Source organism: Pongo abelii, chromosome Y, assembly GCF_028885655.2.
Source record: "Pongo abelii isolate AG06213 chromosome Y, NHGRI_mPonAbe1-v2.0_pri, whole genome shotgun sequence".
Taxonomy (NCBI): domain Eukaryota; kingdom Metazoa; phylum Chordata; class Mammalia; order Primates; family Hominidae; genus Pongo; species Pongo abelii.
Window position 1 is genome coordinate 53,738,814 of NC_072009.2, and position 72,089 is coordinate 53,810,902.

At 36.6% G+C, this 72,089-nt stretch overlaps 1 non-coding gene and 2 pseudogenes across 1 annotated transcript; all 3 read right to left on the reverse strand.

The window, feature by feature from the left end:
* Positions 1–5,239: 5,239 nt before the first annotated feature.
* Positions 5,240–6,418, reverse strand: LOC129053134 (actin, cytoplasmic 2-like; annotated as a pseudogene).
* Positions 6,419–20,733: 14,315 nt separating this feature from the next.
* LOC129053165 (testis-specific XK-related protein, Y-linked-like) lies at positions 20,734–21,210 on the reverse strand (annotated as a pseudogene).
* Positions 21,211–38,389: 17,179 nt separating this feature from the next.
* Positions 38,390–38,549, reverse strand: LOC129053563 (U1 spliceosomal RNA). Its single transcript, XR_008518351.1, has one exon. It is a non-coding gene; the product is annotated as a U1 spliceosomal RNA (small nuclear RNA).
* Between the last annotated feature and the right edge of the window lie 33,540 nt (positions 38,550–72,089).

The following is a 72,089-nucleotide window of genomic DNA, read 5'->3' on the forward strand; positions in this document are numbered from 1 at the left end:
GTGAGAATGGAATAATGAGATCAGCTGGACACAGGGCAAGGAAAATCACACACCAGGGCCTGTCAGGAAATGGGGGGGGGGAGTAGCGATTTGGGGGAGGGATAGCATTAGGAGAAATACCTAATGTAAATGATGTGTTGATGGTTGCAGCAAACCAACATGGCACACGAATACCTATGTATCAAACCTTCACACTGTAGACATGTACCCTAGAAATTAAAGTATAATAAAAATTTAAAAATAAATAAATAAATAAAAATGCATCCTATTATGTTCATTTCATGTGTACAACATATACTATGGGATACCTATTGCTATTTCAAAGGCTACCATACTAGAGCAAATTAACATATTTCTAATCTCACATAGTTACTCCTATAGTTTGGATATTTGCTTTTACAAACTTTATGCTGAAATTTGATCCCCAGTGTTGGAGGAAAGGTTGAGTGGGAGATGCTCAGGTCTTGGGGGTGGATACTTTTTGAAGAGTTTAGTGTCATTCTTGTGATAAGGAGGGAGATCTTTTTTTATTAGCCTTTGAGAACTCATTAAGAAAAAAAAGCCTGGCACCGCCCTCCCTTCTGTTGCATATATGTGACTATAAATATTTCTCTTTCTGTGTCTGGTTTATTTCACTTAGCATAGTTACCCCCAAGTTCCTCCATGGTGGGGCAAATGGCAAGATCTCATACTTGCTTAGGGCTAAATAATATTTCTTTGTACTGGACAATAAGGTTGTTTCCATATTTAGCTATTGTTAATAATGCTGCAATGAACATGAGAGTGCAAATATCTCTATGAGGTAGGGATTTCCTTTGGTTATATGTCTAAAGGAAGAGTTGTTGAGGCATAAGTGGCTTTATTTTTAATTTTCTGGAAACCTCCATACCGATTTTTATAATTGCTACACATTACCAACAACACTGTACATGAGTTTCATTTTCAATACATCCTAGCCAATCTTTGTGATCTTTTGAGTTTTTAATAATAGCTATCCTGATGTGAGTTATGTAACGTCTCAAAGTATCTTTGATTTAATTTTTTTCTGATGATTAATGATGTTGAAAAGTTTTTAAATACCTGTTGCCCATTTTTACATGTTCCTTGGAGAAATGTCAATTCTGAGCTTTTGCTCAGCTTTTAATATGTTTATTTGTTTTGCTACTGTTGAGTTGTACAATGTCGGGGAAAACAGTCTCACAACACCCCGTAGGTACCTTGAGTCTGGGGGAGACAAAGGAGATAGAAAGAGAGAGAATAAGCATTTAAAATGCTGGTCCAGGGGGCCTGAGCATCGGAGGCTTGTTCACGGCCCAAAGTTGTCAGGCTCCACCTAATTTAGTGGTTTACAAGTTCTTTGTTCTTAGGGTAGATGGGAGGGGGAGGAAGGAATGAGGAAAATGATTAATCAGTGAAGGAGAACTCCTCAGTCATTGAGTAAGATGTATAGCACTGGCGATTTCTGTGAATTCCCTTGAGCAAAGGCGGGTGGCTAAACTACTTAAGATCTTTAACTTATCAGAACTGAAATGGGTGGGAACAGGTTTCAGGAAGAGCCAAGACGTTTGATTATACTCCACTGCTTCAAGGGAGTGTTATCTCCCTGAGCAACCAGTGGAATGTGCTGTGCGGTTGTGCTCTCAGGGAAAAAGACATGAAGGCAGTAAGGAGATTTTTCTCCTCAGAAGCCACCCATGGCTCCCCATGGGTGTCTCACACAGGGGAGATCAAATCAACTGGCACCCCAGAAACTTTCTTTCCCACATACAATTTTTTCATAAACTTTAGATCTTAACCCATCATCAGATATATAGCTTGAAAATATTTTCCCCAATATTTAGGCTATTGTATTTGGTCGATTGATTCCTTTTTCATTTGATGTAGTCTTGCTTATTTGTTTTTGTTTATGTGGACTGAGTTTTTAATATGGTATTCAAAATAATTATTATCAAGGCCATCGTTCATGAGCTTTTTTCTGTGTTCTCTTCTAGGTGTTTTAGAGGTTGCAGTCTTACATTTAGGATTTTTCAACTCATCTTCATTTGATTTTTGTGTATGATGTAAAATGTGGATCCAATTTTTTTCTTTTGCATGTGGAAATCTAGTTTTCCCAGCACTACTCATAGAAAACATGATCCCTCTTCTCATTTTATGATTTTGCTGTAGATTTCAAAAACTAATTGACTACATATGCTTGGATGTTCTGTTCTGTTCCTTTGGTCATGATTCTGTGTTCGTGCCAATTTCAAATAAGGTCATGTGATTCTTCCTACTTCTTTTTTGTTTCTCAAGAATTGTTTTCACAATTTATGGCTCTCTATATAGCTATACAAGTTTTATATTTTGTTTTCTATTTCTGTGAAGAATGCCATTGAAATTTTGTTGGATCGCATTGAATCTGTGTATTGATTTTGATGCTATAAATATTTTAACAATATTAACTCTCCCAATCCATAAGCATAGACAATCTTTCCATTTATTTTTGTCTTCTTAAATTGCTTTTAACAATGTCTCATAGTTTTCAATGGAGAGATCTTTTACTTTCTGGTTACCTTTTTTTAAGTATTTAATTTCTTTGATATGCTTATAAGTCAGATGAGTGTCTTGAATTCTTTTTCAGTTAGGTAATTATTTGTACAATGATGTTACCAAATTCGTTCATTGGTTCTAACAGTTTCTTAAATAGAATATTTGAACTGTCTTTACATATAGGAGCTTGTCATCTGCAAAGAGAGACAACTTTACTTATTTCTTTATAATTTGGCTGCCTTTATTTTTTTCTCATCAGATGTTTATGTTCCCTATTTGATTTGTTTCTGTTTTAATTATTATTTTATTAATTGTGCTAATTTTGAATTTAGATGTTTTTCCTTCTAGTTTCTTAGATACAATGAGATGTTGTTTATTTGGTATGTTTTTTTTTTTAATGTATGCATTTATTGTTGTAATTTTCCATCATAATTCTGCTTCACTGCACACCATAGGTATAGGTATGTTGAGTTTCCTCTATTATTTGCCTCAAGATATTTATGAATTTTTCTTTTCATTTTTCATTTCATCAATTCATTATTCAGGACAATGTTTTAAAAATGCCATGTAGGCTGGGGGGTGGTGGGTCATGCCTGTAATCTCAGCACTTTGGGAGGCCGAGTTGGGCAGATCATGAGGTCAGGAGATCGTGACCACCTTGACTAACATGGTGAAATTCAATCTCTACTAAAAATATGAAAAATTAGCTGGGCGTGGTGGCAAGTGCCTTTTGTGCTAGCTACTTGGGAGACTGGAGAAGGACTATGGCGTGAACCTGGGAGGCAGAGCTTGCAATGAGCCTAGATTGTGCCACTGCACTGCATCCTGGGCAACAAAGCGAGACTCTGTCTCAAAAAAAAAAAAAATGTTCATTATTTGCGATTTTTTTTTTTTAAGATTTCTCTTCTTACTGATTTTTGGTTTGCTACCATGACGGTCTGAAAAAATACTCACTATATTTTTAGCCATTTTAATTTGTTAAGACTTGTTTTATGGCCTTGCATATGGTCTATCTTACAGAATCCTCTAGGCGTGTTACAGCAAAATATATATTCGGCTTCTACATGATGAAAAGTTCTGTATATGTCTGTGGGTTCATTTAGCTAAAACTACAATTCAAGTCTGGCATTTTCTTATTAATTTTCTGCCGAGTTTGTCTTTTCCTTGTTTTAATTGAGGTACTGAAATTTCCTACAACTATTTTATTGCCATTTTTCTCTTCATTTCTATTTATATTTGCTTTAAATATTTAGGTGCTCCAATGTTGAGTGCAGATTTATATATATAACTGTTATAACCTTTTGATGAATTGGTTGCTTTATTATTAAATGATGACCTTCTTGGTCTTATGACAGGTTTTGAATTGAAATCTCTTTTATAGATAGGAGTATAGCCACTCCAAATTTTTTATTACCATTTGCATAGCAGTATCTTCTTCAATTCCTTCACTTTCAGCCCATGTTTGTCCTTAAAGATTAAGTGGGTCTCATAGGTAACATGTTGTTGAATTCCATTTTTAAAATCCATTTGGTCACTCCACAACTTTTAATTGCATAATTTAATTCATTTGCATTCAAGATAATTATTGATAAGTTCTTACTACTGTTATCTTGTTAGTTGTTTCTGATTGAGTCATACATCATTTTTTCCTTTCTTCCTCCCATGTCTGCTTTTAAATGTTTAGCATTTAAATAATTTCAGTCGTGATAAGCTTTGATTGCTTTGTTTTTATCATTAGTGTTGCTGCTGTAGTTTTTGATGGTCTTCAAAGGCTCAGAGAAAACATCTTATACTTAATTATCAACTAGCTTAAGCTGACAACTTTTGTCATATAAAAACTATAGACATTTACCCTCTGTTCCAATTATGTTTTTGATGTCACAATTTATGTCTTTTAATACAGTGTCTTCCTTAAAATCCTATTGGTGACAAGTCTTTTGCTGAATGATTTCAAGCTCCTCCTTTTTTTGTTTATTTTCCCTTAGTGCTTTTAGAATTTTCTTTATTTCTCAACCTTTGAGAGTTTGATTCTTTTTTTGGCAGCACTTTTATTTTTTCTTACACAGTGATGTGTTGCTGAGTCCTAACGTTCTCATATAACAGTAGAAACAAAAATTTGTTATCATGTCTTTAAAGAATCTAGAATATCATACAAAAAAACTTACATAAATTAAAAGGATGAATACATTTACAGGTGTAAATGCAAACTGCTTTCAACTCAAGGCAAGTGACAGCCCACGGTGTTCTGGCAAAAAACATCAGCTAAGAAAGGAAACTGGGTCCTATGGCTTGGGCTTTTCAACCGTGACAGAGAGGCAGGACAGAAGCAACTAAGTCAGGAGTCCTTGCTAGCTGCTAGAGAAATCCCAGAACACTCAGCCCTGATACATTAATACCCTGCACAGATCAGAGACTGCTGACCATGCAGACTCACCAAGCCACAGGCTTGTCTTCCACAAGCACGTTCTTACCTCAGTCATGAAGTGACCAAGCCACGTGCACTAAAGTTTGAGCTCAAAGATATGTACACAGTATTAAACAAATACCAAGGGGAACAACTAACTTGAATACAAGGTCAAAATCAGCAACAAGTTCTATGATCCAGTGCTGATGATATCAGATACAAGCTTCAAAGACAATTTCTTCTCAAAGGCTTATTCCAGTTTCATGAGGCTAGCATGAGGTGTATGCATTTGCTAAGGGCAAATTTATACTTCTTCTGTATTAACCTATGCAGCAAATGCTACACATCTGCTCAGTCCATTTAGAAGCATTTGTGGTGGACGATGGAGGGTCCCAACTCATCATACTCCTGCTTGCTAATCCACATCTGCTGGAAGGTGGACAGTGAGGCCACGATGGAGCCACCAATCCAAACTGAGTACTTGTGCTCTGGTGGTGCAATGATCTTAATCCTCATATTGCTGGGCACCAGGGCAGTGATCTCCTTCTGCATTCTGTCAGCAATGCCTGGGTACACGGTGGTGCTGCCAGATAGTACCATGTTGGCATACAGGTCTTTGCAGAGGTCCACGTCACACTTCATGATGGAGTTGAAGGTGGTCTCGCAGATGTTGCAAGATTCCATGCCCAGAAAGGAAGGCTGGAACAGCACCTCTGGACACTGGAACCACTCATTGTCAATGGTGATGACCTGACCATTGAGCAGTTCATAGCTTTTCTCCAGAGAAGAGGAGAATGTGGCAGTGGCCATCTCCTGCTTGAAGTTCAGGGAGATCTAGCATAGCTTCTCCTTGATGTCGTGCATGATTTCCCACTTGGGTGTGGTGGTGAAGCTGTAGCCTAGCTTGTTGAGGATCTTCATGAAGTTCTCAGTCAAGTCCCAGCCAACCAGATCCAGATGCAGGATGGCATGAGGAAGGGATTAGATCTCCCAGAAGGGCACCGTGTTGGTGACCCTGTGTCCAGAGTCCATGAAAATGCCAGTGATACACCCAAAGTCATAGAGGGACAGCTCATCTCGGATGGCCGCATACATGGCTGGGGTGTTGAAGGTCTGAAACATAATCTGAGTCATCTTCTCTCTGTTCGCCTTGGGATTCAGGGGTTCCTTGGTTAGCAGCACTGGCTGCTCCTCTGGGGCCCCATGCAGCTCATTGTAGAAGTGGTGCCAGATCTTCTCCATGTTGTCCCAGTTGGTGGCGATGTCATGCTTGATGGAGTACTTCAGGGTCAGGATGCTGCGTTTCCTCTGGGCTTCCTTGCCCACTTAGGAGTCCTTCTGGCCCATGTCCACCATCACGCTCTGGTGTCAGGGGCAACCCACAATGGAGGGAAACATGGCTCGGGGAATGCTGTCCCTAGCAAAGCCAGTTTTGCACATGCCAGAGCCATTGTCAATGACCAGCATGGCGATCACTTCTTCTATTGCAATGGGTGGAGGAGTGGGATAGTGGAGCCACAGAAGAACAAGGTGAGGGAGCTGGCAGTGGTGACTGGGAGCGAGAGTTTGATTCTTGTTTGTTGTGGGATAGTTTTATGCAGTGTTAATCTTTTTTGTAGTTTCCGATCTTTCTGAACCTATATATTTATATTTCTCTCAAATTTTTGAAAGTTGTTATTATTCATTTGAATATGCTGTATATAACTTCCTTTTGCTGAACTCTTTCATGAATATTGCTAAATCTTAGATTTTCTTATTTAAGGTAATTCTGTATATCTGGTAAATGTTCTTCATTCTTTTTGATTGTTTTTCTGTTTTGTTCTCTGTGAATTTCTTAATAACCTCTGTTAATTTACTTTTCTTTTCTTTTTTCTTTTTCTTTTTTTTTCTTTTTTTTTTTTTTTTAGACAAAGCCTCTCTGTGTTGCCCAGGCTGGAGTTCAATGACACCACATTGACTCCCTGAAAAATCAAGGTTTCACCATGATATCCAGACTGGTCTTGAACTGCTAACCTCAAGTGATCAACCCATTTCAGCCTCCCAAAGTGCTGTGATTACAGGCCTGAGCCTGCACACCTGGCCCTAATAACTCATTTTACAGCTCACTGATTCTTTATTCTGTTTGATCTATTCTGCTGTTGAAAGCTTTCTGAATTTTAAACTTCAACCCGTATATTTCTCAGTTCTGGGACTTTTTTTATTTTTAAATAATTTCAGTCCATTTCTAAAAATTTCTTTCAGAAGTGTATCAGTTCCTTTTCTGTGTTGTTTTAGAGATCTGAGTTTCCTGAAAACTGATACCTTGAATTCTTGATCCAATAAACACTGATAGCCATCTCATTAATTGGCATTGGTCAACGGTTTATGTTTTGTCCATTTAGGGAGGTTATAATTTCCTGTTTGGTATTATTTCTTGTAGTTGTACATCTATATCTCTTTATTGAAGGAGTAGTTATTTACTTTATTGTTTTCTCTGTCTTATTTTGCATTTTGAGCTTTCTTTAAGACATAAGTATTGTGGGGTATTGTTTGCTTGATTTTGGCTAGGTCAGTGCCTCTGTTTTGGCAGTAGATGATGCCTTAAGCCCAGGTTTATCACGGCTCTAACAAACTTTGAAACACTGCCAGTCTCCTATCTGAGAGATTTTGAAAGGGATATCCTAAGAGTGTGGGAAGGCTCTCTATAGGTTTGTGATCAAGGAAATTATGCACTATACCTCCTACCTTATGGTAATGCTGTACAGGCACTCAGGGTTGACATCTCCTGTGACTGAGATATCCAGGCTGGAGATGGTAGTCCTGCCTTTCTACTTCATGCCTGGTTGTCCTCAGGTTTTTTTTTTTTTTTTTTTTCTCTTTTCAGCACTCACAGGGCTTCCTTGGGTGAAGACAAGAATAAGTCTCCTGCCAGGGAATCCACAGTAATGGGGAATCTGTCCATCCACTTCAACTTTATTTTGTTCTGTGTAGTAACTAAGAGTCGGAGGAGTTTTTTTTTTTCTTTTTTCTTTTTTTAATGTGAATACAGATGAGTATTTTATTTTATTTTATTTTATTTTTTTATTTTATTTTATTATACTTTAAGTTTTAGGGTACATGTGCACAACATGCAGGTTAGTTACGTATGTATACATGTGCCATGCTGGTGTGCTGCACACATTAACTCATCATTTAGCAATAGGTATATCTCCTAATGCTATCCCTCCCCACTCCCTCCACCCCACAACTGTCCCCAGAGTGTGATGTTCCCCTTCCTGTGTCCATGTGTTCTCATTGTTCAATTCCCACCTATGAGTGAGAACATGTGGTGTTTAGTTTTTTGTCCTTGCTATAGTTTGCTGAGAATAATGATTTCCAATTTCATCCATGTCCCTACAAAGGACATGAACTCATCATTTTTTATGGCTGCATAGTATTCCATGGTGTATATGTGCCACATTTTCTTAATCCAGTCTATCATTGTTGGACAATTGGGTTGGTTCCAATTATTTGCTATTGTGAAAAGTGCTGCAATAAACATTCATGTGTGCATGTGTCTTTATAGCTGACCACCAACAGTGTAAAAGTGTTCCTATTTCTCCACATCCTCTCCAGCACCTGTTGTTTCCTGATATTTTAATGATCACCATTCTAACTGGTGTGAGATGGTATCTCATTGTGGTTTTGATTTGCATTTCTTTGATGGCCAGTGGTGATGAGCATTTTTTCATGTGTTTTTTGGCTGCATAAATGTCTTCTTTTGAGAAGTGTCTGTTCATGTCCTTCACCCACTTTTTGATGGGGTTGTTTGTTTTTTTCTTGTAAATTTGTCTGAGTTCTTCGTAGATTCTGGATATTAGCCCTTTGTCAGATGAGTAGGTTGCAAAAACTTTCTCCCATTTTGTAGGTTGCCTGTTCACTCTGAGGGTAGTTTCTTTTGCTGTGCAGAAGCTCTTTAGTTTAATTAGATCCCATTTGTCAATTTTGGCTTTTGTTGCCATTGCTTTTGGTGTTTTAGATATGAAGTCCTTATCCATGCCTATGTCCTGAATGGTAATGCCTGGGTTTTTCTCTAGAGTTTTTATGATTTTAGGTCTAACGTTTAAGTCTTTAGTCCATCTTGAATTAATTTTTGTATAAGGTGTAAGGAACGGATCCAGTTTCAGCTTTCTACATATGGCTAGCCAGTTTTCCCAGCACCATTTATTAAATAGGGAATCCTTTCCCCATTGCTTGTTTTTCTCAGGTTTGTCAAAAATCAGATAGTTGTAGATATGTGGCATTATTTCTGAGGGCTCTGTTTTGTTCCATTGATGTATATCTCTGTTTTGGTACCAGTACCATGCTGTTTTGGTTACTGTAGCCTTGTAGTATAGTTTGAAGTCAGGTAGCATGATGCCTCCAGCTTTGTTCTTTTGGCTTAGGATTGACTTGGTGATTCGGGCTCTTTTTTGATTCCACATGAACCTTAAAGTAGATTTTTCCAATTCTGTGAAGAAAGTCATTGGTAGTTTGATGGAGATGGCATCAAATCAATAAATTATCTTGGGCAGTGTGGCCATTTTCATGATATTGACTCTTCCTACCCATGAGTATGGGATATTCTTCCATTTGTTTGTATCCTCTTTTATTTTATTGAGCAGTGGTTTGTAGTTCTCCTTGAAGAGGTCCTTCACGTCCCCTGTAAGTTGGATTCCTAGGTATTTTATTCTCTTTGAAGTAATTGTGAAAGGGAGTTCACTGATGATTTGGCTCTCTGTTTGTTATTGGTGTATGAGAATGCTTGTGATTTTTATACATTGATTTTGTATCCTGAGACTTTGCTGAAATTGCTTATCAGCTTGAGGAGATTTTGGGCTGAGACAATGGGGTTTTGTAGATATACAATCATGTCATCTGCAAAAAGGGACAATTTGACTTCCTTTTTTTCCTAATTGAATACTCTTTATTTCCTTCTCCTGCCTAATTGCCCTGACCAGAACTTCCAACACTGTGTTGAATAGGAGTGGTGAGATTGGGCTTCCCTGTCTTGTGCCAGTTTTCAAAAGGAATGCTTTCCATGTTTGCCCATTCAGTATGATATTGGCTGTGGGTTTGTCATAGATGGCTCTTATTATTTTCAGATACGTCCCATCAATACCTAATTTACTGAGAGTTTTCAGCATGAAGTGTTGTTGAATTTTGTCAAAGGCCTTTTCTGCATCTATTTAGATAATCATGTGGTTTTTGCCTTTTATTCTGTTTATATGCTTGATTACATTTATTGATTTGCATATACTGAACAAGCCTTGCATCCCGGAGATGAAGCCCACTTGATCATGGTGGATAAGCTTTTTGATGTGCTGCTGGATTTGGTTGGCCAGTATTTTATTGAGGATTTTTGTATCAATATTCATCAAGGTTATTGGTCTAAAATTCTCTTTTTTGGTTGTGTCTCTGCTCAGCTTTAGTATCAGGATGATAACAGCAGATATTGGTGAACTGCAAATGCTGCTGTCTGATTGTTCCTCTAGAAGTTTTGTCTCAGAGGAGTACTTGGCCATGTGAGGTGTCAGTCTGCCCCTACTGGGGGGTGCCTCCCTGTTAGACTGCTTGGGGTTAGAGGTCAGGGACTCACTTGAGGAGACAGTCTGCCCATTCTCAGATCTCCAGCTGCGTGCAGGGAGAACCACTGCTCTCTTCAAAGCTGTCAGACAGGGACATTTAAGTCTGCAGAGGTTACTGCTGTATTTTTGTTTGTCTGTGCCATGCCCCCAGAGGTGAAGCCTAGAGAGGCAGGCAGGTCTCCTTGAGCTGTGTTGAACTCCACCCTGTTCGAGCTTCCTGACTGCTTTCTTTACCTTAGCCAGCCTGGGCAATGGCGTGCGACCCTTCCCTAGCTTCGCTGCCACCTTGCAGTTTGATCTCAGACTGCTGTGCTAGCAATCAGGGAGACTCCATGGGCATAGGACCCTCTGAGCAAGGTGTGGGATATAATCTCCTGGTGCACTGTTTTTTAAGCCCATCAGAAAAGCGCAATATTAGGGTGGGAGTGAACCGATTTTCCAGGTGCCAGCTGTCACCCCTTTCTTTGACAAGGAAAGGGAACTCCCTGACCCCTTGCACTTCCTGAGTAAGGCAATGCCTTGCCTTGCCTTGGCTCGTGCACAATGGGCTGCACCCACTGCCTTGCACCCACTGTCTGGCACTCCCTAGTGAGATGAACCCGGTAACTCATATCGAAATGCAGAAATCACCCTTCTTCTGTGTCACTCATGCTGGGAGATGTAGAGCGGAATCTTTCCTTATTCGGCCATCTTGCCTACCAAACTTTTTTCTTTTTTTTCACACTTGGTTGTCAGCAGAATAGGGGACAAGTGTCATGAATATAAAAGGTCAAATTTTTTACACTTTGCCTGGTTTCTTCACTTCTCTGTCACCCTAGGAGCAGCCTCATTCTCAATTTTGATCTCTGCTTTATTGATGGTGATAATCTCAGCACTGTATACTCAGTTTTTCTGTGGGTGTTCTTTGGGGGTTAGGCTTGGAGGCAATTGATGGCAGCTTCCTTTACTATGCCATATTTTTTATAAAAGTACTCTACTCTAGTTTAAACTTTTTCTGCTTCTTTTTGTATACATTTATGTTATAAATTTTACATTTCTTCTTTTTTATCTATATGTTTACACATATATATTTCTCAAAATTGATTTAGTGCATTTCAAAAGCTTTAGTATGTTTTAATTTTCCTTTTATTTGTGAAAATTATTTAATTCCTTGCAGATTCTTCAGTTAACCATAGGTTGTTGAAGAGTGTGTTTATTAGTTTCCAAACAATATGTATTTTTTCAGTTTTTAGAAAATGAGACTCAGTCAGGTGTGGTGGTCATGCTTATAATCCCAGCACTTTGACAGGCTGAAGTGGGTTTATCACCTGAGGTCAGGAGTTTGAGACTAGCCTCCTCAATACAGTGAAACTCCCTCTCCACTAAAACTGCAAAAATTAGCCTAGCATGGTGGTGTGTGCCTGTAGTCCCAGCTACTTGGGAGTATGAGGCAGGAGAATTGCTTGAACATGAAAGGTTTTGGTGAGTCGAGATCACACCACTGAATTCCAGCCTGGGTGACAGAGTGAAACTCCAACTTATTTATTTATTTTGTAAAGAAAGAAAGAAAAAAAGAAATAAAGAAAAAAAAAGAAAATGGGTCTCTAGTTTTATTCCATTGTGGTTGGAGAAAGCATTATGTGTGATTTCAATAATATTAGATATAATTACACTTGCTTTGTGGACTACCATAAAGTCTATTCTGAAGATAGCTCAGAGAATAACACATAAGCAGTTTAGAAGAATGTGTAGTCAGCTTGTGGACTGTTTTGTATATGTCTGAGAGACTTATTTAGTTTATACTGCTTTTCAAGACCTTTTTTTTTCTTATTGAACTTGGATGTGGTCGCTTCACTCATTATTGAAAGTGGGCTGTTGAAATCTCCAACTATTATTATTATTGCAGAACTGTCTAGCTCCACAAATCTATTTGTTTTTGTTTCACATATTCTGAGGATCTGTTATTAGGTATATATGTAAGTGATATATCTTCTTGATTAGTTAAACAATTTTGATATTTATCTAGTAATTCCACCTCTATTTTGGTTACAGTTTGAGTTATTTTTTCCCTCACTTTTAAAACATTTAAAAAGTTATTCTGCCAGTCTTTGACATTTAACTGGAGTTTATTTGGACTGAAATTAATTGCTGACAAGAATTTAATTTCCTATTTTTGTCCTTTTTTTCTACAAGTTTTGTTGTTGTTATATTTCATTCCTCCAAAACTGCTCATATTTACATTTGTTTTTCTGGGGTACAATTCTGACTCCTTCATTTCTCTTCAGTATATTGAACAGTTATTTTCCTATTGGCCATTAATGGCACTATAATTAATATCTGAAATTTATAATAATACAGTGTGAATTACAATAACTGAGTATTGACATACACAAATCATTTTCCTATATTGCTCTCCCTACCTTTCTACTTTTTTTGTCAAAAATTTTTTGTCATACAATATGTAGTAACAACACAGATATGTAATTATTGTTTTATTCTTTGTCATTTCTTCATTTTATTATTGAATTTTATTTTACTTCATTGAGACAGGGTTTCAGTCACATAGGCTAAACATGGTTCACTACAGCCTTGAGCTCCTGGGCGTAAGGGATCCTTCCACCTCAGCCCCTCATGTACCTGTGACAGAAGTGTATGCCACCACAGCAGGCTAATATTGTTGATTTTCTGTAGAGACAGGGTCACGTTTTTTTGCCTTGACTGGTCTCAAACTCCTGGGCTCAAGGAAATCCTCATCTTTGGTTGGGATTACAGTTGTGAGATACTGTGCCTTTCCTCTTGTCATTTAAATCCAGTAGAAAAATACAGTTACAGAAACCCCATATACAATAATATTGGCTTTTCTATTTCCTGGTGTAATTACTTTATTGATATTCTTTATTTCATTTCTTGATTTGCACATGAGGTACGGGTTTACTTTCACTCCTTATATGTTTTTATCATGTTTGGTAAGGCTGATCTAGTAGTAATGTACTCTCTTTAATTCTGTTTGCTTGGCAATGCCTTACTTGCTCATAAATTTAAATTTTGGTTTGGACAGATATTGAGTTTATGATTGACTTAATTTTGTTTATTTCAGCACTTTGAAGATCTCATCACAGTGACATTTCCTTAAAGTTCTCTATTTATTTGTCTTCTGTCAATTTCAGTGCATGTGTTTCAGTGTGGATGTCCTTGAGTTTATTCTTCCTGGAGAATTTTTTTTTTTCTTTGGAGATACTTGGATGAGTAGATTTCCATCTATCAACACATTTGTGAAGTTTCAGCCACTGTTTATTCAAATATTCTTTTCCTTCACCTCATATTTCTCTTTTATCAGTGGAACTCCCATTATGAATATGTTGATATTCTTGATGGAATCCCATGGCAACCTTAGTTTTGTTCATTATTCTTGCTTCTCTTTTTGTTTCATACACTGAATAATATCAAACAATCTATCTTCAAGTTGCCTCATTATGCTTTTTGCATGCTCACACAAGCAATTCAATCTTTCTAGTTACAGATTATTGATTTCATTTTTTAAATAATGTATGTGTATTTATTGGTATTTTCAATTTTGAATCACTGTTCTACTGGGTTCCCTTAGGTCTTTGAGAACATTAAAATGAAGAGAATTGAAAGATTTCCCTAGTTAGTACCATGCCTGGGCTTTCTGAAATAGTTTCTTTTAATCATGTTTTCTTTGAATGTGCTTTTTTGCATTTATCTTTGAATGGCTTTTATTTTATTGTTGAACTTTGAACACTTTGGATATTATTCAGCATATTTAGATAAAAAATTCTTGACCTCCACAATTGCTTAGTTTGTGGGTTGTGTACTTGTTTAAAACTCTTTAAAGCTAGTTTTGTAGTCTGTGTTCTTTGTCATGTATGGCCACTTAACCTGTTTTCTCTCATATTTTTGTTCATATCTTTTCCTTGACACATTAAAAAAAAATCTAAGGAAGGAAAAGAAAAAGAGGAAAAGAAAGAGAAGAAAAACTGTCCAGAATTTGCATATGGACTCTTTCAGGAACTCTAGTGTTTAGTACAAAGTCAGGAAAAAGTTAAAAGTTTTGGGGTCTTCTCCATGCATGCATCCAAAAATGGGCATACTTCTATCCTTCTAAATATACCAGTAGGAGTCTGGGTGCGGTGGTTCATATCTGTAATCCCACCAATTTAGAAGGCTTAGGAGAACAAATCACTTGAGCCCAGAATTATGAGACCAGCCTTGACATCATGACAAGATCTCTTCTGTATAAAAGAATACAAAAATAAGCTAGTTTTGGAGGCCCATGCCTGTACTGTGAAATGCTGAGGGGGAAGGATTGGTGGAGTCCAGAGAGGTGAGATGCTCAGGAGGCTAAGTTGGCAAGATCATTTGAACCCAAGGAGGTTGCCGCTGCAGAAGGCCATGATCATGCCACAGGATTCCAATGTGGGCCACAGGGCAAGTTATGTGACTATTTAAAACCAAATCCAATATAAACAGCAATAAACTGTGAGAATTTTTCAAAGGTGATTTTCCTCATCAATTTTCTTTACCAGACTCTTATTTCTAGGCGTTTTGTTTGTGTACTGCTTGACCTGACTCTTATTCCTTGCTACTAGTGGCCCCGACTAGTATATTTCCTTTCCACAAATGTCTCCTGGGAGTCAACTTATGCCCCCAAGAAAGCTCTGAGGTGGGCTAAAGAAAAGCTTCTGAGCTAATATTCTCCAAGGGATCCTCAGACATTTTAAATCACACAACCACAATTATTTGAGATAAGCTCCATATTTCCACACGTGCATCAAAATCTGCATCTAGAATCTAATCTTCCTCACAGTTGTCATGAAGCCAAGGAGTTGGTGATGATGGTCAGTTAAAATGCCACATATTGTCTTGCCCAAACTTAGAGGTCAGGTCTTTCTTCATTAAACACACCCCTGAGTTATGTTATTAGATTCCAGAGCTCCAAAAATCAAGTCTGATGTTGTTTTCTCTTCCTTATAGATCTTCACTTTTAACTCAATTAACTTTAATGACAGCTTAAAATAGAAACTTGGTTAAATCTACCTTGCTTTTTAATGTTCAGAGAGGTTTTTCTCGAGATGTAGTCTCACTTTCTCACCCAGGCCAGAGGGAAGTGGTGCAATCTTGGATCCCTGCAGCCTCTTCCAGGTTCAAGGGATTCTCTTGTCTCAGCTTCCTGAGTAACTGGGGTTACAGGCATGCACCCTCATGCCTAAATAATGTTCTTATTTTTAGTAGAGTAGGGGTTTCACCATGTTGGCCAGGCTCATCTCAAACTCTTGCAATGAAGTCATCCACCTCCCTCAGCCTCCCAAAGAGCTGGGACTACAGTCATGGAGCCATCCTGTCCAGACAGTTTTGTAAGATTTTATTTGACACTGCTTCCATCATTATCATGAAAGCCATTCTGTCTTTCATGCCGTAAGAAATGTTTAAGAATATATGTTTCTGTTAGCAACTTTTAAATGATATGATTTTACTATTTTCCAAATTATTAAGAGTTCAGTTACTTCATTTCACAACAGTATGGTAGTTGTTATAAATAATTAAGTTCCATCTTGGGCCAGTTTAATCTCACAGTCCCTAACTAAAGTATCTGAGTGTAAAAATTAACTCTCTAAATAGACTATATAATGTGCAGCTCATATATTATTATTACATTAGTGTTGTTTTATATAATTAAATGTAAGGGTGATATTTTAGGACACTATCCTATTCATCTTGTAGAGTCATACCCTCCTAAGAAGGCAGAATTACACTTGGTAGATGTAGGCATATCAATATAGATTTCAAAAGACACTCTTCAGATTTCACTGGGAAATGAAAACTGAAATGTTACAACTGTTCTGGAAATATGACCCTAACCAGTAAGGAGAAGGCTTGTGACCTCTATGATAAAAGGAATGATAAATAATGAATTACTTGAGATATTTCCACATTTGTTTCCCGTATTGTGTTTTGAATAATAAAAAATGTAAATGACAACTCTAATAATATATTTAAATAAAAAAAACATTTAAATACATTTTAAATTTTAAACATTTATATTTATTTATATGAATTAAATAGTGAGCACACATTTCTTTATTCATATAACAGGCTCTCAAGTATAGAGAAGAATATGTCAAGTTCACACCTCTAAGGGTCTTATAGCTAGGTTGGATAGAAATGGAAGGAGTGAGTGAGAAGATAGCATAAGCTTATCTGCAAGTCAACTAAAATATTGTTTCATAAATATTATATAGACTTAGTATTCAAAAATGTAATACTGAAATTACAAAGTTGTATTATTTATTATAATATTAAACACTTAGAGAGACATTCTTATATCTCAAAATTCTAGCTTAAAATGGTGGATATAATAGTAAATAACACTGAAATGGCCCCTCACTTCATAAAGTAACAGTTAATAGTAAAGCAGAAAGGAACAAGAACAGAAAAGAAAAGAGATGTGTTTCATTCGTTGAAAAGTAGAATAATTCTAGACCCTCAATGAAAAATAAATTGATCAGGGTAACACAGAAGAAGGAAGTAAATTAAGATGTTAATACTATCATTTTGGGAACAGTAAATGATGACCTCACCTTTAATGCATAAACAGCAACAAGAAAAAAAATTGTAGGCAGTAGATAATAGATAAAATATTGGTATAGATAAAATATGAAAGAGATGAGGGAAAATAAGTGTATTTGGAATATCCCCAGTTTTTATGTTATATAGGTGATGCACTTTTGGAAAAAAAATAACAGAAGAGAGAGGCATATAGAAAGTGTAAAGAAGTTCAGGGGAAGTTTTAAATTTGGCTGTCTTAGTCTTGGGGCACTCGTAAGAAAAAAAAAAAAACAATGTATAGAAATTCAGAGATCATATCACTGGTTGAATTCCTTAGAACCACAGATTTAAAACTGAAGAGGCTTTTTTCTCAAAACAACCTCAATAAAAAGCCAGGTGTGATGGTGTGCATCTGTAGTCTCAGCTACTGAGGAGACCAATGCAGGAAAATTGCTTGAGCCCAGCAATTTGAGGCTGTAGTGAGTCAAGGTCTCATTACTGCACTCCAGACTCGGTAACAGGACACTTTCTTAAAAAAGAAAAGGAAAGAAAAAGGGAAGGGAAAAGGGAAAGGAGAAAGAGAAGTAGAAAGAGGTATTCTGTGTAGTTACATTAGTGGTCTAACGAACAGACATCTATGAGATAAAATGAAACAAAACACACTGACAACTAAATAGAGAAATCAGATGAAAGTTGAGTCATGTAATCCAAAGCAAAATAGTATTTCAAGAATGATGGTGTGACTCAGTTTTACAAATACACATGACTGAGTGATATGCAAAAGACAAGTGATACATGGGATTTAGTGACAAGTAGAAGATATGATTCTAAAAACAGGGTAAATTCCTTAAGAAAGGAGAGTTAAGAAAAATAAAATTAAACCTTGTCAGGGCCAACTCTTTCCATGAGTCTTCCTATCACAGGATCTAAATAAATGAGTTGACAGTGGCATATCTAGGACTAAGACAAGCAGGATGTAGATCTAGTAAAGAAAATGATCAAGCCTGGTTTGGTGGCTCACACCTGTAATTGCAGCACTTTGGGAGGCTGAGGGGGTGGATCATTTGAGGTCAGTTTGAGACCAGCCTTGGCAACACAGTGAAACACCATCACAATTAAAAATTCTAAAACTAGCCAAGCGTGGTAGTGCATGCCTATAATATCAGATACTCAGGAGGCTGAGGCCGGAGAATCACCTGAATCCAAGAGGCCAAGGTTGCATTGAACCAAGGTTGTGCCAGAGACCTTCTCTCAAAAAAATTAAACTAAACTAAAATAAAAAGAAATGATCCTGCAGGTAGAATGAAGAAGTAATGGTACAAGGAGACAATAAATAATAAGCAAATCAGTGTTTTAAGAAGCTGGGAAATTCAAAGCAAAGGCAAAGAGGGTCATAACAAGGAGCAGTAAAAAGTACACACAAATCTATACAAGTTTTTTTTTTGGTGGTGATTTCTTAGGAGAAAGAAACACAAAAGAAAGTGTGAAAAAGAAATTTGTCACCATTGCTTTGGTAGAAAGGAAAAAAGGAGAAACACCAACCACAACAAAATAATGTAAATTATACAATGTTAAGCTTTAGTGTTCTTCGTCCCTTCCCATGGTTATTGTTTCCTCAAGAAATAACAGAAGCCAAATATTCAAAATAGAAGAAAACTTTAGCATATATTACTATCTATATATATTAAGCCAAGTTTATTTTAACTGTCATTCTTTTAAAATTTGTATTTTAGATGAAGAAATATAAATATTTATGGGACACAAAGTGATTTTATAATGCATGTATATATTGCAAAATAATTATATTGGGTTATTTACCATATCCATTACCTCACATACATACCATTTCTTTCTTTGTGGTAAGAATATGTAAATTCTAATTTTTAAACAATCTGCATTTTTGAGATAGAGTTTTGCTCCTGTTGCCCAGACTTGAGTGCACTGGTGCAAACTCAGTTCATTTCAACTGCCACCTCCGGAGTTCAAGTTATTGTCTTGCCTCAGCCATTTGAGTAGCTGGGGTGAGAAGTGCATGCAACCAAACCTGGCTAATTCTTATATTTTCAGTAGAGACAGTGTTTCATCGTGTTGGCCAGGCTGGTCTGGAACTCCTGACCTCTAATGATCCTCCCTCTATGGCCACTCAAAGTGCTGGGATTTCAGACATGAGCCACCATGCCTGACCTTCTTTTATTAAACAATTTTGAAGTTGACATTTATTAACTGTGATCACCATTCGGTGCAAAGGATCACCAGAACTTCTTCCTGTCTCACTGAAATTTGTTGTCATTTGATGAACACCTCCCCTTTCTCTATCCACTCCCATCACCACCACACACTCCAATCTCTGACTACTTTTTGTGTGTTTGTAGAAAGAGTCAGGGCCTTGCTGCATTGCCCAGGCTGAAGTACAGTGACACAACTATGGCTCACTGTGGCCTCAAACTTCTGACCTCAAGTTATCCAATCACCTCATCCTCCCATAGTGCTGGAGTGACAGGCATGAGCCACCACATCTGTCATATTCACAGTTTGAATGAGTTCAACTTTTTTAGATTTTACATATAATTGTGATCATTGTATACTTGTCTTTCTATGCCTCTCTTATTTCACTGAGCAAAATATCTTCCAATTCCATTCATTTGATCACAAATAAATAAAATATCTTTCTCCTTTTTTTAAGGCTGTATAGTATATCTCCTTCTGTATATGTGCCACACTTTATCTGTTGCTGCATTGATGAGCACTTGGGTTGTTACCGTATCTTGGCTGTTATGAATAATGCTGAGATGAATACAGAAGTGCAGATATCTCATTGACATGCTAATTTTACATCCTTTGAGTACATATTTGGAAGTAGAGTAACTGGATTATGTGGTAATTCTTATTTTTAATTTAATTGTATTTTTGAAAACTCAATTCTATGACCCCAAAAGCACAGACTACAAAAGCACAACAAAAAACAATTGGATCACATTACATCAAACTGAAGTGTTTCTGCACCACAGAGGGAAAAGTGTGAAAAGAAAATGTTCACTGATAATCTATATGCTATATTACAAACACTTATGAAATTAAAGGTATAAGTTCCAAAAATGTACTAGGTGAAAAATGTATTATGGTTATTTTTTCTGCTTAGTTTTTGGAGCCAGATGGAGTTTGGATTTTGTTTTGTTTAATAAGTTGTACAATTATATTTAAGAAAACAAAAATTATTAATGCATAGTCACATTAGAAAAGTCAATTTTATTTGAAACTACTTCTAAGATTTTGTTGTTTATAATTTTTTATGAGTATCTTTATAAAGTCACACTCACCCTCTTTTCTCTTTCTTCTGTGAAAGTATATATGGATATAGCATACTCATTTATTGAAAATATCTAACCCTTCTCCATGAGTGATAGTAATTCCTCAGCTGCTTACATTTATTATTTTAATGGAATTTTCTCCAGATGCTTACACTATATCACAGTGCTTCTGGATGATTTTCAGTATCTCCTGGCAATACTTTGACTGACCACATTGGTTGCAAATACTGACAGAAGAGGAGCATAAAGCCAATGGCTACTATGTAGGTTATGATGAGCTACACAGCAGTTATTTAGTCGCAAGACTTCAGTAAAGTGTTTCCTCCAGAGTATCTAAATATCACTATTATTATCACATTTTCTAAAAACTGAAAACTGTAGTGTAGGATTGTATGGCCCACGTTGGCCTCTTATCAATTCCTGATTTGACAGCTGCAGTTTCACTGCTGACCAGCAGGAGAATTGATGGCAGCATATACTAGCATGATTAAGATAAGCATCCATAGTTACCCACCAAGCTGGAATTATTTTCTGTGTTGCTAGGAAGATGAGCTCCACTTTTCCAAAACTCCAGCCATGGTGTCAACAATAACACAAAATATGTGATTAATAGAAAATGTAAGCTCCCCTGTTTCAGAGATGCAGGGAAAAATGACAGTCTCTACATGTGAGATAATCACCAAGGAATGCCATATCAAGATATAGATGAATTTTATCACCTGTAGCTTAATGGCAGCAAAGTCGTTGACAGTGTGGATGGCCAGTATATTGCAGTGAATGGCACTTACACAACTGAGAAGAGGGAATATGCATCAGCAATGCTATTAAAGATAAACATGTAAATGTTAGAGAATAATTTTCATTAGTAATGGCCACTTTCTCTTTTAAACTTGCCATGTTAAGATATATTTCTCCCAACCCACCTCCTTCAGAAAATAATTTACTTACAAAAAGGAAAAAAAAAACTGTTATCTTTCCATTATCAGGGATTTAGTAAATATCTGCATGCAAAACATATATTACACCTGGGAAAAACAAATAATAAGTGAATACACACATACCCAAATTTATAAATCTATATACACATTCCCTCAAAATAAAATAACTGGAACACAGGAAATTGGATAGAGACATTCATATCTGATGCTATAAGGTGTGACAGCACCTAGAAAGAAGTCTCAATTAAGAACAAATAAAATTACCTGAACTAGATATTGAAAAGGTAGTTTCTTTTTTATGGAAAGTTAGAGTGTAAAGTAGGAAATTACAGTGTAATGGTGATAACAGGAAATCAGAAATAATCTGTGGAGTCCAAGTAAATTCTGGAAGTGGTGCTGCCAGATTTTGCTGAGTGATGGAATACAAGGTGCTAGAGAAGCAGAAAAATTAAAAGTTTTAGAAATTAAGTGATATGTGTGGGCATGTTTTTGTTTGTGTGTATTTAGGTAATTTTATCAGAAACTTTTTAAGATGAAAATTAATTTAATTTTGACATTGTTATCCCAATAACTAGACTAATATGCACAAGGAAGAAAACCAAAATTATGTAGTAGTTGAATAATCAGTTTAAACAATCTTCTACTACATTCAGTTGAAAAAGTAGAAATTCATTTCATGTATACAGGAGGGTTAAAATAACACAGTCTTCATACACAATGAAATGAAGTCAGAAAACAAAAAGAGGCCAAATAGTCTTTACTCATCTAAAGTAATTGTTCATTTTCTAACACTATTTAGAAAATGAATATCAAGAGTCCATTTATTCCTTCAGGAATACCCAAAGAGAAACTCTAAAGCAATAACATTCTTAACTGCATTTATGAGAAATAAGACTGAAAAAAAGAAATGACCTAAAAGTTAAATTTTAGAAAGTAAATTTTAGCTGGGTGTGGTGACTCAAACCTGTAACCCTAGCACTTTATCATGCTGAGGTGAGTAGATCACTTGAGCCCAAGAAAAACAACAACAAAACACCAAAAATGTCAGCCAGCCATGGTGGCACTTTCCTGTAGTCTCAACTATTCAGGAGGTGGAGGTGAGAGGCTTGCCTGGGCAAAGGAAGTAGGCATAGTACATTTTGCCTTGGGACTTTTATTTGCCTGTCCCCTTACCCCAGCACTTTATGAGGTTGATACCCAGGGGTAATCATGTAGACCAACGCTGGCAACAGATAAGAAACTATGACCTCAGCAGAATGGAGCTGAGTTCCAGTCAATATTCCTGCTGATTGACTACAGTAACCTCAGGCACCAAATAAAGGTCAGAGGGGAGACCATGGAAGCTACAGGCCTTGAGTGCACCCAGTGCTCAACTGTGTGATGCAGGTGCAACCTTGCACTGAGTCAACATTGTCGGTCAAATTACTCCAGCCATGAAAGTCTGCTCATTAATGTTTCCCTTCATGCTACCAGGGCTGAAGTTATCATAGACTTAAAGACCTTAATTTCCTTCTTCTCCTTGCCCTGAATCTCTGGACAGCCTTACTGTGGAAGAAAGCCTCCAAACAAAGACAAACTACAAACACTGAATTAGGCACCTACATCACTGCATAGACATTGATGCATAGTCACAAGCATTAGGATCAATGAGAGAAATATGATGTCATCAAGTGGTCAAAATAAAGGGCTGTTGGTGACTGACCCAAAAGAAATGGGCATGGACACATGGCCTGACAAGAAATTCAAAATGCTTGTTTTAAGACAATGCAGTGAACTTCAGCAAAACACAGAGAACTCTGAATTTTATCAGAGAAACTTACAGGTGAGATTAAAAAATGGGAGGAAAAAACAAACAGAAATCTTGAAGAATAAAACACAACAATATAAAAAATGCAATTGACAGCAGTGACTATAGAAGTGGTCAAGCATCAAAACTCAAAGACAGGTCAATTTAAAATGTACAGTCAGAGAAGAAAACATAAATAAGATTCATAAGATTAATGGGATAACCTCCAAAGAGCAAATATATCAGACAGTGGCATTGAAGAGTGTGGTAGAGCTGGGTGTGATGGCTCATGCCTATATCCTCAGCACATTGGGGTCCAAGGTGGGTGGATCATATGTTATCAGGAGCTTGAGAGTAGCCTGGACAATATGGTGAAACCGTTTATCTATCATTAAAGAAAAATTAGCCGGGTGTATTGTTGGACATCTGTAATCCCAGCTACTCAGAAAGCTGAGTCAGGAGAATCACTGGAACCCAGGAGAATCACTGGAACCCAGGAAGCCGATGTTGCAGTGAGCCACAATCCCACCATTGCACTCCAACCTGAGAGACAAGAGCAAACCTGCATCCCAGAAAAAATAAAAAAAGAGTACAAAGCTTATTTGAAGAAATAATAACAGAAGCCTTTCAAACAAATAAAATATAAATATTCTGCTATAGGAATGTCGAAGGCTTACAATCGCATTCAATTGCTATAAAAAGATCCCCATGATTTAATATTATCAAGCCACTAAACATCAAAGACAAAGAAACGATACAGAATTAAGCAGGAGAAAAAAAATAACATACTATACCAGGAATTCATCTATATGAGTAATATATGCATATACATAATACAAATGTTAATAGATCCACAGGAAGAAAAAAATGCAAGATAATACTAGAAACCTTCAGCACCTTACTTTCAGCAATGAATAGATAATGCAGACATAATTTAATAAGTAAACATTGGATGAAAATGTGATGTAGAGAAAATGCTAAAAACAGTTATTGAACTATCCATCCAAGAGCTATAGAATAAACATTTTTCTCCACTGCATACATGAGACATCTTCCAGCATATGTCACACATTAGGTAAAAAATCACATCTTAATGAATTTGGAAAGATCAAAGTCATATCAAGTATCTCTTCTGAAATCATAATTCATAAGTATATTAAAATTAAACATGCTCCTGAATAACCAATAAGTCAGTGAAGACATTAAAGAGAAAACACCATATTTCTTGAGACAAAAATAGAAACACAGCACACCAAAACCTATGAGATTCAACCAAAGCAGTTTTAAGAGGGAAGTTATGACAATAAATGCCTTCAACTACAAGAAGATATCAAATACACAACTTGATGTTTCAATGAAGGAATTAGAAAATAAAAATCTAAACTCAAAAATAAAAAAAAAACAAAAAAGAAAACAAAGTCCCTAATAAAGGAAATCAGAGCCATAAAAGAGATACCATCACTGATATCCAGAAACAAATTAATAGTAAGAAATCAAATCAGCAATAAAAGGTCACCTATTAAAAAGAAGCCCAGGACCTGATGTATTCACTGCTGCATTCTACCTAACACAAAAAGAAACTACTGCCACTTTTTTTTTAACCTAGTCAAAACATAAAACAAAAAGGAAGATATGGGAACTGTTCCAACTCATTTCATCGGGATGGCATTATGCTGATTACAAAACCAGACAAGGATACAAGAAAAAGGAGAAAACTATAGGCCATTATATCTGATAAACGTAATGTAAAAATCCTCAATAAAATACTGGGAAAATTACTTATAATGACCATTTAGAAAATCATTCACTGTGATCAAGTGAGATTACAGGGATGCAGGAATGGTTTAATACACTAGAATCATTAAATGTCATACATTATATCAACAAAATAAAGAACAAAATCCATGCAGTCATTTCAATAAGTGAAAAAAAAATTGACAAAATTCAACATTTTCTCAATAAAATCTCTTAACAAATTATGCGTGGAGCAACTGTAACTCAACACAACAAAAGACATAGACCCAAATAACCAGATAATGCCATATATACAAACCCTTAGCTAATATCACACTCAAAGGGAATTAAAAGGTGAAAGCTTTTCTGTGAAGATCTGAAGGAAGACCAGGATGTTCATTTTCACTACTTCTATTAATGTAACAATAAGAGTCCTTAGCCAGAAAATTAGACAAAAGAAAGTAAGAAAACTTACCCAAATTAGACAGGAATAAGTAAAGTTGTCCATATATGCTAATGACATACTATGGAAATCCTTAAAGACACAACTAAAAAGTAGTTAGAACTAATACAGAAGGTCAGTAAAGTCTCAGCTTACAAAATCAACATATGAAGTTGCATAGCATTTCTACACACTAACAGCAAAATATCAAAAAACAAACAATTAAGAACACAATCTCATTCACAATAAGTATGGGGGATAAAATGGAGTAAATTTAACCAAGGAGATAAAAAAAATCTGCATTCTGAAATCTATGAAACACTAACAAAATGTTAAAATGACATAAATAAGTGGAAATATATTTATGTTCATTGACTGGAAAAAGCAATATGGTTAAAATGTTTATATGATCCAAAGAAGTGCACAAGTTGAGTGCAGTTTCTATCAAAACACCAATGACATTTTTCACAGAAATTGAAAAAAATCCTAAATAAATATGAAACCACAAAAATAAAACCATGAATAGCCAAAGCTATCCCGAAGATGTCAATGGGGTTGGGGATTGAATCCACGGAACTGGGATGTCACAATGCTATAAATCAATACAATAGATAACACTGAGCAAAAATAAATCTGCACCTGTATAGCCAATTGATATTCTGCAGAGATGCCAAGAAAACAAAATGAGGAAATGTCAGTCTGTTCAATTAGTGGTGCTGGGAAAATGAGACAACTACATGCAGAAGAACATAATTAGAACTCTGTCTCTCATCGAATACAAAAATTAACTCAAATGGATTAAAAAGCCTAGTGCTGTGGTGTGCCTCTATAATTTAAGCTACTCAGGGGTCTCAGCAGGGAGGATCACCTGAGCCTAACTGTTCAAACTATAGAATGAAACACTTATGCCATTGCAGTCTACACCAGGTAATATAGTGAGACCTGACCTATAAGAATATATATTTAAAAACATTTAAAATTAAAGATGTAATGACAACACCAATCTGTGAAACAAGTAGAATAAATCACAAGACGCATTTAATGAACTTGGTCTTGGCAAGAATATTTTTTGGATAAGACTTCAACAACACAAGCAAAAAAAAAATGCACAAACAGAAAAATGAGGTTATACGATACTACAAAAATTCCTTACAGAAAAAAATAAAAATAAAATAAAATAAATCACCAGACTAATATAATGAGAGCAAATATTTGCAAACTGTCCATCAGACAAGGGGTTAATCAAAATGTACAAGGAAAGAAAAACAGATTCAAAAGAACAAGAAAATAATAACCCAATTAAAAATAAGTATCTTCTCTTTACCAAAGAATACATATACACAGCTAACAGGTGTAGTGTGTGTGTGTGTGTGTCTGTAGCTGTGTGTGCACACACACTATATATAAATATCTCAACATTTCTCATCATCACGGAATTGCAACCTCTACCTTCCAGGTTCAAGTGATTGTACTGCCTCAACCTCCTAAGTAGCTGGGATTACAGGGGCATACCACCACTCCCAGCTACTTTTGTATTTGTAGTAGGGGTGGTTTCACCATGTCATCTAAGCTGGCCTCGAACTGCCACCCTCAGATGATCTGCATGACTTGGCCTTTAAAAGTGCTGGGATTAGAGGTGTGAGCCACCATGCTCAGCCTATTGCAACAAATTTAAGAAATGTATAAAATTTCTTAAATTAACCTTGTAACAAAGAAGAAATTTGCCAGGCACGATGGCACATGCCTGTAATCCCAACACTGGGAGGCCCATGTGGGTGGATCACGAGGTCAGGAGCTTGAGACCATCCCGGCCAATATAGTGAAATGCCATCTCTACTAAAAACACAAAAATGAGCTGGGCTTGTTGGTGTGTGCCTGTGGCCCCAGCTATTTGGGAGGCTCAGGCAAGAGAACCTCTTGAACTTGGGAGTTGAAGGTTGCTGGGAAGTGAGATCATACCACTGCACTCCAGCTTGGGTGACAGACACTGTCTCCAAACAACAACAACTACAGCAACACAACTAGGTGTGTTTTTACTACATCGGGATTTATTGGTTCTAATATTTTCAGGTGTTTTATTTATCTGTTGAGTTTTCTGGCTAATGTGTTGTTCATTTTTTTGTTCCTTCTGCCTAAATCCTTTTATTTCAGGAGATTCAGTCAATTAAACTTAAATTATCTCCAGAGTATGGCCCAAAATCACTTCAGCCATTATCACTGGTATTAATTCTTTGGCTTTGCAGGAGTGTTTATTGCCCTGCTAGTGTCACCAATTGCCCTAGCAATTACTAATTTTTATTTGCATAGAAGATTAAATCATGAGATTGCACACTTTTGCAAGTGTTTATAAACTTCTGCACTTACCTTTCAAAGAAAAGTAACACTTATCCCCAGTGACTCCTTATTCTATAAAACGTACATATTTTTTATACATTCTAGTGTCTTGGAAGTCTAAATGCAGATCTGAATGGAATTAGTTCTCAGAAAATTTATAGTACTCGTGAAAATCAGTATAGTAGTAGACAGAAATCATATGGAAATGAATTGTTTAGCTAATTTTGATATTCCAAGTCACAGCTCCAAATTTAGGATGACTAGAAAATCTACCACTAACATGTTAAATCACATGAGTTGGCAAATAAAACTTGTGAGATTATTTTTGAGCCATACTCTCTTCTCTCTCACTCTACCCTCATTCCTTAATTTAAGGTTATATTCGTATCCCTCATTACTATTTAGAATGCCCATTAGGCTGAATGAGAATAATATTAAAGGGAGCAGAAAAAACCACTAACTAAATCCCATTTTCATTTTTTAAAAACTATTATCTTATGACTGATAAAAATTGAATAGGAAAATTTTCAAAATTGTGAAAGCTAAATAAAACTGAACAGGGATGCATTTCACTTAGAGGAATGATGATTACCCCATCCTTAATCTTGTTAGTGAACTATATGTATTCTATTCACTTGTTGGAAACAGAGTGAGAGATATTTGTGTCACTTACATCACTGTAGGTCCTAAAGGAAGAACGTGCCAAAAAAAGTAATGCAGATTTATTTCTTCTAAAGTCTTTGCTGGAAAACATTAGGAAGCAAAGCTCATATGGGGTCTGGGCCCAAGGACCAATTTTTCTTCCAAAGATAAAACTCCTCCTGTAATTTGTTTATCAGTCTCTGCAAACATGGTGTCCATTCTCAGCATGCTGCTAATTCAAACACTTCTTGTCAGTGAATCCAGTATATTTCCATATCAAATCCAAAGAGAAGAAAACAAGATTCTGTATAATTCACTATACATGGAAAATGTAAAAAGGTAAATATGGATCCCTAATCACAATACAAATACATATATCTGGTTTAGGAAATAGTGAACCACGACTTGACATAATGCAGTCAATTTAAGCATTTGACATAATTTAGTCAATATGTCAAATAACTTGACATATTATTTCTTCAGCAAACATTGTTTCAAGGAAATAGACAATAAACCTTCTATGAGGTCTAAACTACCTCTTAACACCAAGATGATACTCCTGTATTCAAGTAGTAAGAAGAAAGGGATATATTTCTCATAAGTTTTCTTTTTGTGCTCTGCAGCCAATGTTTGCCGCCGACATTGACTAAAAAAAAAAACGGCACAAGTTCTAAGCCAAATCCAACCATGACACTAAGAAAACTATCTAGCAGATATTTCTTATTTGGAAAGGAATACAAAACAGTGAGTCTTTTAAGTTCCACTTGTTAGATGTTAGTCATTTTGCATTTAAAATACTGTTTCTTGGCTTGATGCACTGAAGTTATTAATCAAGTAAAGTTTCAATTTAAATAGAATGGAAATCTAGACTTTGCATGGTTATAGAACATGTAAATTCTATTTTGTTGGGGGGCCGTATGAAGCAGGTCATAATAGGTTCTTTCTAGACAAACTATCAGAGAAATTTTGTGAAGGTCAATTAGTCATTATGGGTGGGAAGCAATATTCAACAAAAATGAATAGGAAGGAAGACAAAAGGCAACAGTACTTTTAAATCAAGTAAATATTGGAATGGAATTTAGACAGAAAACTTTTCTGACTAAAAATTCTGTTAATATAATAAAAAGACATGAAATGTGTAAGAATACAATGCAAATTACCAGAGAGACAACATAGTATTTCCCCAGAAGATGGTGGTCATTTGTTAAAATATCAATGGGAAAATAGACGTAGTAGTTTAAAAAAGAGGGAGGGAAGAATCAAGAAGTTATCTATTTTATTTTTATTTTATAAGATGTTCATTTCCTGAACTTTCTTTGCATTGCTTTTATTCTCATAACTTACCATAAACATCCTTTCCTCCAATTTGTTAAGTTTTAAAGTAGAGTATTAAATTCCTCAACTTCTGTTGTTTGTTATTCTGATCTAAATCACACCTTTAACTATATGCATGTATTTATTCAAAGACAAAACCTTTATCATATTTTAAAATACATCCTCCTGGACCCAATCCATCAATGTGATTGATTTTTTCCTCTTTCGTATAATTTCTTTTATTCTCTTCTTCACTGCCCTGATTTCTTTATCTCACGTATATAAAAACTCCATATTTTACGATCCACAGCAGAGACTGTCTCTTTTGGTACTGACATTTTTCTCTGCTTTTAATTTCAACAGAGAATTTCTATTAGCTATTTTATTTCCATCAGTTCATATTCTGTCTCAGGTTTTATCCCACAACAATGAAGTCACAGTCCTTTCTCAAAGGCCATGAGTGACACCCTAACTGCTAAATTTAAAAGGTTACATTGAATTTCAGGTGAATATTTTTTCCATTGATAATATGCTCTCACTTGAAAATTCCACTTACCTTACCATCCCCAACAGTCTACCGAATATACTATACTTAAAATAATCACATTTTTTGCCGAATATTATATATATATATTATATATATATTTTTAATTTATTGTCTTTGTTGTTTGTTTGTTTACTGAGACAGGGTCTTCCTCTGTTGTCCAAGCTGGAGTGCAGTGGTGTGATCAAGAACTCACTGCAGCCTCAAACTCCCATGCTCAGGTGATATTTCCACATCAGCCTCCTGGGTGACTGTGAATACAGGCACACAGACTAGCTAATTTTGTTAGAAATGGGGTCTCTCCCATGTATACCAGCCTTGACTTGAGATTCTAGGATCAAGTCATCTGCCTGCCTCAAGCTCACAAAATGCTGGCATTGGAGGGGCTAGCCACCAGGCCTGGCCAAATATAAGTTACTTCTTATTCACCCTCTTCCTTGAACTATTTCTGATAAATTTGCTCTCAATCTCCCAGTTATCTCTTCCTGTACGATGGATTTCTGAATGGTACTATGAGTCCCAAATGGTAATCTCCTGCCACTCTCTTACCAAAGACCAAATCATATATGGCTCTATTACACATACTCATGTTTAACAGGCAATTTGATCTCAAGGCTATACACTGAATTCTGGTGCTTCTTCCAAACATCTTCCCCCAAGTGTATCCCATTTAACCTGATAGTAATTACATCCTGTTTCCAAGGCCTAAAACTGTAAGGTCATCCTTGATGCTTTTCTTTTCATCTCCTCATTTCTATTGATCCTCAAATTCTGCATGTTTTCCTTTTAAAACAGGTCCAGAATCTAACCACTTTTCCCTATTCTTCCTGCCATCACCCAGATACAGGTTATCCACATTTCTCATCTGATTAACTCAGCCTCTTTACTGATCTCCTACCTTACACTATTACAAGTATTACACTATCACTACTATTACAACTAGGTGAATTATATCTCAGATACTATAAAATTAACCATTTTAAAGTACACATTCAGTGATTTGCAGGATATTCCCAATGTTATGAAACCATCACTATTATTTAAATATAGAATGTTGCCCTTACCTTAAAAAGTAACTCTACCTATGAACATTCAATATCAGCTTCCCTTTTTCCTAAGCTAAAACCATGGTCTTTATAATGTCACAAAAAACCATATATTATTTTCTTCTTATTCTCTTTTCATATCTTCTTCTACCATCCTCTTTCTTGTTCAGAGCCTCAGTATACACTGTGACTTCAGCGGTTTTCCGCTCCTTTTTGTTTCAAGAAGTTTGCTCAAATCTCCTTTGAGCTTATGCTATTCACCTGCTTATAAATGAACCCAAAATCCTTATCCTTCTTACATAAAAATAAAATCACTAGATATTGTCACTACTTTCCACTAAAGCAAAAATGTAAGTTCCATCAGTACATGGATTTTGTCTTTGCTCAGGTGAACTGGCATAAACAATACCAGATGTATTCACAGTTAATTTGATCTTTTCTCATTTATTTATTTTTTATTTTTGGCACATGAGTGGGGTGTGATTAAATCTTTCTCTGTTGCTCAACCTGGAGTGGCAGGATCTCAGTTCACAGCAACCTCCGCCTCTCAGGTTCAAGCAATTCTCCTGAGTCAGTCTCCTGAGTAGCTGGTAGCTCAGGCACCTGCCAGCTTAACTGGCGGTTTTTTTGGTTTTTTTTTTGACATTTTTAGTACAGACTGAGTTTTGCCATGTTGGCTAGGCTGGTCTCAAACTCCTGAATTTGAATGCAATATATTATATAGACAAAGGAATACTTAGGGAGTTTTTAAATTATAAAGCTGTTTTTGTTCATTAATAAGAGTTTACTTTGAAAGTGTATTTTCCTTTAGAAAAAAATTAACTCTTTTTTTAGTTTGTTTTTGATCAACTAGTTTACCATTTTATTAGCTATCAGGTATATATTTAAAATAATTTATGTCAGACAATATTAAATTAAAAATATATGTATTTCTTAAGTGTTCCCCTATACTTGGTGTTGGTAACTAAACTGAGTTTTATTGAATCATATGTTAAAAAACACTGAAACCTTAGTGTAAAAAGTAGCCAAATTTAATGGTACAAAATGTTTGTATTTAAAATGTGTTCATGAGAAATATTTTAATAAGCCAAGCCTTGAAGTTGCTTAATGTTATTTTATTTAAATTCTAAGAGAGGTATGGCTTTAAAAATCATAATGTGAGAAGAGAAACTTTGAGTGCATTGTATTACTTCTAAATATCCACCTCTGTCCAACAAAGTAAGTAGTAATGTTCAAATCTTACACAGAATTGAAACTTAGGGTGGGAAGTCATATAAGTAAATTAACAAATGATAACAAAATTTAGTTCATTTCAAGAGAAAACTGAGGTTTAAGAATACAATTCACAACACATTCTGTACTGATCTTTAATTGGAAAATGTGAAGTTATATTTGTTTATGTTTTTATCTATGTGAGTGTATTTTCTAGCACATTGCAGAATTTTCTAGCTAAACTCACTGCTTAAAAGGTCAGATCTTTATTTGTCTTGTGGGATCTATGTAGAAAGAAGAGTTTCCTCTATAAAAACACTTTTGTTTTTGTTAATTTATTTACAGTCGCATTGACATGGTAAATGTATATAATCAAAAGATTTTTTTTAAACAAACAAATTTTTTTAAAAAACAAACAGATAATGTCATTAAAATATGAACCTAAGGGATCTGTTGTTAAAAATCTGTATAGTTACTGGATTTGTTATTAATATCAAAATTTAAAATACTCCTTCAAAGATGGCTGTATTGATAAATGAGTTGTTGTTGATATTAATTTGTCACTTGATGAAAAGACAAGTGGATAGAATTATTTTCATACTACAAGCATTATTTTTTCTTCTTATCTCAGGTTGTGAGCAGCTTTTGAGTGGGAATATCTGCTCTCTGTTAGATCTCACCCACCAGAAAAACTTATGGGACTCAAAAATACTGGTGCTAATTTTCACATGAATTCTGTGATCCAACAGCCACATATAATATATTATATATACACTATATATAATATATTTTATAATATATAATTATATAATATATTATTATGTAAATCCATATATTATATATAAATCTATATATAGTATAAACTATATATTATATATAATTTATGTGTGTGTATGTGTATGTGTGTGTATATATATATACGTATATATATATATATACGTATATATACGTATATATATATATACGTATATATATACGTATATATACGTATATATATATATATACGTATATATATATATATATACACACATACATATATATATAGTTTCCACCAGAAACAGTATTCTTGCAATTGAATGCATAGGTGAAAATATAGACAATGAGTTTTCAAAGATGAGAAGCAGAACAGTTAGGTAAACTCTAATTATTAATTATTATTACTTCAAAGATTCTGATAGCAGCTACTATTTTTCTCTCAGAAATTACTGTACTTTAAAAGAATTATGCGGGAAGATCTTCTTCATAATATGGCTAAAATCTCTGAGATACTATGACTGATATATTTATGTTATCTGTTTCATAAGCTGTGCTTTTTCTAAAATTCTCTCTATATTTTTCTCAAATGAGAGCTTTTTCTGCTAAAGAAACAAATTTCTTCTTCAAATTATGTTATGTGAACTTGTAAAAAATATTAGTTAAGAATTATCATGAAACTGCCTATGAAAGGTATTCATTTGAATATAAAGCGGTAAAAAGTTAGATCATAGTGGTAGGTCACCTATTTAGGATACATCTCCAAATAAGAGAATATGGGATACCTAAATTTTGGTAATGTTTATACTCAAGATCTTTATTATTGTTATTTTTTTTTTTACCTTTCTGTACAGATATTGATAGAAACTAAATTTAAAAATTAGAATATTTTAACTGTAGTAAATGGTTCTACAATTTCTTCTTTTTTTCCTTTCAGTGGGCAGAAATAGTTTGTCTTTTAGCTACTAGCTTCTCAGCACTTATCATATATAGGATTACAAAACACACACTTTCTTTCTCTTTGCTAGATCCAGTAAATTATATCATCCAAACATTGCAGTCGTGGTAGCTTTACTTTTAGTAGAGTCTTCATATGGGATGTTCACCAATACTTCTTAACAGCCACTATTGGAAGAAAAATTGTAATGTGAGTTCCGGTACTATAGCCTGTGTGCCCCCTAGGGTGTTGAATTTAACACATATAGTGATGGTTAATCATACCAGCAAGAAGCAAATGAAACAGACAGAATATAAAATTGCAAATTAGATATCTCACCTTTGTACTTGGTTGCTTTTGCTTTATGTTGTCTCGGCAACATACTGTGGCACATATGTCTGCCTTGTTTCTTTTTCTATGCAATCAGCTTCTCCAGGGCAGGACGTGGATATTGTTTCTTTCTTTGTCACAAATCTAAGACAAAATTAAAAGCATACAGAAATTTCTCAGATACTTGTAAACAGACAATATTTTGCTATATGGCTACAGACATGTTTTGACTTTTGGAGCTTCTGTCTATGCTCCCCTTCCTTCCACAACTACGGTTAATAGGCATATTTATTGAGTGTTAATAATTCTGATTTAATCATGTAAATAATCTTATGTAATTTGGAAAATGCATTATTCTCAAAAGAAGATTCTGAATCCTAGAAAGACTAATTAACTTACTCCCCAAACTGTACTTATTCCCCCAAAGTTACTCATGGCAGAGGACTCACTTGTCTTTACTCCTGCCTGCTTGACCAAACTTTACTGTATTATGTCCAGTGTATATTATTATTTTATTACTCTTTTATAATAACTTCTCTGTGAACTCAGTTATAATAGTCCGTGTTTGAAATAAGCAATAATCATAAAAATTAAAAAATAAATTAAGTGCTTTGAAAATTAGGAGCATAAACAGTATATCACCTTATTCAGTAACTTTTGGTATTTCTTGTAACCTCTTTCCTTGTATTTATAAAGTTAAATTAGTGCATTACTGATTTCTTTTGATCTTTAATGTTGGTACCCAAGATAATTTACTAGAATTGTTTTATTTATTTGAAGACAAACCAAAGTTAAGTAAGACAAGAGATAGAAAAGAGTACAATATTAGTGTCCTAAGACAGCTTCAAGACATCTTTGTTCATTTAGCTGTTTCCAAACTACAGTCCTATGTACCCAAGGAATTTTGGTCACAGTTAAGGTAAATTTCATGTAAGTGATTATTTCAGTTTCATAAAAACCTCAATACATTGACTAAACATTACTCAGAAAAAGGCTTCATACAAAGGACATTATGTTAAGTGAAATTAGCCAGGAAATATAAAAGACAAAGATTGCATCTTTTTATTTATATGTGAGAAATAACAAAGTTGATCTCATGGGGGTAGAAAATAGAATGACAGATTATTATAGGCTGTGAAAGATATTGAGCAAACAAATAAGTGAGTTAGTTGATGGGTAAAAAATACAGTTAGAAGGAATAGGTTCTAAAGTTTGATTGTATAGGAGAGAGAATATAGGTATGAATAATTTGTTATAGATTTCAAAATAAATAGAAGTTTAGATGTGGAAAGCTGTTTACACAAATATGTCGGTAATAATTTAAGGGGTGCATTAAAGAAGGACATGTTGATTTCCATTTGATGAACAATCCTCTCCAGGATGATTGGGAGGTGATTAGAACCAGGACAACATGATGCATTCACTTGAGGTAGCAAACTTATAGAGATGCAGCAGTAATACAGAGATAAGATTAATCTACACATATTTCTCTTACACTCTCTAAGGAACAGAAATTCCAAAATCTAAGTCTAGGCCAGAAGAGAAACATAGACGGCAAATAACAATAGGCCAACTAGGAAGGGCCATAACATAGTTGGATTACAATGTACAAATATCAGTAGCCCTGATGATGTATTTATAAGTCTCGACTAAGGTAGACTGCAAGTTGCATTCATACTGGTTGATGCTACTGCTTATGTACTATAAAAGATAAAAACATAGTATATTCTAACCAATTTGAACAAACAAATTGCTGTTCCTCAAGCTATGCAACACACTTAATATCCTATTGTTTCCAACAATGGGTGTTGAGATATTACGTCAAATAAAAAATTATATGAATTATTTAAAATCAGAAGGCGCTTATATCCTCAGTAAACCCTACATCTAACAACAAAAGCTTTAAAATAATATAGAAATAAACTAGGAGACTTACTGCTCTCAAGGAAAATTGTGACTGGCTAGCAAAGCAGTCAGAAATCTTGGCACAATAGTGATTCAAGGTACTGTGGATTCTGACAATATGCAGTTCACTGGGATTAGATGAAACCAAATTTTAGAAGCATCACTTAATAAATTCTACCACAAAAGTGCCCCAAGCACAAAAATATAATCTACTATGCTTCACACATTGTGACATATGAAAATTGTGCATATTGGTTTTAATATTTTAGAATTTCTATTAAAATATATCCATATTCTTTATCTCAACAAGAAATTAAACTATCAAACATTAAATGTGAAGAACGTGTATAATTAAAATCTTCTTGTTTTTTACATTTTTCCCCATTTTATATTTTTTCTGGTGATAAAAAATAAGGTTTCTGAGCAATACAGCTGTTATTCTGGGCAACTGTTGTAATTCAGGTAATTCCATCCCTTGGCTACATGAACTTGATGAGAAGTCATGCTGAATGTTACTTTAAATGATTAACCTGGCCGGGTGCAATGACTCACCACTTGTAATCCCAGGAGTTTGAGAGACCGAGGCGGAGGTGGGTGGACTGTGAACTCAGGAGATCCAGACCACCCTAACTAACACAGTGAAACACTGTCTCTACCAAAAATACAAAATTAGCCAGATGCATGCCTGTAATCCCAGCTACTTCAGAGGATGATACAGGAGAATCGCTTGAACTCGGGAGGTGGAAGTTGTAGTGAGCCAAGATCACAACCATTGCACTTCAGCCTAGGCAACAAGAGTGAAACTATCAAAAGAACAAATAAAACAAAAGAAGAAAGGGAGAAGGAAAGGAAAGAAATAAAGAAAGGAAGGAAGGTAGGAAGGAAAAGAAATGGAAAAGGAAGGAAGGGAAGAAAAGAGAAAAGAGGGAAGAAAAAAGACAAGAAATCTGCATTACTCACATTGTGGCTGATCTTCCCAGAATATTTTAACACAAATATTTGTTTTAACTTAGAAGTGCTCATAAATGGATTTTATTTATATTTTTGGTCAGTATTTGTTCTTTATGGTAAATTTCATATTAAAGCTGGCAAAATTGTTAAGTTTTACTGCCACTGGATTTTAAGAAAGACTAAATGAATTACTTTATACTCTTATTGAAATATCACACATTTTTATGAACTAGGACAAGGTAGCACCTAATTACAAAGAAAATATCACAAGGGTAAAATAAAACATGATCCCACTTAAACTATTCTTCCTCCGATCATCTTGCCAAAGCTGTCCTAGAAATTTTTTTTTAATTTGCAGTCACAGCTGATAAGTTACAAAATATGTTATAAAATAATAATTGAAGACCATATAAGTAAATCATCAAAATGAGTTTTGAAAAAGAAAATTATTATTATTATTATTATTTAACCTGCTGATACATAAAGCCTATTGAATGAGGATATAATGGAGCATCTTCTGTTGGAGAGGTCTTATGCCCATCTAAAGCATCATGGTCAACTGGCTCCAAATTCTAAATATTTAAATATCAACAATTTGATTATAAAAGTAACTTTATACCTTATATTTTATTTTCTTCGTTAGAATAAACTTTTAAAAAATGCAAGAAAGCTGACAGCTATAGCATCTTTACAATTCCTGCAAATGATTTATAATTTAGGGAAAAATTCTGAATTATATTAGCTACATAATTTTTAGGCCATTTCACACAAGTTGCTTCCAAAAGGAAACTGCTTTTTGAGAACAAACAAACCAATGCTAATAATTTCACAAAATAAATATTTTTAAGGGCAATATTAATACATACACATTGGCTTATGCATTTAAAAATTACTTCTCTTTTTCCCAGATATATCTGCTGCCCTTTGGGGGCTTCCCTCAGCCACCTCATCTAGACAAAGTTCTCAAGCATTTGCAAGTGTCATCCTAGCACTATTTGATTTTTCTAATAAATAACAATTTGATGTTTTATTGTTTTGTACTGGCGGACAACAATTTTTGTAGGCATATTTAATTCTTTCCAGTTTATGGTTTTCTTTCAATTTTCTATATACACGAAATGACTCAATTTTCTTTCTTTTTTTCCCACGTGAAAGCACAAACACAGTCCTTCACTTCCACAAATTATGCAGTTGAGTTTCCCACATTTGGGGAAATCTCATGGGTCAACACATCTAGAGTGCAATAGATCTGCCTTTCCTTGGGAAAGCCACCTTCGTGATCATGGTGTCTCCCCTGGCAGGGAAGTATCCATTTTCTTTTTAAGAATTCCATTAGCCTTTGAAAGAAAATACAAATATAAATGTAATAGAATTCAGAATAATTTTCAGTATCAGCTTAAAATGTTAATTTCAATCATCCATGATTATTCTTTTCTAAAAGAGTTCTTAATTCTGACACAGGCTTCTACAAAATTGTAAGAAAAAACAGTATGATAAACAACGAAATGACTGCTAAATAAAACTACCATACATTTTATGCACTGATATACTCATTTTTGATACTGACTCTTAGAGTGTTCTATTGTATCTAACAGCCATTCTCGGTCTTCCGGAATTTTATCATGTGCACTATGAGCTTTAAAAATAATCAGATGAAAATAATTTACAATATGTAGTAGCTAATATTTTACTGCCTAATGTGTGTCATTCAGAACAAGTTTTTGAGGTAATCTAATTAATATCAGTTAGTTTCCTAAGCAGGTAGCATTAGTAAATCCATTTAACAAATAAAAAATCAATTACAGTTAGAACAAATACTTCACCAATTATTACAGATTTAGCCAGTTGAGGAGCTAGTTAGCAATCTGACCCAATCATCTGATCTTTTGGTGTATTATCAATTTAAAATATTATGGTTAAGTATACTATCCATGCATTACTACAAGTGAATTAAAAACTGTAATGCTATAATACTTTTCATAGTTCTATTTTTTATTCTATACTTAGGATTATGCTCCCTGGCCCAGGCTGGACTACAGGGACAAGATGATAGCTGATAGCTCAATGAGGCCTCATGCCCCAGGGTTCATGGAACACTCCTGCCTCAGCCGTCCAGCTACTTGGGATTAGAAAAATGCACCACCATGTCCCACTCACCTCATTATTTTTACTAAATATGAGTAGCATTTTATGACTACCTTTTTAAAGAAAAAACAAAACTTACTTGGTTTTTACTCATTTTTCAGAGACAACATTTTAGAATGTAAAGCAAGAATCTCATGATAATTAAACAGTGATATTAATTGGCAGTACAAAATTGATTTCAATTCTGACAGTAAAGAACACACATGATGAGTAAAACAATTTTCAACGACAAAAATAAAAATTGCCTGATTTACTAATGATCAGTCATTTTCTTTCACAGCTGGCTAAATTGCAATATATTTACACTGCCAACTGTTTTATGTTCTTAGGAATCAATATTAAAAATCACAAAAAGAAGACCTCTGTCTGTTTTGTCATCACCATGACAGATAAATAAAATAGTTTTTTTCTCTCTACCATGTATCTTACTTAATAAAATGATATTATATTCCAAGTCAGAGGCCAGATTTTTTTTCTTTTTGCCATAGGAACATTTATAATATATATTTCTTTTGAAAAAGGTAATTTTTATAATCTAATTTCAGGTAAAGAATAACATGGATAGGCTTCTTCTAACACTTAAACAATACACATTTCATTATCTTATTCTCTTAAAAATTATAATAAAGTGAAAATCATGTCATTTGCCACATTATTAATAGTATCAAAAGTTTTCATGTGAAATTTCGATTAATATTATCTTTGCCTATATTGTTATCTGCTGCCTTGAACAGTGTTGGTACTCAGCAGATGCTGATATATATCTGTTGAATACTGCCTATTGAATAGACTAAATGTTCATTAGACAAAATATTTCAAGCTTATCTTAATAAAGAGAATAATAAATTTATACATGAAACCCACATTAATCCACATCAACTATTTTCCACATTATGTCAACATGTATACCTTTAATGTAAACACCTCCTTGGATGAGATGAGGCTAAGATGTGATCTAGCCTTACTTTAGGGCAAATACAAGAAGTTACATAATAAACAATATATGACTACAAACAATTTTTAAAATGGTATAAATTAAATTCTATTGATAGGGAACTCAGTGTCATTCGTACAACATTAATTATCTCCTTGAAATCTATGATGGTGGACCAAAGAACAATTAGAAAATTTTAATTGCTAAAATCTAATATTTCTGTTGTTTAAAATTTAAAATTATCTTTTGCCTTTAATTATTGTGTTCTACAGCTTTATAATTATTTTATTATCAGGTTTTCAGTTTGCTTATTATAATGTTTATTGAGTGAAAATTGTGTGTTTGTGTGTGGGCATGTGTGTATAGAGTTTCCAGATGTATAGTCTGATTGTTTCTAGAAACCTATAACAATAAAACTTCGAATCTCCTGGCAGAGTTGGGCAACTAATTCTGGTGCAAATCTTTGGCTTATTTTATTGCAGATGACACAACTAAGAATTCTAGAAGAATGCTAAAGATTTGTGTTGAGCATTAACATAGTTCTTTAAAATTATAATTTTTCTCGAAACCAGTCTGGCCATGATTGTGAAACCCCATCTCTTCTAAAAACACAAAAATTAGCCAGGCATGGTGGCAAGCACTTGTAATCCCAGCTACTCAGGAGACTGATGAAGAGAATTGCTTGAACCCAGGAGGCAGAGGTTTCAGTGAGCTGAGATTCCACTCTTGCCCTCCTGCCTGGGTGAGACAGCGAGAATTCCTCTTACACATACATGCACACACACACACACACACACAAATAATAGTAATAAAAAATAAAAAAGAAAAAAAGCTCTTTTTCTTACATCCTGATAGTCTAACTACTTAGAGGCTACAGATTGCTTTTGGATAACTTAATGTTGTCTGCCATGATAACATTAACTTTTCCAAAAATGTTTCCATTCTAGGACATTACTTTCTATGACTGTTTTTCATTGTTACTTCTGTAGTAACACATGTATGCTTTTAGATGATTCCAAATTCTGGACATATGTATCCAAATCCCCATTACAATTTTTTATTTGGTGCCCCATATGTTTCTAAAATGCAGTCCGCTCAAAGAGGTTCACTTTTTCTATCAGTAAATTGCATTACTATTCTCTCAGCTTATCAAATCACACCTAGGACATAGGTGTTAACATCTCTTTCCTACCCCACTTTCTCAAATATCCAATTGCTAACAACTGCCTATTCTAACTCATTACAAGCTCATAAATCTGTCCACATGTATGTTCTACATTGCCAGCTTTTCTAATATAGAGCACCCACAATTTTTTTCTACAGATTATTTTGAATACTTCCTTACTGTGGTCTATTGTGAAATTTTCTATGCTACAGCCAATGAGATGTTACTAATATATGCCCTTTGTTGTCCTCTGATGGTTTATCAAGTCACACTGATTATCTCACGATTGCTAAAAAGCCAAGTTATGTCAATAATAAGTCTGTACCCACTGTATACTTAAAAAAATCAACTTAACAAAGCAAACTTTTTCAACTGCAAGATGCTTTTTACTCTCCAAATCTAAGTCACATACACCCTATAATAGGCAGATCTCTTTGTATTGTATTTTTTTGTTATGATGCTTTGTATCCCACCTGAGCTGTTTATTCAGTACTGTATTTTCAATACCATAATTAAGACAGATTCAAAATACTTTATCTGAAATTGAAAAAGCTCAATTAAGCAAGAGTTTTTAAAATAAGATTGGTATGTAACTCAATGTCTGATGCAATAAAGACTTAATTGAGGGAAGCTATTTCAGTCTGCATTCATGTATCCTTCACCCTTAAAGAGAATATCCATTTCTCTTCCTAGAGACATTAGCATGTTTGATTCTTGAGTACTTTCAGGAACTTACAGGTAATGGTACACAAAGTGATGCAAATGTGTTGACTCAGTTTTCTCAAATGCAAGAATTCCTAAAACCTAAAACATACTACCTAAATGCCTCAAGATGTATAAATGTATACTGAACCTTAGCAATTAAAATTAAACTTAGGTTATATCATAAACCGAACATGTGTTTTGTATCAGCAACTAAAATCTCAAGTTAAATTGTGCAAAACAAAGTTTTTGTGAGTTCTTAAGTTAGATACTTTTACATTTAAAATAAATATTTTTTTTTTCTCTGATGTCTTTATGAAATCTGAAACCAAACACATGGATCCATTTTCCTTTGCCGCTCTTCAGCTAGATAACTTCTCTTCATTAGGGTGTCAGCATAAACCTCACCTTTTCTTTTTTTTTTTTGTTTAATTTTCTTTTATTATTATTATTATTATTACTTTAGGTAAAAAATAAATAAATAAATAAATAAATATTTTGTTTATGTTTGTATAATATATGCTCCTACTCTACTAAAATTATCCCAGCATCTTAGATATTGTCAGGCTAGGCTGAGAAAAAGAAAGTACAGAGGTGGTCAGAGCAGGAAGAGTAAACGGTAAAATTTATTTTCTCCTGAAGGTATATATTAATAATACAGAAAACACTTTCATTACAGAAATGTGTGACCATAGAACTTAATTTTAGGTAGTAAAATATTTGTGATTTTAACAAGTTACTTAAAATGATCTGCTAATTGTCTGAGTCAATCATTCATATAAATGTGACCTCTAGCTCATCTTTCTGTTGAATGTGAGAGATAAGGCAGACACATTCTAACCAACTCACATGTATACACAAAATCAACATGGACATGGAGAAGAGAATTAGTGTTTGTAAGAGTGTATTACTTACTAATAAAATTCAACAAGTGTATATATCTGCATCATTAGTTGATGGGAGATGGGACAAATCCACTCATAGAGGAATATATTTGCTCAATAATGGCACCTTACATTTATAAACTGTAATGGTTTTCTGAAAATGTTTCTTTGATTTTCATATGTAAATTAGAGAGCTAATAAATGAGATGACCAAGACTTTAATTACAATTAAAATAAGAAACTTGACTACTATAGAATTCACACTTGGATTTTTTTCCTGGAAAAACCAGATACTACTATTTATATGTACATGATTTTTATGCAATTAGTATTGTATTCTTGGTGAATGAAAATGATTTCCTAAAACAATAATGTTAGATATGAAAGATTAGAATCTACTGAATTTGCAATGCATTCTTATTTAATTTACTTCTTTATTCTCTTCAAAATGACTTAACCTTTTTTATTTTCATTCTACATAGCATTAGAATTATTCTCACTAGCAATTACTCCATCATTTGTATGCCATTAATGAACTTCTTCCAACATATATCATGTTTCACTGCACCAGCAGGAGGAAGGGCCAACAGTGGCACAAGAGTTGCTTCATACAGTCTGTCACACATCCTTCTAAATTCAAGTTCTCCATGGATAAAAAGCCTTTCCAAAGCCAGTGTTCAGCTTTAAGAAAAAGGCTAACTACTGAACTTGGAGAAAAGACAAATCTGCCTTTGATAGCTGATTTAAGAAATATAATGTGTGTGTAGAGGATACAAAATTACAATTCCACTAATGGGATAGTTAATATTTGTGTTACTTTCTTCACCCTTGTGGAAAGTCTACTAGTTGAAGTTAAACCATTTCTTTTTCACACAAGACAGAAGGCAACCTTATCACTCTCAGAGGAAATACTAAGAAGGATTGTACTTTGTCAGAGGGTAAATCAAGACATCTTTATTAGGCCACCTATTTACTTAGTGTCTCCTCTATTACTGAACATTATTTTGTGATTTGCTTTCAAGGATTTTTGTGTTTGTTTAAAAAAAAAATCCTTGCCGCAATGATGAGACTTGATAAAGCAAATGGTGGCCTCTTGTGGATGTTCACATTCTGTGCAGTCGGTAACTGTCTGATTCTGTGGAAGCTAATCAAAGCTTGGACTGAATGTGGATGAGACCCGCCACTGGGGAGTGATGGACGTATCAAAGGACATGATGGGTGAGGGGAGGTGGCTGTCACATAGGGAATAGAGTTTTGAAAAGTTACATAGAAAAATTTCTCTTACTGGCCCCACCCAATATTGCCATCTGGAAACATTTGATAAAAAATACAATAGGAAATGTTGGCAGAACAAAGCAGGCAGTGAGTGTGGCAGCAGGAGCAGTCAGAAGCAGCTGCAGAGCCACCCTGGGCAGAAGAACCATAGATGATGCTCCACAGTTTGAACAAAGTGTGGTTCCCGGTGGTACAGAAGTTGGTCCATACAGTCTGTCATATATCCAGCTAGATGCAAGCTAAGAATGGAAAGATTTTCCATAGAGAGAGTTCAGTTTATTGAGAAAGGCTAACTACAGAAATTGAAGAAGAGACAAATGTGCATTTAATAACATAAGTAATAATTACAGTGTTCTGAGTAGAGGATAAAAAATAACAATTGCATTCCAATGAAATAAATATTTTTGTTAACTTTCATCTTTGGGGAAAGTTTCCTAGTTGAAGACAAAACATTCCCACTGTTTCTTATCTTAGAACAAAACTACTTAGATTTCTGTATAAACCTAAGTTTTCACTTTTATATGAAGCACCACCATGTAACTTTTATTACAATAAATGTGTCATACCGAGTAGTAAATTGATAAGTAGAGAAATGCCCCAGTGTTTTACCCAGTGAAAGGTGGTGTCTGGACAGTCAGTGCTTTCTAGAACCCTGGACCAACAACCAGGAAGTGTTGAAGTGACTGAAAAGTTAAAGATCACAAGTACAGCATGAGGAAAACAGAGATCAACAGTACCTATGTCCATGCCAAAGGAAGTATCCTAGGAAATTTTGACTATGACAAGAGAATGAAACTCCATATGCACATTTCTTCTGGATCACTTTTGGAGCACTGAAGCAGAAAACAAACTTAGTGCTAATGTACATGTGCTAAGGGGAGGCTGATTTTAAGACTGACTTCATTCTTTCCACATGTTAAAGAAACTTCACGGGACATTGCCTTCTAGATCCAAGCTTTGCCAGCTTATTTTTCCTCATGATCAGCTCCTATCTATCAGCTGATATTTCTACCCATGTGCACCAGTGCTCTTCTTCACAGCTTCACACCTGTAATACTGTTCTCTGCAGCCAACATACGAGGTCCCAATTAATGCTCCACTTTCCTTCCAGCTCCTTCAAAGAATTGGCCACACATGAAATTTGGCACTTAACTTTACTAATTTACACCCAGGATGTGGATTACTAGTTCCTACCTCACGTTCATTAGCCTGGAGGAAAGGTTATTTTCAGAGTGCCACTGTTGTGCAGCTCGGCCATGTCTTCCTGCTGTCACTCACCCTGCTGCTCTTGGTTGGATTTCATCATAATCCTCAGGATTGTATGCTCATTGAGGGCAGGAACAACCATATTAAAAAATATGTGCTTGCAGAAATTACTCCCAGAATTCTAGATGAGTTTTACCTTTTTCTGCACCCATAGCTCTGGGATTTAGTTTGTTTTAATATGAGTGCTACCTAACAGGTTAAGACATCATATTAGTTTGGACACTACCGATAGGGGAAATAGAACAAAAACAGCTGTGGTTGGCAGCACTTTAAAAATGAATATTAAACTACCACAATCTTGAACAAATATCTTTAGTGTAAATGTCAAATAAGTGGGGTAAAAATGATGGTAGCTATTTCACACAAGGACACAAGACAAAAGCTTAGAATTACTTGCTTAAAGTTAATTCAGAATGGAACAAAATTGTTCAAGTGCTTAGCATTAGAACAGGTTGTATAACCTGGTTTTCAATGGACATTACCTATTTTACAGCAAGATCTTGTTATAGGAACAAAGAGATGATTCCCAGCCTCCTGTGGTGTATCATCTCTGCCTCCCAAAATACTGAGATTAGAGGCATGAGCCACCATGCCCAGGGCAATTCCAAACTTTTTATAAAAGTTCTGTGACTTCCTCCACCTTGCCTTCACCCGCAAAACAAGCACTACTAAGAATTCCAATATATAATACAAATAAAGCACTGCCATGACCAAAGTACTACATTGATATGAGTGTGTATCCATGCTCTGTTCAATTTTTTTATTGCTTTAACAGAGACCTTTGCTGCATCTAAAAGGATGAGTACAAATGTGAATGTAATCCTGGATTTTCTCTGACAACTCTCCTAAAAACTGACTTACAACTTTTTCCAAGTATAAGTATCAACGGTTTACTCTCTGAGGGAAAGGAAATAATCAGCAGGACCACTATTCCTAGCCACCGGCAGAAGCATGTATGTAACACTTAGCACCACACATGTGTTTCCTTGGCTTCTTGAGTACTCCTGTGTACACTGCCTATACATTTTTATAATATCTCTAAGTGTATAAAAGAATTAATGTGAATGTATGTGCTATCACATATCATTTCCAACTGCAGAATATGTTAGTTTTATATCTATCTACCGTATCTTGACTCTGACATTTATTTTTGGATTGTTACATTAAAATCAAGTACCTAGGACAGTCGCTGTGGCTCATGCCTGTAATCTGAGGGCTTTGGAAAGCAGAGGAAGGTAAATCACCTAAGTTCAGGAGTTTGAGACCAGTCTGGCTAACATGAAAACAGTGAAACCCCATCTCTACTAAAAATACAAAAACACATCACACATGGTGTTTGGGCCTGTAGTCCCAGGTACTCCAGGGACTGAGGCAGGAGAGTCACTTGATCCCTGGAGGAAAATGTTGCAGTGAGCCAGGATCATGCCACTGAACTCCAGTCTGGACAACAGAGTGAGACTTCATAACAACAACAATAAAATCACAAAGAAAAAACCAATCCAAATAAATAACTGGCAACATTCTTCTTGAATGACTATTTGATCACAGAAAATTCAATTCCTGACAGGTCATGATCTCTAGTAGTAACACAGCAACTTATTTGAAAGTAAATGGAAAGTAGATGGAAACATTTCAGATGACATTTTTATTTACTTTTCTATTATATAGGCTGCTTCCTTGCATGATGAGAAAAGGCAGTCTGAAAGGTAAGCTGTGCAGCCTAAGGGAGTTACTTCAAAAGGCCAGTTTCCTGACAAAGATCAAATATTTTTTCTATCATCAGATTTTTAAAATTATAGAACATGCCTTACTTTCATATGTAAATCATAAACATCAGCAAATAAGTGATTTATTCCATCTTCTTGCCTTATGCCATGAAGAATAATAATTCTCATATATGACATATTTAAGGCAATGTTTTTCTTAGAAATAGTAATTAAAAAAAGCAACCAGTTCATTGAGACAATATTCCTCAAATTAGTCAAAGGCCATGTATTTGTGATGGAAGATTTGAATACATTAACTGGGTTTAAAATTAGCTTACTTTTACCAGAAAGAGAACATAAGCATTGTAAGTGAGAAAATAACTACAAAATAAATTAGCATCACCCTTGATATTATTCAGATAAACTTTTTGGTCGATGTGAGACTTAGTTTTAAAATTAGCTGTTCATCAAAATATTTTCTCCCTTAACAAAACAAAAGTAGTCCCATTAATGGAAACTTTTAAATTCGTACAAATTGTGAAGTGTACAATCTCAGAGCCTGGCATCTGTCTTCCATCATCTTCTAGTTTGTGAACCCAAACATTAGTTAATTAACTTTACTAAAATGGTGAAGTTATGTCCTGAAGCAATGAATGCTGACACAAACCACTTGCTGGAGTTGCCCCTACTTTTCAAGAACATGTTGATCAAAAGCCACATGTTCTCATCTATGCGGTCAAGAGCAACATGAGCTATGAACTGGTGCAGATGATGATACTCATAAATGACTGTGTGAGCAACAACAGATTAACTTACCCACATAGAATAAAGAAAGTAAACAATAAGTTCTGTAAATTCTATGGATGGTTTTCTTGTGCAGAAAAAGGAAAGTTTGACTTTGCTTTTTTTATTATTTTCAAGAGACATACAAGAGGTCTGTTTTCTCATTATATCTAATTCTTTCTTTCAAAATATCATTTTAAAATGACACCTCAGTTATGGGTTGAAGTGTATGCTCTCCAAAATTCCTTTGTTGACATCCCATGTGAACAGTACCACAGAATGTGTCTTCATTTGGAAGGAGAGGTTACATGTAGACATGGTTATTTCAAATAATCTCATTTTACAGTAGGATGGGCCCCTAACAAAACCATACATGTATTTAGAAAAAAGGATCATTTGCAGATACACACAGGGAGAAAAATGACACAGGAAGACTGGAGTTACACTGCTGCAAGCCAGGGAACTTCCGGAAGCTGGGAGATTAACCAAAAAGGTTCTTACCTTAACACCTGCATAGGAAGCATGGCACCACTGACACCTTGATTGTAGACAGTGACTCTCAGAAATGAGGCAATGCATTTCTGCTGTCCAAAGCCACTAAATTTTTGGTACTTTGTTAGAACAGCCACAGGAAACAGAGACAGCCTCTTTGTTGAAGAAGCTGTTCCCAATCCTGGGCTGGAGGAGGGTGGCCCATTGTCCCAAAATGTCTCTGACATCTAAAGCATTCTTTACTTCACTCATGTTGTCATGACAAACCTAAGTGAATCTTTAGATAAATGGATGTTTTTGTGTCTAGTCAAGCAGTAGTTTCTTTTACAATGATGATCAATCCTGAAAGCTTAGGAACAAATTGTGAAAGAGCCTTAACAAGGTGAATGGTAGCAGGAGAAAGAATTAAAATCAATGTATGCAACAAATTATTTTTATGTGTGCTCCTTTGTCCACCACAGGACCAGTGGAGTGCACAGAAACTATATACAAGTAGCTGCATCCCAGGAAGCAATACTGCTACAAGTACTCAAAACAATTTTTATGAGTATTGTTCTCATAATATGAGAAAATAATGTCACAACAACACCTGTCACATAATCCTGTCTATCATATTTTGGTGACAAGTCCTGAATAGTTGAAAAGTATCACACAATTAAACATTATACATTACAAGCAACTTACTATATGAATTCCTCAAAAGCCATTAAAGCTGACTTGGGTGCTTGAGGGAAACAGTGCAAATGTTCCAGAAATGTATTAGAAACATAAATTGGAAAGGACTGGGCTCTTCTCATGACAAAAATCTATGGGCCTCTTTACTCTGAATGACAACATGTTCTCGAGCCAAGCCTGGTTTCTGGAAACATTCTTGACAAGAAAGTCAGGTGGCATTATCTCTGGTGTTGCTTTTGAGCTTCCTGTGCATGGCCAAGGTGGTCACTGGAGAGGAAAGCATGCATGTATGACCCAGCCAGGAAGTGCCACTAGGGGACACTGAGGGTCTTTTTCAACCCCGTAGGTCCTCATCAAAAACATGATTCATGGAAACTGTCTGAATTTTAATGGATGAACCCCAGTAGGTCCTGATGAAAAATGTGATTCATGAAAACTGCCTGAACACTCATGGATGACATTTCAAGGCCCCAACTTGCTACAGGTGAACTAGGCTTTTAAGTGCTCAAGCGGCAACAATTCAGGGTGGATGACATAGTGAACTGAATATCATAGGAAAGTCAGAGGTCATGCTAGTCTGTGCTGAATTAAAGGATAAATAAACAACTCCCAGGATATTCACTGGCTGGCTTTTATCAGTCTCTGAAACTCCAGAGGAAACCTCATTTAATTGTGTTGGATTTCATTTACCTCCTCTGTTCTAATCTTCCAGTTCTAAAATCACATTACACTATATTGTTACAATATAATAAAAATTCTTATTAAATGTAAGCTTCTACATACACTTTGGATTCTGCTTTCCCAGCTGGCAAAAACTCCATTTCAAAAACTGCATTATCATGGAGGCCAACAATTACAAAATAGAAGCTCATAGACATGGTCTTAAATGTGTGCCTACTGATGAAGTAAAAAATAGTGCATATTTTTAGCAGCCAATATTGAAATTCAAAGATGACTAATGAGAGGTGTATAATTCTTCTTTTGTTTTGCTTTCTAACTTAAACTTGGAAGATGCCAGTAAGCTTGTCACCATTTCCCGCATACTAGTGAAGATGAATGATTTCTGGAATAAACAAATGATATAACTGTGATATTTCTTGCAGAATCCTACGTATTTCTGTAAGAAAACTAGAAGACCTCTAACATAAAATCCCAGACAACATTCTCATGATCTACAAGTACGGCACATTCAGCCCACAGGACCCTGAATGTCTGGTGGAGTAAGCTAGGCTTCACTTGGACTGGAGCAGTTAGCGCCGGCACTGACACTTAGAAAATTTAACAGAGGTAGACAGTAAGGTAAGGACCATAGACAGTGTTGAGAAGACCAGGGAATTAATTAGCTTGCCTTAGAAATGTCCATTAGGTATCCATTGGGGGAAGCTAAAACCAAGTCTCCCTCATGTCACTTAGAAAAGAGAAGCAATGTAGCACTTTGTGCTCTATTTTTCTTCTTTCTACCTGAGTTATGTGTGCTATAATATATGCCCTTGCAAATAAAAGAGACTATGATATGCCTTTAGACACACCAATTTATAAGAAAGGAAGTTTTGCATGCTATAAGAGATGGAAGAAATATTCCATAAAGGAAGACATTTTGAGGTACTGAGAGACCTTACAATGAAGTTTCACAGATTGGGGCAAGTGTAATGGCTCAGGCCTGTAATGCCAGCACTTTGGAAGGCTGAGGCAGGCAGCCTGCTTCAGCCTGGGAGTTTGAGACCAGCCAAGGCAACAGCATGGAAAAAGAAATACCTCTCTACAAAAAATACATCTCTACAGAAATACTAAACCTTTCTGAACATGTTGGTGTGTGCATGGAGTCCCAGATACATTGGAGGCTGACAGGAGAGAATTACCTGACATGTCAGTAAGCTGAAATATTCTGACTCAAAAGCAAAACAAAACAAAAAAACAAAAAACTTCAACAGATTCACAAAAGAAATGAACATATGAGAAACTGGGGAAAAAACATAAGCTATTCCATGGCTTCTAGCACAGATAATTAATATAGATGAATGACTAATGAGTGGGAACATGGATGGATATATGCAATGGTAACCCCACTGTGTGTATTCTTAACAAGGGATTTGAAATCAAAGGAAGTTGGGTTCTGTCTACCTCTGCTACTTACCTGCAATGTGAACAGAGGAAGTCTTTAATCTACTGTTGGTCTTTTCCTTTATGAAGTAATTTTGTATCACTTCATGGTAAAGTATCCAGCACAATGTCTGACTCACAGGATGTGCTCAATTAATATTATCTAGAATAACATGGAAAGGCCAAATGCACACTGAGATGTGGGGGACTATAGCCTTGTCCACTTTCTCACTACCATCTAAGCTGCTTTCACCCTTCAATGGCACAGTTAAGTATCTGCAATCAGGGTTACCCACAGAGCCAAAAATATTCACTATCTGGTCTTCCAAAGAAATCCTCAGGTCCTGCTTTAGAAAAGAGATGAAAAACAGATGATATAGAAAAACTGGGTAACAAAGGAATGATAAAAAAGCCATGAAAAACTACAGGAACTGGCAATAATTCTTCAGAGAATGTAATGGGAGAAAAGATGGGCAGTAGAAAACTGAATAAAGTAAACAATGATATCTTGAATTATTGCTGGGCTAAATTTTAGAGCCAAAAGAATTGGTTGCTACTTTTTTCAGTACAAACATTGAAGCAGCAACAGCACCAAAAAAGGGTGGGCAAATGTGTGTGTGATTGGGTGTGTGTGGTTTAGTGTGGGTGTGTCAGTGTGCATGTAAGGGAGATAACATGCATCCCCACACTAATCCCTATATGAAAAGCCACAAATGTGTAAGCAGCATGGTGCTAACTCAGCAGGAGGACAGACAGAAGGGAACTCAAAGAAAAATTGCATGAGGTTGCTGTTACCAACTACACAGAAGGGCAGAAGATAAGACAGAGCTTACTTTATATACATTCCATACGTATTGTGAGTTGCTAATTTTGTTTTCCTTTTGTAAACAGCTGAAGAAGCAAGAAGGCTGTAATTTTTCATTCAATTTTGACAAAGGAAAACTGACAGGTGAAGTGGAAGAATTGGAAACCCTGGGAGAAAATGGCCCCGTTGCCACAGGAAGGGAAGGCAATAGCTGCAATCACTTAGCAAACACTTGAGGGCATTGGGTAAAGGTGAGACACATATTACTATCCTGTACTTTGCAATCTGTGGAACTTTCTCCAAGGATGCAAATGTTGTACCTCTGTGCTGTCCAATATGAAAGCCAGTGAGTATTAGAGATGTGGCTACTGTAATTATAGAACTGATTTTTAATTAAACAAAAATAGGCTCATGTGGATGCTGGCTATGTAATAGACAGCACAGGTCTAGATCAAATATTCCCAGCCAGTGGCATGATTTTGGCCCACTGCAAACTCCACCTCCCAGGTTCAGGAGATTCTCCTGCCTCAGCATCCTGAGTAGCTGGGATTAAGGGCATGCACCATTATGCCATGGTAAATCTTGTAATTTTAGTAGAGACAGGGTTTTGCCATATTGCCCAAGCTGGTCTGGAAATCCTGGCCTCAAGTGATCAGCAGACCCCAGCAGTGCTGAGATCAGAGTCATGAGATTGTAAAGTGCTGAGTTTAGAGTCCCAAAAGTGTTGAGATTAGAGTCATGAGCCACCATGCCCAACCTAATTTCAATTTTTTATATAATATTTCTGTGACATCCTCCAACTTCCCTTCACCAACAAAACACGTATTACTTAGTATTCCAATATATAATGCAAATAAAGCAACTGCCATGACTGACTTACCTGCATTGGCATGAATGTGTAATCATGGTCTGCTTGATTTTTCCATTGCTTTAAATAGGGGCTTTTGAAGAATCTCCAAGGAACAGTTGTGCCAGATGCCCTGATGAGGTAGCTACACAGAGTTAGATAACAGATAAAATTGGGAAAATGAGGACAAGAGGAGAATCTGGGATAGTTTCCAAATGTCCAGCTGAGGGGACAAAACAGAATATGACCTCTTCTAAGATGCCCTCATCCAAATCTCTAAAACTTGTGAGCATGTGAGGGCTCATGGCAAAGAGAAATTAAGGTTGTTCAGCAGCTGACCTTAAGATAGGAAGATTGCCCAGGATGATACAGCTTGATCAATGCCGTTACAATGGCCTTAAATGTAGAAGATGGAAGCAAAAGAGAAAAGTCAGGAGGAAATGACAGAAGAATGGTAAAAGCAATGTGATGTTGATGGCTTAGAAAATGGAGGAAGGGTTCTAGCTAAGGAATGCAGGAGGCCCCTAGAAGCTAGAAAGTACAAGGAAACAAATTATGCTCCAGAGCCTCCAAGAGGAGCACAGTTCGGTGCACACATCAATCTTAGCCAAACAAGACCTGAATTGGACTCCTATACTACAGAATTGTAAGATGATACACTTGTCTTGTATTAAGCCACTAAATTTGTAATAATTTGTTACAGTGCCTATTGTTCTGCCTCTGTTAGTTTTTTTTATATTATTATTATACTTTAAGATTTAGGGTACATATGCACAATGTTCAGGTTTGTTACGTATGTATACGTGAGCCATGTTGGTGTGCTGCACCCATTAACTCATCATTTATCATTAGATATATCTCCTAATTCTTTCCCTCCCTCCTCCACCCACCCCACAACTGTCCCCAGAGTGTGATGTTTCCCTTACTGTGTCCATGTGTTCTCATTGTTCAATTCCCACCTATGAGTGAAACATGTGGCATTTGGTTTTTTGTCCTTGAGATAGCTTGCTGAGAATGATGGTTTCCAGTTACATCCATGTTACTACAAAAATATCAACTCATCATTTTTTATGGCTGCATAGTATTCCATGGTGTATATGTGCCACATTTTCTTAATCCAGTCTATCATTTTTGGACATTTAGATTGTTCCAAGTCTTTGCTATTGTGAATAGTGACACTATAAAAAACACGTGTGCATGTGTCTTTATAGCAGCATGATTTATAATCCTTTGGGTATATACACAGTAATGGGATGGCTGGGTCAAACGGTATTTCTAGTTCTAGATCCCTGAGGGATCGCCATACTCACTTCCACAATGGTTGAACTAGTTTCCAGTCCCACCAACAGTGTAAAATTTTTCCTATTTCTCCACATCCTATCCAGCACCTGCTGTTTCCTGACTTTTCAATGATTGCCATTCTAACTGCTGTGAGATGGTATCTCATTGTGGTTTTGATTTGCATTTCTCTGATGGCCAGTGAGGATGAGCCTTTTTTCATGTGTGTTTTGCCTGCATAAATGTCTTCTTTTGAGAAGTGTCTGTTCATATCCTCCACCCACTTTTTGATGGAGTTTGTTTGTGTTTTTCTTGTAAATTTGTTTGAGTTCATTGTAGATTCTGGATATTAGCCTTTTGTCAGATGAGTAGGTTGCAAAAATTGTTTCCCAGTCTGCAGGTTGTCTGCTCACTCTGATGGTAGTTTCTTTTGCTGTGCAGAAGGTTATAGTTTAATTAGATCTCATTTGTCAATTTTGGCTTTTACTGCCATTGCTTTTGGTGTTTTAGACATGAAGTTCTTACTCATGGCTATGTCCTGAATGGTATTGCCTAGGTTTTCGTCTAGGGATTTTATGGTTTTCGGTCTAAGAATTAAGTCTTTAATCCATCTTGAATTAATTTTTGTATAAGGTTTAAGGAAGGGATAAAGTTTCAGCTTTCTCCATATTGCTAGCCAGTTTTCCCAGCACCATTTATTAAATAGGGAATACTTTCCCCATTGTTTGTTTTTGTCTGGTTTGTCAATGATCAGATAGTTTTAGATATGCAGCATTTTTTCTGAGGGCTCTGTTCCGTTCCATTGGTCTATATCTCTGTTTTGGTACCAGTACCATGCTGTTTTGGTTCCTGTAGCTTTGTAGTATAGTTTGAAGTCAGGTAGCATGATGCCTCCAGCTTTGTTCTTTTGGCTTAGGATTGACTTGGCATTGTCGGTTCTTTTTTGGTTCCATATGAACTTTAAAGCAGTTTTTCCAAATTCTGTGAAGAAAGTTCATTGGTAGCTTCATCAGGATGGCATTGAATCTGTAAATTACCTTGGGCAGTATTGCCATGTTCATGATATTGATTCTTCCTACCCATGAGCATGGAATGCTCTTCCATTTGTTTGTACCCTCTTTCATTTCATTGAGCATTGGTTTGTAGTTCTCCTTGAAGAGGCCCTTCATGTCCCTTGTAATTTGGATTCCTAGGTATTTTATTCTCTTTGAAGCAATTATGAATGGGAGTTCACTCATGATTTGGCTGTCTGTCTGTTATTGTGTATAAGAATGCTTGTGATTTTTGTACATTGCTGTTGTATCCTGAGACTTTGCTGAAGTTGCTTATCAGCTTGAGGAGATTTTGGACTGAGACAATGGGGTTTTCTAGATAAACCATCATGCCGTCTGCAAACAGGGACAATTTGACTTCCTCTTTTCCTAATTGAATACCCTTGATTTCCTTCTCCTGCCTAATTGCCCTGGCCAGAACTTCCAACACTATGTTGAATAGGAGTGGTGAGAGAGGGCATCCCTGTCTTGTGCCAGTTTTCAAAGGGAATGCTTCCAGTTTTTGCCCATTCAGTATGATATTGGCTGTGGATTTGTCATAGATAGCTCTTAATATTTTGAGATACATCCCATCTATACCTAATTTATTGAGAGTTTTTAGCATGAAGCATTGTTGAATTTTATCAAAGGGCTTTCCTGCATCTATTGAGATAATCATGTGGTTTTTTGTTTGGTTCTGTTTATATTCTGGATTACATTTATTGATTTGTGTATGTTGAACCAGCCTTGCATCCCAGGGATGAAGGTCACTTGATCATGGTGGATAAGTTTTTTGATGTGCTGCTGGATTCAGTTTGCCAGTATTTTATTGAGGATTTTTGCATCAATGTTCATCAAGCATATTGGCCTAAAATTCTGTTTTTTGGTTGTGTCTCTGTGCCAGGCTTTGGATCAGGATGATGCTGCCCTCATAAAATGTGTTAGGGAGAATTCTCTCTTTTTCTATTGATTAGAATAGTTCAGAAGGAATGGTACCAGCTCCGCTTTGTACCTCTGGTAGAACTTGGCTGTGAATCCATCTGTTCCTTTACATTTTTTGGTTGGTAAGCTATTGATTATTACCGCAATTTCAGAGCCTGTTATTGGTCTATTCAGAGATTCAACTTTCTCCTGGTTAGTGTTGGGAGGACATATGTGTCGAGGAATTTATCCATTTCTTCTAGATTTTCAAGTTTATTTGCGTGGAGCTGTTTATTGTGTTCTCTGATGATAGTTTGTATTTCTGTGGGATCGATGGTGATATCTCCTTTATCATTGTTTATTTTATCTATTTCATTCTTCTCTCTTTTTTTCTTTAATGGTCTTGCCAGCAGTCTATGAATTTCATTGATCTTTTTGAAAAACAAGCTGCTGGATTTATTAATTTTTTGAAGGGATTTTGTATCTCTATGTCCTTCACTTCTGCTCTGGTCCCAGTTATTTCTTGTTTTCTGCTAGCTTTTGAATGTGTTTACTCCTGGTTTTCTAGTTTTTATAATTGTGATGTTAGGGTGTCAATTTTGATCTTCCCTGCTTTCTCTTGTGGGCATTTAGTGCTATAATTTTCCCTCTACACTCTGCTTTGCATATGTGCCAGAGATTCTGGTATGTTGTGGTTTTGTTCTCTTTGGCTTCAAAGGACATCTTTATTTCTGCCTTCATTTCATTATTTACCCAGTGCTCATTCAGGAGCACGTTGTTCGGTTTCCATGCCATTGAGTGGTTTTGAGTAAGTTTCCTAATCCTGAGTTTTAGTTTGATTGCACTGTGGTCTGTGAGAGTTTGTTATAATTTCTGTTCTTTTACATTGGTTGAGGAGTGCTTTATTTCCAAATATGTGGTCAATTTTGCAGTAGATGTGGTGCGTTACTGAAAAGAATGTATATTCTGTCGATTTGGGGTGGAGAGTTTTGTAGCTGTCTATTAGGTCAGCTTGGTGCATAGCTGAGTTCAATTCCTGGGTATCCTTGTTAACTTTCTGTCTCATTCATCTGTCTAATGTTGACAGTGGCGTGTTAAAGTCTCCCATTATTATTGTGTGGGAGTCTAAGTGTCTTTGTAGGTCACTAAGGACTTACTTTATGAATATGGGTGTTCCTGTATTGGGTTCATATATATCTAGGATAGTTAGCTCTTCTTTTTGAATTGATCCCTTTACCATTATGTAATGGCCTTCCCTGTATCTTTTGATCTTTGTTATTTTAAAGTCTGTTTTATCAGAGACTAGGATTGCAACTCCTGCCTTTTTTGTTTTCCATTTGCTGGGTAGATCTTCCTCCATCCCTTTATTTTGAGCCTATATGTGTCTCTGCACATGAGATGGGTTTCCTGAATACAGCACACTGATGGGTCTTGACTCTTTATCCATTTTGCCAGTCTGTTTCTTTTAATTGGAGCATTTAGCCCATTTATATTTAAAGCTAATATTGTTACGTGTGAATTTGATCCTGTCATTATGATGTTAGCTGGTTATTTTGCTCGTGAGTTGATGCAGTTTCTTCCTGGCCTTGATGGTCTTTACAATTGGGCATGTTTTTGCAGTGGCTGGTACTGGTTGTTCCTTTCCATGTTTAGTGCTTCCTTCAGGAGCTCTTTTAGGGCAGGCCTGGTGGTGACAAAATCTCTGAGAATTTGCTTGTCTGTAAAGTATTTTATTTCTCCTTCACTTATGAAGCTTAGTTTGACTGGATATGAAATTCTGGGTTGAAAATTCTTGTCTTTAAGAATGTTGAATATTGGTCCCCACTCTCTTCTGGCTTGTAGAATTTCTGCCGAGAGATCTGCTGTTAGTCTGATGGGCTTTCTTTTGTGGGTTACCCGACTTTTCTCTCTGGCTGCCCTTAACGTTTTTTCCCCATTTCAACCTTGGCGAATCTGACAATTATATTTCTGGGAGTTCCTCTTCTCAAGGAGTATCTTTGTGGCATTCTGCATATTTCCTGTATCTGAATGTGGGCCTCCCTTGCTAGATTGGGGAAGTTCTCCTGGGAAATATCCTGCAGAGTGTTTCCAACTTGGTTCCATTCTCCCCATCACTTTCAGGTACACCAGTCAGATGTAGATTTGGTCTTTTCACATAGTCCCACATTTCTTGGAGGCTTTGTTCTTTGGAGGCTAATTCTTTTTTCTCTAAACTTCTCTTCTCACTTCATTTCATCTTCCATCACTGATACCCTTTCTTCCAGTTGATCGCATCGGCTACTGAGCCTTCTATATTCATCACTTAGCTCTCGTACCTTGGTTTTCAGCTCAATCATCTCCTTTAAGCACTTATCTGCATTGGTTATTCTAGTTAGCCATTCATCTAATTTTTTTTCAAAGCCTTTAACTTCTTGCTATTGGTTCAACTTTCCTCGTGTAGCTCAGATTAGTTTGATAGTCTGAAGCCTTCTTCTCTCAACTCATCAAAGTCATTCTCCAACCAGCTTTGTTCCCTTCATGGTGACGAGCTGCATTCCTTTGGAGGAGGAGCGGTGCTCTAATTTTTAGAGTTTCCAGTTTTTCTGCTGTGTTTTCTTCCCATCTTTGTGGTTTTATCTACCTATGGTCCTTGATGATGGCGACAAACAGATGGGCTTTTGGTGTGGATGTCCTTTCTGTTTGTTAGTTTTCCTTCTAACAGACAGGACCCTCAGCTGCAGATCTGTTGGAGTTTGCTAGAGGTCCACTCCAGACTCTTTTTGCCTGGGTTTCATCAGTGGTGGCTGCAGAAGAGTGGATATTGGTGAACCACAAATGCTGCTGCCTGATCATTCCTCTGGAAGTTTTGTCTCAGAGGAGGACTCGGCTGCATGAGGTGTCTGTCCGCCCCTACTGGGGGGTGCCTCCCAGTTAGGCTACTCGGGGATCAGGGTCCCATTTGAGGAGGCAGTCTGCTCGTTCTCAGATCTCAAGCTGCGTGCTGGGAGAACCACTGCTCTCTTCAAAGCTGTCAGACAGGGACATTTAAGTCTGCAGAAGTTACCGCTGTCTTTTTGTTTGTCTGTGCCCTGTCCCCAGAAGTGGAGCCTACAGAGGCAGGCAGGCCTCCTTGAGCTGTGGTGGGCTCCACCCTGTTCGATCTTCCTGGCCACTTTGTTTACCTAATCAAACAACTAACTCGTCAATGGCGGGCCCCTCTCCCAGTCTTGCTGCCGCCTTGCAGTTTGATCTCAGACTACTGTGCTGGCAATGAGTGAGACTCCATGTGCATAGCCCCCTCCTAGCCAACTGAGGGATATAATCTCCTGGTGCACCATTTTTTAAGCCCATTGGAAAAGTGCAGTATTATGGTGGGAGTGACCCGATTTTCCAGGAGCCGTCTGTCACCCCTTTCTTTGACTAGGAAAGGGAATTCCCTGACCCCTTGTGCTTCCCGGGTGAGGGGATGTCTCACCCTGCTTCAGCTCGCACACGGTGTGCTGCACCCACTGTCCTAAACTTACTGTCTGGCACTCCCCAGTGAGATGAACTTGGTACGTCAGTTGGAAATGTAGAAATATCCCATGTTCTGTGTCGCTCATGCTGGGAGCTGTAGACTGGAGCTGTTCCTATTCGGCCATCTACCACCTCTGGTAGAGTTTTGTCATTCACTTTTTTCCCCCCAAATCCACGTTGACTGTATCGACTTCAGAACTACTCTTATTTCTCTTCTCATGCCTAGAATCTTCTCCCTTATTCTGCCTGCAACCCCTACCTATTTTTAAAAATCCAACTAAATCTCTCACCCTCCTCGATTATTTCCCAGAAAAACCTACACATTCTTCACATCCTAAGAAGTTCTGTCCCTCATATTGCCTCTTCAAGTATTTTTTTTCACAGCCAATGATGAAAACTCATTGTACACTTCTTCAATGTTGTGTACAAAGCTGAATCTGATCAAATTTTGTCCTCATAGGACACAGATACTTTATCAGGCTTATTTTCCCAACACACAAATCTGGACTCAGGTTAGATTCCTCACTGCCCCCAAGAAGGTCCTGGATTTTTGTTTGTTTGTTTGTTTTTGTTCCTTTGCTCAATTTTCCCCTCCCTACAATGCTCTTCTTTTACACCCCATGTAAATCCTATGCATCAAGGCCCTGATGACTTTTTCTGAGAGATGATCTGGATCACTTCCATCTTCTCCCAACTCTCCTTTAAAGTCTTTACTCAGTTTATAATATTTTCTTAGCTCTTGTTCAATGCTCTGGCCATAAAATTTTCATTATTGCTTCTGAGAGTTTTGGCTCCTTTTCTTTTTAATTACATATAAGCATCATGGGGTCAGTCTCACCTTTCCTCACAACACACAATGGTGGCTATTAAAAAATATTTCATTCTGTGGATATCAACCCAGAGCCATCTTGCTTCCAAAAGGACATCTGGCAACGTCTGGAGAGATTTTTTGTTGTCTCACTTGGAAGAGAAGGTGCTATTGACAACATAGAGACCGAGGATATAGCTAAATCTACAACGCATGGGACAGCCTCCCAAAACAAAGAATCTGCCGGCTCCAAAAGGCAACAGTGGCTCCCTTAAGAAACCCTGGGTCAGCTGAATGACCCTGTTAACTGTGAAAGCAAAGCCCCCAAGAGAGCAGACACTTGCAGGTGGAAGTGTGCACAGTGCATAGATGAACCTGTTGGGGCGTGGGCAGATCTGATCTGGCTACCCCAGGGAGGAGTGGAGGTACAGCACCAGCCTGCACTGTCATGTAGGGCCAGTAAAGTCCCACAGGGTCTCAAAATGCCTGTTTCAACTCACTCCATCCCCCTATCTGCAGCCAGAGGTCAAGGAGGGAAAGGAATTCTCAGTCCCGCTGTGGAGACCTGCTCTGCTGCTGCTTCAGTCTAGTATGCTGAGGGCAGTTCTTTGGATACCTCGGATGTGCTCTGGCGAGATGTGGGCGGAGCGTCTGTCGGGTGCTAGTCAACCAAGTGCATGTGCCATGTATCTTCAGAACAGGAAGACTGTACTTTGTAGGTCTCCAGGAAGCGCAGCATGGGATGTGAGGGCTGTATTCTGTCTGTCCTGCCTCACTACTTTCCATCCCTAGTCTTTGGATCTCAGCCGTCAAGCCGCCTTTGAGCTGTGCCTAGGTCTCGGTCCTTGGCCATGCCTCAGAACCGCCAAGAGAGGAGACTCGCATGTTTGATAGAAAACCTACTTGGGAGTGTGATAGTGTTCAGCACCTTTGTTCCTCACCTGGGACGCAGGCAGGGCTTTGAGGGCGGAGATTCCCCGTCATCTTGGACCGGCATCCTGTCCTGCACACTCAACTCCGGCCATGGCGGGGCGAGGGAGTAGGCCTGGGAGGAAGCTGATGATGGCAGGAAGCTGGCGCCTAATGACTCAGGAATACACAACTGCCCCTTGTCAGCGACAGGTAAAAATGAAGTCTTGTTGATGTTCCTTAATACCTCCTTCCCTGCTAGGCCACTCAGGGTGTCCGCAGAGACCAGTGATCTTTTTTCCTTCGTTCACCTTTCCTCTATCCCCCAGATAACCTGTAATCATTTCATCTTCTAGTTCAACTTGCTCCCCATGTCTGACGTGTTGAGTCAAGATGAGCTGCGAGGAAAGCTACAACAGACGTTGAAGGATCGGGGAATACAGGGCACACTCAAGTATCGGATTGAGGTTTATCTGTTACATAACTTTTAAAAGTATAAGTTGTAACAAGTAGGTCACATTTAAATTCATCCAAAGTTTGGGTTTTAAAACTATCCTGAAATATTACAGTCTCTTTGAATCCATTGAGAAAATTGTTGCGTTTGAATCGACTTTCAGGAGAATGTTCAAATACTTAATTGAACCCACAATAAGATAGGAGAAGAAAGCATTTATATAATGAACACATTTTAGTAAGATGAGGCCTGTTTTATAAATCTGGCTTACTGGTTGCTAAACTAACAAGTGGGTGTGTAATACATTTGGACGAGGAATATTGACACCCTATAGAAAACACTAGTGTGCTGTTTTAATAGTTTGGGAATGAACACTTTCATTTTTAAACTATATTGATCTGCCTGCCTATTTAACTTGTGCAGGAAGTATCGTAGGTATGCTTTACATTTGGATTAACAGCTAGGAATAGCATTAGCTCAGTGTGTTTTCATTGCAATATGTATTTCAAAAGCATATTTTACATTTAAAATATGTAGATATATTCTGTGTATATATCCTTTTAAAATTTAAGTTATATAGTGTGAGCATTTCTCTATTTCCTTAAAAGTTTCTTGAAATCCTCATTTTTAGGGGTAACCGATTTATCTTTGGATATTTTTGTGACACAGGAGCAGTCCCTTGTTGAATATTTTGGCTATATTTTCCAACGGTCCATAGAGGTGCGAGGAAATGGCAGAATTTTTTCTTATACTTCATATCTCAAGCATAAGCTACTGAAATGGGCTTCTAGGAAGTGAAGTGAAGAGTCTGCAAGTGGGTCTGGCTAATTACCAGGTTCACTTGGAAGCTGAGGAAACAGACATTTTTCTAGAGCACACTGGCCTTCTTGTTTCATGTGGTAAGACTTTTGCAAGGGAAAGTTTCTAACTTCTGGCCATAGATCTAGAAACATTACGGAAATAAAAGGAAGTTTTCTAATGAATATAACACATCTCTGTATACCTCTACTGAGAAAATCCTACTGAAGTTTTTTTTTTACTTTTCTTACTTCCCTCCCTCCTTCCTTCTTCCCTTCCTTTCTTCCTCCCATCCTTCTTTTCTTGCTTCCTTCCTTTCTCTTTTCCTCCCTCCCTTTCTCTCTCCCTCCCTTTATTTCTTCCTTCATTCTGCTCCTTCTTATTTTTTTCCTTTCTTTTTTCCTTCCTCCGTTGCAAGATACAAATTCAAAACCAGCTAATTCGTGAGTAGGTGCACCCTGAATCGAATGAAGAATTGCAACCTCAGTCCACTTCAGTGCAAGGGAACTCCCTCTTACTAGTAGCCTCTAACTCTTCAGTCACCGATCGCTAACAAAGATGTGGCTGTGAGTCTTCACTTTCTGTTTTCTTTCCAGAAATTGGTTTAGAAAAGGAAAATGTAATGAATTTCCTTTTCTATTTTGAACTTTTTATTAACAGTTTTTTCTCGGCAGACTGTAACATGCTGCATTATAGCTAATTGCTTTTAAACTAGTTCTGTTTCTCATTCCTCTTTGAATTTACATCATACCTGCACATAATACATTTGTTATATAACAAGTGGGTACTAAATTTGAAATTAATGTCTTGGTATCCCATTTAGTATTTTGTAAAATTGTGATCTACAATATCTAAAGCTTTAAGAGCTAAAACTGGTTTATCTATTTTCCATGTTGTTTAATAAGACTTTCCCAATCTGCTGAATGTTTGCTCTGAGTTTGGCACTGTGATAAACACATGACAGATGTTTTGCATGTTACAGATGAGGAACCAGACTGTGGAGAGTTGAATCAAGTAACTTAAGTGATGTAATTCTGAAAAGTCTGTAAAGTTTCCAAATAACAATGATACTTTCATTGTATTTTTTAGTACGTTTATAATTATTTTAACTATATTTCTCCACCATTATTTTTGAACATTCATCCCAGTTTATTATTTTAAAGCTAGATGCAGCAAAGTTTCCCTGTGAATATGCGTGTATGTTTTGGGGAGGAGGGGTGGTGTTTGTTGGCTTTGTTTTTTAGAGCTGTTTTTAGTTCACAGCCAGGTAGATGGAGAAGTACAAAGAGTTACTATACACCCACTGCGCCTACACACGCACAGTGTCTCCCACTTTCAACATCTTGTATCAAGTTGGTACATTTTCTACAATTGATAAACCTATCTTGACATGTCATTATTCCCAAAGTCTATCGTTTACATTAAATTACACTCTTGGTGGTGTGCATATGTCTTTATTTTCTTTATGTTGTCCATAGTTATCTAAACATTTCATATTCCAAATTTTTAAGGACACAAGAAACTTGGTATTGTAATTATTTTCTTTGAGATGGACTATCACTCTGTTGCTCAGGCTGGAGTGCAGTGGCATGATCTCAGGCTGTAAAATTTGCCTCCTGGGTTGAAGAAATTCTCCCACCTCAGCTGCTCAAGTGGCTGTGATTACAGGTTTTCACCCAGGCATCTGGCTAATTTTTGTATTTCTAGTAGAGGTGGGCTTTCACCATGTTGGCCAGGTTTGTCTCAAATTCCTGATCTCAAGTGATCCCTTTGCCTCAGAATCCAAAAGTGCAGGGATTACAAATGTGAGCCACAATGCCTGGCCTTAGTAGAGGATTTGAATGAAAATTTTAAATATGTTGAGTTTCTTCATAAGCAACCAAATTTTACTTATCGGCTTTATAAATGTATTTACTTACATACTTATTTTTTAGTAATAATGTCTCGCTTTTACTAAAGTCAGAAGGGCAGTGCCATAATCTCAGCTTACTGCAATAACTGCCTCCTGGGTTCAAGCAATTATACTACTGCAGCCTTTGAAGCAGCTGGGATTACAGGCACACACCACCCCATTCTGCTATTTTTTTTTTTAATAGATCCTGGATTTCTTATGGTGGGCAGTGTTGTTTTGAATCCTGAGCTCATGTCATCTGCCCGCTTAGCCTGCCCAAGTGCTGTAATTACAACTGTGAAACATTGTACCTTGTCTGGAATTCATTTTTGATATATCTTTGTCTAATTTCCTAATCACTCTATATTCTACTTATTTTTTAATTACCAGTTGTATAATTCTTATGACAGGAATTCATCCCACTCAAACAACTTAATGGTTTCTCCTAATGGAAAATGCCAATGCTAAATGTTTTCTTTAAAGGAAATCCAGTTGAAAACATGTCAGTGTTCTCAGACTAGACATAATTGATACATAGTGTAGTAGAAACAGATATAAATAGCTGCCCAAAATGTCTGTTTGAGGGTATTTTAAGTGCATTTTAATCATGATTGTAAAGACAGTGAAAATTTAGTTTATTTACATTTTTAAGCACTACTTTCAAAAAAATGTAATTGAATGACATTTGATGTAAAATACTTAGAGGTTAATTACCTGATCAATAAAGATATTTTATTATTTTGACCTCAAAGTGATTTTGTAATTTATCTAACAGTGTAAGAAAGAGCTTCAATTTTGCTTTGTAATCTTATTTTTTTGAAGGTTGTTTCTTAATCTCATATGCATAAGTATATTATAATGTGTCATTTAAACACTGCTATAAACATGTGTCTAATTAGGAACTTCTTATTTTGTTAACGTATTTGTTATGCAGGATTGATTGCACTCAAAAGAATTCATCATACTTCCAGTTTCTAGAAATCACTGGTAAGATTAGTTTCTATAATCTACTTTGGTTTATTAATTATAACTGAATAACGTTATAAAGGGCAAAAAAATTTTTTAACAGGTCTCAGGATTTGATAAAGAAAACCAAAAATGTAGGAGCCTATGTATTTGTAAATTATAGCAAGGTTTTTCTATGTAATTTTCCTTATAAAAGAATGAAGCTAATTTTGAGTGAGAAGATTAAGACAGTTAATTTCATTTCAATTACATGTTCTTCCTTGCTCACCACATCTTAGTTTGTAAACAATAGTTCACCTGTTCTGCAGGTCATTATTCCCATATTTTCATTTTTGTAATAAATTTATTTAGTCAAATATTAAAACTTCAGATGGCATCAAGGGTCCTGCAGACACATAAAAGGATAATGTTTGTAAACATATCCGCTGTTGGCAAAATTTTTTAGAAAAACAAAAACATTCAAAGAACTGCCTTTTAGCCCAGGTGTCTTTGTATACTAGGTATGCCTCTCAAGTACAATTGATAGAGTATTAAATGCATTAATATGTCATTAATGAATATAATATGTGTTTGGTAAAGTGTAATATAACTTTTGGTCTTAAATGTTTATGCAGACCTGATTAATTGCCTTAATTTTGGCCTTCATACAAAACTTTTACAAAATTTGTAAGTGCTGTGGGTTTCACACCATTGGTTAGACTTGATAACGGGCTTTGTAGCATGAACATAAGCTGGAAACTTGCCTTTTTATTCTTAGTTATCCCTTAGGTCTTTTAAAATAATCTGTGAATGAGTAATGGTCTTTTTGTGTTGCTACCACCTTGGGATTTTTTCTGTTACATGCATTTCTATAATCCCCACAGAGACATTTATTCATTCATCCATTCATTCAGAACTTAATCATTTGAGTACATACTTTGTGCCACCCATTGTGTGTGTATATTAATTGCCAAGCTTCATTGTAATAATATTAAGGAAGGAAGGAAAGAAGGAAAGAAGGAAGAAAGAAATAAAATAAAATAAACTGTGGTAGCAGTTCTCACATTTCTCACACTGTGACACCATCTTTTAATTTTTATGTAGTGAGATTGATAAATATTTCTCTTTATTGCTTCCAGGTTTTGTATCATGCTTGGGAAGGACTTTTTCCAGATTTACTCTTAAAAGTTATAACCAGAAAAAGAGGCTCATTCCTGGGATTCCAGCAACTTAGGAGGCCCAGGCAGGAGGATCACCTGAGGCCATGAGTTTGAGATCAGCTTGGGCAGGCAGCATAGGAAGAACCTGTCTATACAAATAATAATAATAATAATAAATAAATTAGCTTGGCGTGATGGATGGTGGTAAATTCCTGAGCGTTTTCAACTTATAGAAAAGTTGAAACAATTGTAGTCAACACATACCTACAACCTAGATTTCACTATTACATTTGTATTATATATACTTCATCATTTTTAATCTGTCCATCTATTCATCTATCATACTTTTTTTTTTTTTATTTCAAAGTACATTGCAGACACCTGTGCTTTCCCCTAAGAATGCCCTACTTTTGAACCAGAAGCCTGGCCTCTTACACACCTGACCATGCTTCTGTGTCCCAATTTCACCTGTTACTTTTTAATAGCTGAAAACCTTCAGCTTATTGATGGTCAATTGGCAGATGCTTTTCCTCAGCATATAAAGTTTGAGTTTTTAGAAATAAAACTAAATGAAGATAAGAGAGAAATAGAAAGGCTACTTCTGGCAGAAATGTGTCAGAAGGTAATCTTTATCTTGTTACAGTTAAGAAGTCATGTTTTTGATTGTCATCTAAAGATTTAAGCTTAGATATACTAAAAAATACCTGGAATTTTTAATACAAAATAGGGTACTTCACTGTTTTGCAAATCAATTTATTTCTGATGAGATTTGTTTATTCTTTTTGATTCAGTCCTACAAATACAGCAAATGGTATAAAATGATAGATTAAATAAATATAACATATTTGGACAGAACATTAATGTATAGCCTAGCTGTGGAGAGAGAATCTGTTACTGCACTTATAAGATAATGACTGGAACTTTTACATTTGTAATCAATTTGCAATTGAAATTTTTTATGAAAGTTGTAAGAGAGTAGGAGAAGGAATTAGCTATGTTCTGAAATGATTTTGAGAAAGCTTGTCCAGCAGAATCTGGAAACTTTAGTCTTTGGAAGTAGAGTATCCTTGAGAGACATCAAAAGCACCAAAAGGTGGTATTTACAAATATTTTACTGGGTGGCTATTTCCTACAGCTATTTCTAGACTGATTCAAGGAATGAGATGTTAGAAATGTTGGAACAGGTTTCCAGAAGAGCAGTAGTGACTGTGGCCAAGATTGCAAATTAAAGAATGATGGGTCTTGAAAAGGATACAGATTTGCATTATTTGAGACTTCTGGAAATGCAAGATCTGCAGAGGTGACCAGTCAAGTTGGAATTATGAGAAACACACCCTAAAAAACTTCATCTTGTCTGGCAAATTAAGGAGACAGATGAAAGGTTTCAGGAGCAGCTTGGAGGTGCAGAGTAGCTCATGTGGGTAATGGATGAACAACTCTTTAAAACAGAGCAGACTGATTACCTGTACTGAAGGCACAGCTGTGGTTGGGGTAACCCTGGAAGTGAGAGAGACAAAACCACATGTTTGTAGGTGAGTTTTCTGTTCTACCTCAGGGGAGGAATTTTAAGGGTCTCTCTCTGCTGCCCCTTTCAGTGAGGGTGTAAAGATGGAGATGCTTGGGAAGTGGAGATTTGCAGAACATAACTCAATGTCCTTGAGAAAGGCAGACTATTTCATGATGATTCCCTGGATCTCCTGTGTAGTGATGGTAAGCAGAGGAGAGGGCAGATGGCTGGTAACCTCAGGGGAAAGGGAGTGTTGAGTGGTAGTCTCAGTGATCAAGAACTAGATCTGGAGAGACTGGCAGGTGGAAGAATAAAGATGGTCCAGGAGTGCAGAATCACAGAATGAGGTTTCAGGTAGAGAGTGGAAATCAAAGTCACCATGCTGCCATTGGATGGAGCCATGGAACTAAGCAAGAGTAAAGATCCTTGGAGTGAAGGAGTCATCAGGACCCCAAGGGTCATCCATGTGGCCATTTGTTTTATTTTATTTTATTTTATTATTACTAGACTTTAAGTTTTAGGGTACATGTGCACAATGTGCAGGTTAGTTACATATGTATACATGTGCCATGCTGAGTGCTGCACCCATTAACTCACCATTTACCATTAGGTATATCTCCTAATGCTATCCCTCCCCCATCCTCCCACCCCACAACAGTCCCCAGAGTGTGACGTTCCCCTTCCTGTGTCCATGTGTTCTCATTGTTCAATTCCCATCTATGGGTGAGAACGTGCGGTGTTTGGTTTTTTGTCTTTGCGATAGTTTACTGAGAATCATGATTTCCAATTTCATCCATGTCCCTGCAAAGGACATGAACTCATCACTTTTTATAGCTGCATAGTATTCCATGGTGTATATGTGCCACATTTTCTTAATCCAGTCTATCATTGTTGGACATTTGCGTTGGTTCCAAGTCTTTGCTATTATGAATAATGCCACAATAAACATACGTGTGCATGTGTCTTTATAGCAGCATGATTTATAAATCCAGCTGGTGAGGAGTTGCGTTTCTTTGGAGGAGGAGAGGCACTTGGCTTTTTAGAGTTTCCAGTTTTTCTGCTCTCTTTTTGCCCCATGTTTGTGGTTTTATCTACTTTTGGTCTTTGATGATAGTGTTGTACAGATGGGTTTTTGGTGTGGATGTCCTTTATGTTTGTTAGTTTTCCTTCTACCAGACAGGACCCTCAGCTGCAGTTCTATTGGAGTTTGCTAGAGGTCCACTCCAGACCCTTTTTGCCTGGGTTTCAGCAGTGGTGGCTGCAGAAGAACGGATATTGGTGAACCACAAATGCTGCTGCCTGATCATTCCTCTGGTTGTTTTGTCTCAGAGGAGAACCCGGTTGTGTGAGGTGTCTGTCCGCCCCTACTGGGGGGTGCCTCCCAGCTAGGCTTTTCAGAGGTCAGGGTCCCACCTGAGGAGGCAGTCTGCCCAGTCTCAGTTCTCAAGCTGGGTGCTGAGAGAACCACTGCTCTCTTCAAAGCTGTCAGAGATGGACATTTTAGTCTGCAGAGCTTACTGCTGTCTTTTTATTTGTCTGTGCCCTGTCCCCAGAGGTGGAGCCTACAGAGGCAGGCAGGCCTCCTTGAGCTGTGGTGGGCTCCTCAAATTTGGGGCTTCCCAGCTGCTTTGTTTACCTAAGAAAGCCTGGGCAATGGCAGGCCCCCTTCCCCCAGCCTCCCTGCCACCTTCCAGTTTGATCTCAGACTGCTGTGCTAGCAATCAGCAAGGCTCCGTGGGCATAGGACCCTCTGAGCCAGGTGCGGGATAGAATCCCCTGGTGCGCTGTTTTTAAGCCTGTCAGAAAAGTGCAGTATTAGGTTGGGAGTGACCCAATTTTCCAGGTGCCATCTGTCACCCCTTTGTTTGACTAGGAAAGGGAACTCCCTGACCCCTTGGGCTTCCCGAGTGAGGCAGTGCCTCGCACTGCTTCGGCTCATGCACGGTGCGCTGCGCCAATTGTCCTGCACCCACTCTCTGGCACTCCCTAGTGAGATGAGCCCAGTACCTCAGATGGAAATGCAGAATTCACAGGTCTTCTGCGTAGCTCACGCTGGGAGCTGTAGACTGGAGCTCTTCCTATTTGGCCATCTTGGCTCCCTCCACCAACTTTTTTTCTCATGTGGCCATTTGATCTCATCACCAGGAAAGTAACTTGAAGGAGATGAAGGGGATGAGGAGTGACAGGGAGTTTGTGTTGGCAAGTTGGATTGGATCTACTCCTTTAAGAAATTTTATTCCTTTTCCATATGTGTGTCTTAGACCACGCAGTATTTACAGCAGTATTTCAAACATACATCTAAAACTGCTGCTGCCAGATGTTAAAAGTATGATGTCTTCCCCCTAGTGCCCACTCTTGCTTGGATCTTCTCAATGAGACATAGTTGTTTAATGCTAAGGGCACTCATTCTAAAATTTTCCATAGCATTTCTGGAAATTCAGCTTACTTCAGTTATAAAACTGGACATTGGACACACAGATTTTACAGATGATTAGATTGTGTTTAGACTAATAATTTCATCTTCAAGATAGGTGACTGACTAAATTCTGTTTATTCAACTGCAAATATCTGAAGCCTTTGAGGAAGATTGTCATTCTCATAAAAACCACCATGCCTGTATTTCCCAACCTGGAATATCAAACCCCTTCTTTCTCTGATAAAACCATAGGGTCATTCAAGTCCCAGCTTTGATGTCACCCCTGAGATGCCTTCCCTGACTCCCACTGAGCAACTCATTTCGGCCTTATTCCTGCCTGCAGTCTTTATTTACCTCAGTTATAAAATTATCCTATGTCAGTGTGATTGTTTCTCCCTGACTATACTGTGAGGTCTTCAGAGGTGAGGACTACATCTGTCTACATTTTTATATCCAGTTCCTAGTATGCTGCTTGATATATGATAGATAGTAAATTCTTGCTCTGTGAAGACAAAAGTGGAATGTTGGCTCATTCATTTACAAGTTCATATGAGCTTACTAACTCTGAATCACAATGACTCATGAACATTTTGATGACTCAGAAACATTTAGGCAACACCACCACTAAAATCCATGAGGATTTTATTTCTTTGGAGTTTTATTTCTGAAAGTACATTTTGTTTATTTTCCTGAAGAACTTCCCAAATTTTAGTTAAGGGGGCTAGGTCTGGTGGCTCATGCTTGTAGTTTTAGGACTTTGAGAGGCTGAGAATGGGGATCTCATTTGAGCTCAGAGGTTCAACACCAGTTTGGTCAGCATGGCACCACCCCATCTCTACAAAAAAATAGGGGAACTTGGTGGTTTGTGTTTGTAGTCTAACTCAGCTACTCAAAAGGCTGAGGTAGGATGATGCCTTGAGTCTGGGAGGCAGAGGTTGCAATTATCCAAAATCATAACACTGCACTCAAGCCTGAGCAACAGAGCAGAACCGAGTCTCAAAACAAAAATTACCTAAAATTACCTAAGGGACTGAGATATGTTAATTAAGTAGCATAAATTTAATGGGGATGTTAGAAATATATGACAATTTACTGTAATAGAAGTTGGGAGAGTAAATACTTGTGCAGCTGGAATAGCTAGTTGAGTTATACATTGAATTGGATTTTTTCTTGTGTTTTGAGATATAGTTTTAATATTTTTCCCAGGCTGGAGTGCAATGGCACTACTTCGACTCACTGAAATCTCTGCCTCCCAGGTTCAAGTGATGCTTCTGCCTCAGCCTCCCAGTTAGCTGGGATTAAAAGTGCTGACCACCTTACCCAGTTAATTTTTGTAATTTTTATACAGATGTGGTTTCACCATATTGGGAAAGGCGGTTCTCAAGTTTTGACCTCGGGTGATCAGCCTGTTTTGGCCTCACAAAGGACTAGGATTACAGCAGTGAATCACCATTCAC